Consider the following 72,089-nt stretch of genomic DNA (forward strand, 5'->3'; position numbering starts at 1 on the left):
AAACTGCAAAATACACTTTTAAAATATTTGTGAAAAATTTATCAAATGGTACCAAACACGACCCCCCACGGAGGTGGGGTGGGGGGTTACTTTAAAATCTTAAATGGGTCCCATAAATTTTTATTGCAGATTTGGGTGCTATACGTAAAAATAAGCAACTTTTTTTCGAGGCATTTTTTCGAATTATGGTATGGATAGATGGCGCTATATTCGGAAAAAACGATTGTTTGAAATAAAAAATTAAATTAAAAATGGAAAGTCCCACTAACATGGAAAATTGTACTTAACTTTTTTGGTTTTAGGACCTTATAATCACAACCCAATAGGTCCCCATAACGTTCGAGTGACTGCAAATTTAGCATAATTTGCTCCCCTACCAAAAGGATTATTTCTGGAATGAAGACTTCCAAATTGCCTTTGAAATATTGAAGAGGCATTTAATCATAGCGTCAATGCTAGGGTATCCACTGCCAGAAGAATAGTTTATCTGAGATATTGAGATATTTATCAAAAACATAATATATCTTTTAAAATCAAGATGGCGCTTAACGCAACGGCGTAAATCAGTCGCAATTTTAAATTTAAACTACTATAGACCCCTTCCCCCAAACGGTTGGAATAATAACATTTTAAGCAGCTCGCCATGCAAAAATGTGCCTCTTTTCTTCTAATCCGGCTGAACTAAGACTGGTTTTCCAATACAATTTTATGAAATGTTTAAAGCTGTAAAATAATATAAGAATATTTAGGTTTTTGTCCAGTATTCAAAAGTAAATAAATCTAAATATGTTGCATAAGACGCAAAACTCTTATTAATTAAATTCAAGCGTTACCTCCAAATAAAATAAAAAAAAATTCCCGATTAGTTACCCTAAGAAATCTACCGCGGTACAAACCGAAACTATGGCTAATCTATTACCCCCCAAACCAAAGCTTATTATTCGGTTGTTATAAATGAGAGGTAATTTATATTCTATTTTAATAATGCTACAAGCCATTTAGTATTACTTTGTGTTGCAAAAATTTTTAAAAGGGCTTTAGAAGAAAATTTGCATGGCTGTAATACCAACGCCGACGCGACATGGTTCGTGAATGGATTTTTGAGAATGTCTGTGAAGTTGTATTTATTACGAACATCAATAATCATTTCTTTTTTTTTTTATGAAAAACACCGCCTTTTATTATCACCGACGTGATAAAATTAATGAATTTTCATTAAAAATGGATCTAAGAACTTATTTTCCAAACTAATATCAAAAAAGTTATTTATTACATAATATACATTTTGTAACGATACAAAATTGACATGTTTGTTATTTATATGTAATTAAATAATTATTTGATCCAAATTTCGATTGATTTTATTCATTATAAACTTTCTCTTTTTCTTCTAAAAAATAGTTGGCGCCCAAATCTTTTATGAACTAAATATTCGATTTAATTTTTATTTATTTTCTGTCCTTATCTTTCTCCGAATTTAAACCCAATAACCGGTTTAACCATAGACATATATAAAATAAATTTTGAGCTTAAATAGTGATACAGTTTACTTGGTAGTTGGCAACTACGTTCTGTCATATCAGTTTTAATTTTACTGTAGAAGTAGGGAATCTGTTTTTGTTAAAAATCTATTTAACCTGATTTTGTAACCAACAAACAATCAACCAATACCAAAACGATCTGACAGATGACAAAACCATTGACTTGTCGTTGTGCAGTATACAAAAACGATAAATAGACCAAAGCAACAGATTCCGCCGATTAGAAAAGAAAATGGAAAATGGATACGTGATAGACAACAAAGAATAAATCTGTTCGCTTCATACTGAGAACTGTATTCCAAAATCACACATTTTCAGGAAAAACTTGTGGGAGATAAAAGGAAGGTAAACTCTGATATCTTCTTCTTTTACGGCACTAAAGCCCAAATTGAGCCTTGGCCTCCTTTATTTTTGGCCTCCACCCTTGCTTGTCTGTGGCTGTTCTTCTCCATACACGGACTTCTAAAAGGACTTATGCGTCGCTGTTTACTGTGTCTTCCTAGCTCTTTCTTGGCTTTACAACCGGTCTCTTCCCTGCATTCTAGCATTCAGTGCTCTTTTTGGTAGCCTATGCTCTCCCATTCTTATCACATGTCCGGTCCAGTGCAATCTTTGTATTCTTATGAAGTCTGACAGGGGTGTTTACATATAAAGTTGATAAAGCTCGTTGTTGTATCGACTTCGGAAGATTCCGTTTTCCCTCACAGGTCCTAGTATTCTCCTCAGTACTTTCCTTTGGAATGTGTCGAGCTTGTTTTTGGATGTTTCTTTCAGGACCCATGCTTCTTTGCCATAGCATGGTATTGGTCGAATTAAGGTTTTATAGATTCTCATCTTTGTATTTCGGTGGACATTTTTAGACCGAAATATATGGAAGGGGGCAAAATAAGCTCTGTTTGCCTGCGTTATTTTCTTTCGTATTTCTCCATCTTTTGATCCGTCGGCATATAATTCTACTCCCAGGTATGTAAACTTTCCAACCGTTTCAATGTCATCTTGATGTATAATGTTTTGTGGGACTATAATATATTTCCTTTCGTCTGTATCATTATTTTTGTTTTTTCTTTGTTAACTTCCATACCTAGCCTTTTTGTTTGCGTTTTGGTATATCATCTCATGGTTATGGCATAAATAAAATCAAAATTAGTGTAATGAAATTAAAATAAAAACGGAATAAAATAAATGTTAAATTTCATCAATAAATTAGAAGATTAAATTATCACATATCAAAATAAATAAAAAAGGTGTTACTTTACTGTGAGTTTATTTAAATAAAATTAATTAAATAGCTCAATGAATTACAGGGTTTATTCAAAACTACCTTTGTAGTAATTTGTTTTAATGGTAGGGGAGCCCAAGCGGAGATTTTTCCAGTAACTGGAGCGCGTTAGGTTATCATATGGGGAGAACCGTGGTACCCTGTACTGTACATCTACCATATATTGGCTCTAAACACAGGGGAGTTCGTTAAGGGGGGGGGTGAAAAAGAAATCTATCCTTAGAAAATCTCGAAATCGTCAGATTAAGGTAAGGTAAGTTAAGTACATGCAAAACAGTGTATATTTCAAAAATCTAACGATTTGGGCGGGGCGTAAGGAAATGGGTGAGTCACAAAATTTCACAAGAAAAAACCGAATATTTCGCTAAATGAACGATAGATCTAAAAACTAAAAATGCGTGCTCAATATTTGTCAAAAATCTATCGAATGATACCAATCACGACTGCCCACGGAGAGGGGTGGGGGTAAATTTAAAATTTTAAATACGAATCCCGCGATATTCGCGAAATCAACATCAGATCGAAAAACTGAAAAATACACTTATTTAATATGTTTGAAAAATCTATCGAATAGCACCAAGCACAACCTCCCACGGATGTGTGGTGGGGGGTTACTTTAAAATTTTAAATAGGAGTCTCCATTTTTTGTTGCAGATTCGGATTTCTTACGTAAAAATAAGTAACTTTTATTTGAAACATTTTTTCGAATTCTGGATAGATGGCGCTATAATCAGAAAAAACTATTGTTGGAAATGGAAAACTAAATTAAAAGTGGAAAGTCCCCACTTATATGGAAAATTTTACTTAACTTTTTTTTGGTTTTAGAACCTACTCTTCACAACCCAATAGGTCCCCAAAGCTCTCGAGTGACTGCACATTTAGCATACTTTCCTCCCCTACCTACTATAATAATTACAGTGTGATTCCTGGAGTTAATATTTGGAAATAATAAATTTATTCTATATCTTTGAAGTTTTTCTATAATTTTCTGAAACAATATTTCGCAATTAGACCGACCATCCCAACTCACCGCTTAGAAAACAAGATAAGCACGCAGAAAATTTTTAATTATGCCATCCATCCCTTACCCCAAAAAATGTCTCATCTTCCGATATAATCGCCTGATTTCAATTATTTATAGGTGTTCCGCAACCCTACTGGAAAATGAAAAATAAACGGGCGTTTTTAATTTTTATTTCCCCCGGTACGATAAGGTTAGCGAGAGAGTAGTAGATGAATGTTATTTGTCTCGAAGAAATTGTACAACTTTAACTGTGGAGTGGAAAAATAAATATAAAGGGTGCTCCAGAAGGGAATTATTTATAACAAAAAGAAACAGTTATTTTGAATAACTATTTACAATTTCAATTTTATTATAATGGTGAATTCTGCATCTGAGACTTTTCAATTTGTTTAAGATATGTCTCTGGATCGCGTCCCAATGGAAATTTCAATAATCTTTGAAATTCCCCTTAAATTGATGGTCGAACTGTTTTGCAATTTAGAGGAAGCCTGCAAGGAAGCTTCTAGCACTGTTGAGTAGTGTTGCCCAAAATCGGTCTTGGTCTTGCAGTCTTGGTCTTGTTCTTGCGTTTTCGCAAGACCAAGACCAAGACCGCCTAATTTTAGCAAGACCAAGACCAAGACTTAGCATGCAAGACTTAAGCAAGAACAAGACTAAGCCTGCGAGACTCTTGCGTCTTGCGGTTAGAACTGAAGGTCGTTTTAGGGAGTATATAGGAGAATAAAATATTTTGCACATCTTTAACAGCAGATGATTTCTTTGCTCTGAACTTAATTGTCCAGGTTTTTGGTACGAGCGTACCAATCAAACTGTGTTTTTAAATACATATTTTCTTAACATTCTGTTTTTTAATTCATTCGTTTATGCTGGATAATAAAAAACTTAGGTACTTTTTTAACTAGCCATGTTTTTCATCAATGCAGGCTGTTTTAAATAAGTATCGTAACCTTACAGGCTAATTCAGCACCAAAAATAATGGCAGTTTGATTCAGTGCCGGTGCTAGGGTATAAGGCGCCCGCCTGCAATACTAGCTAAGGCGCCCTTCGGTTTAATTAGGTATTTACCTATATTTAGATATTTTATCTTCTGGCAATGGTACAAAATGTAATTAGGATGTAAATATCTTATTTAATTCTTATTATCTAAAAAAATTATTTTCCGGATTAAAATTTTTAATTTTAAATTTGGATTTTAAATTTTAAAATCCATAGCATTTTGAAAATGAGTGTTTGTCACACACTACGCATACTGGAGCCGTGAATAAAATTCTATTGCATTGAAAAATTTGAAAGAAAATAAGTTTTCTATGATTTTGTGCAACACCAGCAGAAAAAGGTGCTCATTTTGGCGCCCCCCAAACAGGGTCGCCCGCCTGCAATGCATCCCTTGCAGGCCCGTTATCGCCGGCCCTGTATGATTTATAAACATAGGTATGTCCTATTAGAGGTAAAATTCAATAGCTACACTTTGTACTTGATGAGTTTTTCCATGAGCACAATTATTGGATATTGAGAAGTTAATGAATTTATCTCCATAAAGTATCATGACGTTGGGATTCAAAATGAAATAGGTAATGAATACAATGTTAATAAATAATTATTAAGTACATAAATAAGTTTATACAAAACAGTTGCCTCTATAGAAAATCACATGTGATAGAAACAGAAGTAATGTTACTGTTAGAATATCCACATACATTTTATACATACAAAGGTACCTACACAAAATTTTGCTGACTTACAACTACTAACGATCTATCAAAAATAACCGTCTATTCTTTAAAAAATGAACAATAAGAACAATAAGTTTCGTTGTTTGAAAATAAATGCCATTATTTTCGGCGACAGCCACAAAAGTCGCCTGCTTAACCATAAAATAGATAATGTTATTCATTATGTAAGCATAGGCTATCTGTTACAAAGAAATTTAAACCCATATTTTTTTAATCAATCGCCGAACAGGTAATGCACACGAATAATATACAGTTTCAACAATACAATATAACACAAGTCGCCTGCTTGATCGCAAAATAGATTATGTAAAATATTTGCTACAAAGAAATAATATAAGCTCATTTCTTTAATCAATCGCCGAATAGATAATGAACACAAAAATAATAAACAGTTAATGTTTAATAATGTATTGTTTGAAAGATCACTAAATAATATGTATTACTGATTCGGCACTCCAGATTGTAAGGAAAAATTCACTAAGGGCAATAATAACTTTCATTGGGTTTTACCTTGAAACCGAAATTCACAATCATCACACATTCACAATCAGTGAAGTATATCATAAAATTATCTCAGCAATTAGAATAGAGCCCCAGTTGATTTCACAGAGCTGGACAGTACCGTATTGAGTTCAAATTGATGAAAATGTCAAGATCTCAAAAAAGTGCACTTTGTGAGTTTCACCTCTAATAGGAGGGTATGTCCGCAAATGCTTCGTTTCCGAAATAGGGGTATTAAAATTTTTCTTACAAACTGATTATTTATTGCTCTAAAACCGGTTGAAATATGCAAATGAAATTTGGTGAGTTTTATGAGGTAGTTATTGCGCATTTTTGACATACAATTAAGAATTTAATATTCACCATTGGCATGCATACATGACCCATGTAACATGACTCGTTTGTTTAGAATTACCCCTTAAAGTTTGCCATACTTATTTAAAAATACCCTGTATTAATGAAAAACATGGCTAGTTGATAAAATACCTAAATTTTTTGTTATACAACATAAGCGAATGAATCAAAAACAGAATGTTAAGAAAACATTAGACTATAGTTGGGTTTTAATTTCAGTATTTTATATGCTAGAATGTTCCACAAAATGATGCGAACTTTGAGAAAAAACACAGTTTGATTGGTATACCCGGTATCCGGTATACAATGACACTTTACCTGTCTAGCAACAACATTTTTCCAGCGATATTGCTAAAGAATACGGCTATATAGCCTTATATATAAGGCTAACAAGTGAGATATTGAAGAGTAAGTTTCACTTTGCTTGTGAAGCAGCTGACGTGCCATAAAATCTGAAACCCATACTGGTCTGTCCAACCCAACGTATTGGATAAAAATTAGAACTGGCATTAACATACTGTGCAGATCTGTCACTGAATTAAATGCTTTTCAAATCACAGATAGTGAATAGCAAATACACTAAAAAATGCATGTTTCCAATAAACTTTAGTTAGTTAGAATATGGGCACGGATCACTTACACCGTGAGTTCAAACCCCCACCCGGTGTCAGATATTTATTAATTTGGTTGGTTTTTCCTATGGCTATGATATTCAATCTTAAAATGTACCTACTCTGTTACGTTGTTCTAAGATATGCAATATGCTAATGGGCAACTGCGAGACTTGCAAGACTCTTGCTGCAAGACCAAGACCAAGACCAAGACCGGGAGCGCAATAGCAAGACCAAGACCAAGACCAGGTGTAGTGGCGCAAGACCAAGACCAAGACTATCTAAGTCTCGTCTTGGTCTTGCATTTGGGTAGCACTACTGTTGAGGAAGCCTGCAATGGTGGAAACAGCTGTCCAGCGATTTTGCATCCCTCTTAATCGAAAACAAGCAAAATAATCTTTTACTTTTCTATCTTTACTCAGATTTGAGTACTAGGAAGTTTCTTGTTGTCCTTTTTCTAGACGAATGAAACCGGAATGTGATTGCATATAGTGGAGTCCTTTTTGTTTTCTATATTCGTCGTCTGCGGTCTTATAAATTGTAAAAGTCGCAGATTAAGGATATACCAGAAAGAACTTTCAACAAGAAAAGTTTCAGATTTAAATAACTATTTACCATTTTAATTTTATTATAATGGCAGTGGCGGTTTCTCCATAAGTGCACGTGTGCACGTGAACCCCCAAAATTATTTTCACACCAACATTCATATATGTAATATTAATCATTCTATAAATAACATTGTAATCTAACTATACACTAATTGAAATTCAAAATAACAGATCCAAGGAGTTTATAAGTATCTAATAGGTAACATTTAATTATTTTTATTCTATTTCAAAGGAGAAACTTCACGGATGCGAGGCCTTAGACAGAACCCCGCGTTCACCGCTCTTAGAGTGGTTCCTATCCCAATGACTTTTCATGCGGTAAAATAGATCTCACCACCCACCCCGCTACCCGCTATAGCCCACAAGTTTAGATGGCCATAGGATCACAAGTTGGATATGATCTTATGGTGTTTTCAAAGTGCACGGCAGATGTATGTTTAAATTTTGCTTTCGTGAAGTTCGAATTTCGGAACTATATTAAGAATGGAAGGATTTGTGGACGTAAATGTTGGCATGGAGTATTTAAAATCAATTAAATTTTCTTCATTATATTTAGAAGAAAAATTAAAAATGCCGAAACCAAATTTGTTAATTAAGAATGTCCAAAGTGCAAACGTCGGGATTATATATGATTATTTAAAATGGAGATTTGTGTAAAAACTTACAAATTGTGTAGGTGTGAAGCACATATATGATTTGGAGAAGAGGAAGCATAATGAATAAAATAGAAGATAAGATTTTAACTATCCAGTTGGAATTCCAGATTGGAATTCTCCAATTATGTATTTGTTACGATGCCAGTGGCAACTGCAGAAACAGAACGATGTCTCTCTGTATTGAAACGTATCAAAACTTTCCTTAGAATAGCTATGGGCCAGGATCGATTAACTGCACTCGCAATCTTTTGAATTAAAAAAAAATGATTCAAGAAATTCCAAATTTTACTGAATTTGCTTGTGTATAATTTATCTAAAAAATAACAGGCGACTGACTTTCGTTACAAAACTTGCTTGTAACATTTCAACACTAAATTATAATTTTAATTCAATAAAATACATTATTTATTGTAATTTTTAATAAGGTCCTTTGATTTTTACAATTTGAAGACACTCAAAAAACTTTACCTACGAAATAGGGTCTCAAGGTCTTTTTATATGTTAACATTATGTGTGCACCCCCAATGTTTTACACCAGGCGCCGCCACTGTATAATGGTGAATTCTGCATCTGAGACCTTTCAATTTGTTTAAGAGATGTCGCTGAATCGCGTGCCAATGGGAATTTCAATGATCTTTGAAATCCTCCTTAAATAGATGGTCGAGCTATTTTTCGATTTAGAGGTGTGCACGCTAGCGCTGTTAAGGAATCCTGCAATGGTGGAAACAGCTGTTCATCGATTGTGCATCCCTCTGAATCGAAAACAAGCAAAACCATCTTTAACTTTAAAAATAATTTACTTGTTAGTGTTACTTATTAGTATTATTTAATATTTTACTAATCTCAGTAGTAATAGAAGTTCTCAGGTTCTCTTTTCGTGACGTCATAATTTCGCTCAGGTTTTCAAAGTACTTACTTATCCAAGGATTCATTCCTATGCTCATTGAATTTGAGATAGCACTTCTCTAATTCCCACATTAGTTGCATCTGTGTCTACGATAAACTCTGCTTCTGGCAGTGGATACACTAATATTCTCACTGTGATTAAAAGCTTCTTCAAAGTTTCAGTTTGGCAGTCCTCACCCCAGTAGTAATCTCTTGGTTTCTCTGTAAGTCGTGTTAGTGGCTTTTAGCGATATCTGCAAACTTCTTAATGAACCTCCGCAGGCAAGTACCAAAAAAAACTCACTTGGTATTTGTTGGTCGGTTTTGGCCATTCCCTAATGAAATCGAGTTTCCCTTATCCACGGCCATTTCTTTTTTGCTATGTGACCTAGATCATTGACTTTACTTTGAAATAGTAAATAAAAAATAGAAAATTATAACTTTGAAATAAAAAACTTTGAAATAGTAAACTATAATGAAAACACTTCTTGGTGTTTAACATCAATTAAGCAGCTTTAAATCACTTAAAAACTTCTTCTAGATTCTTCAGATGGTCTTTAAAAGTCTCCCCTAAAACAATTATATAATTTAGATATATGTATCAGGAACGTTTTCCAAGATAACCCTCTCAACACATTTTCCATACAGATTCCAAATAGCATAACGTTGAATTACCACTATCCATTTCCTGTAGTAAACGCTGTCTTTTCCTTATTCACTGGGTCAATTTCTACCTGCCAATATCCAGACTTCAAGTTCAACGTAGAAAACAATTTACTTCCTGCCAATGTATCCAACGTGTCGTCGATCCGAGGTAGATGATAACTATCTTTCTTGGTAACATTGTTCAACAAACGGTAGTTCAGGGAGAATTTCGTACATGATCCGTCTTTCATCTTGACCAGAAACACCGGAGAGACCCATGGGCTCGTAGAAGGTTTTTGTCAACCCGTCTTTCTTCATTTCCTGATCCCGTCTTTCCTCCTATCGGTATGAAGATGTCACGATACCGCCAAAAAATTCCCTTAATTGCATTTTCTCCACCTGGTTTAGAGACTGGCCTGCAACTGCAACCATTTGGTCGAACTTGTCGTTGGAATTATCTAATGATGTCGTCTGACGGATTATGGACGTCACGTGTACATAACTTCGTACTTTTGTCTTTTTCTTGATGGTCACTGGGTAGTCATTGAATATTAAAAGTTTTACATAAATTTATTTAGCAGAACTAACCGATTCCTTTCCAGTTATGATACTTCAGCCAACCTCTCGTGGTTCCAAGGATCAAAACAGATGTTCCTTCTTCCACAATTTTCTGTAACCCCGCGTTACTATGATCGTTTCACTCCTTGCAGCTACAATGGTATCTTCTTTAATGGCTGCTTGCGCAGTGCTGTCATCATGTGAATGAAAAAATACCTACTCGTTACCAACTGTGATTACCCTATTATTAAAATCCAATTGAAATCCACTCAAATTGATAATGTACATTCTTAATATAGCATTCCCTTCGATGTCAGCAACTATGACACTATGGACGAACTTTTCTGTCCCAATGCCTAATAATTTTATCTAGATTTCTCCAAGAATGTTTGCATTTTCACCTGTGGAAGTCTGTTTCTTACGGATGTTTATAATTGTCGGTCATATAATGGTCGCTGTCACTATTTTTTCGTTCTTTCTTGTCTTCTTTCGTTTCTCTCAATTCAAAAAAGTTCCCCGCCTCTAGATTTATTTAGAACGTTATACAGGGTTTGGTTTCTCTTAGAACATATGACTCGACATCCGAGGTAATTAAAAAACAAAAAAACGAAAATCGATTTTTTTTTAAATGTCAGGTTTCACAAACAACCGATTCAATGTTGCTACCCAGATATACAAATTCCACTAGGCTTTGAATTTTCTAGTTGTTATTAATAATTGGATGGTTGTTTCTGGTGCCAAATAACATTACTTTGGTTTTGGTGGGGTTTAGCTCTAGACCAACCTACTTTGATTCTTCTTGTTATCTGTTTATTTTTGTTGCATGCATAATCCAGATCTTCCAGTCTGTTTGTTAATTCCAAATAAGTTCCTCTATTACAATTTACCTTTGTACCTAATACAGAGTCCAGTACAATTTTAAAAAACTGTATATTATATGCATATCCCCTGTATATTGCGAGTGTTGTTTAACTGACTTTGTTCACAATATTTTGGTTAACCCATTCATGCCCGGTGGCAACTACAGTTGCCACGCCTATGAATGTCTTCCCCGCCCCTCTCCCACTGTGTAATTCGCAAAGTGCACTTAAGTTAGGTGGAGGGGGTTATCGGCTAACAAATTCAGCAAAGCCACAGTTTGTATGTATCATTCAACCAGTTTGTATCGATAGTTTTCTTAGTGGTGTTATACGTGTTTAGTTATATTCATGGCAGCCGACAGTTCAATGTAAGTATACAAATATGTATATATATTTTTTCAAACCAAAGATTTATTTTCTTCAATAGCAAGCTTTTGTCGCAATTTTTAACTATAATTCTTATTCGTGAGGGATTTACTTTTTTCAATATACATATATAAAAGTACATGGCAACTTGAGTTGCCACTGGGAATATGGATAATCGTTTGTTATTTTCAGGTATGTACGAGGAAGAGATGGCAAGGGGTTACTTTTTCACGAACTTCTGGAGGCTCTCGAAGAAGAAAATGAAATGCCTGAATATATATCGATTTTTCCTCCCGAAGAACCTCCAGATGCAGATACAGATAAGGATTCTGATTTCTCGGATGAAGAAGTGGCCGGCGATACCAATCATCTTCCAGCTCGTATCCTGCGCTCTCAAGTAAGTGTGAAGTACAGTCATGAAATTAAAGCTGCAGATGATACTAACAACGTTTCCCAACCAAGTACCTCTCGACAGAATAATATTTCTCAACCATGTACCTCCAAATGCCCGAAATCTGCCAAACGACCACGTCTAAATCCAACTACATGGAAATCAAATATTTTTGAATTTTCTTCGAAGGTTCCTGAACCCGACAACGAATACCGGCCAAATGTAGAGGATCTTTTGAAAGAAACAGTTAAAAGCCCGATTGACGCATTTAGGTGTTACTTTACACAAGATATAATAGAGCACATTGTTCGCGAAACAAACTCTTATGCTGGGCAAAAATTAGTTCATAATCTGAACGCCACTTCGGCAGAAATTTTAACGTTTGTTGGGGTTATGCTCTTATCAGGATATCATCCACTGCCTTGCAGACGGCTTTACTGGACTGTAGATGAAGACGTTCATACACCAATAGTCTCAAATGCAATGAGACGAAATCGTTTTGACGAACTTATGAGTTTCATTCATCTCGCCGATAATCAGTGCAATGACGGTACTGATCGAATGTACAAAATTCGCCCTTTGTTAGATATGCTAAATTCTGCATTCAAGCAAATTACTCCTGGTCCCACTGTTAGCGTCGATGAGAGTATGATTCCTTATTACGGGAGACATGGAAGTAAGCAATTTATAAGGGGTAAACCCATTAGATTTGGGTACAAACTGTGGGTAGCTGCCGATCCTTCGGGTTACATCCATCATGTTGAACCGTATTGTGGCTCTTCCACTCGCCTTCCTCAAACTGGTCTAGGACAAGGTGGTGATGTTGTTATAGGTCTAATTGATCACATGCAATTGAAAAAAGGACACAGACTTTATTTTGACAATCTTTTTACGTCGGTTGCATTGTTGCAAGAATTAAGTTCCAGAGAAATTGGAGGCACAGGAACATTGCGTGAAAATCGCTGTAATGCCTCAATGAAACTGCCAGAAAAAAGTGTGTGGAAAAAAAAAGAAAGAGGTGACGTGGCTACTTCATCGTCTGGAGATCTTTTGCTCGTTCGCTGGAATGATAATAACGTTGTCACAATGCTTACCAATTGTGACAAAGTATATCCTATGAAAAAAGCAAGCAGATATTCTCGTGCAGAAAAAAAAAAGATTACAATCGATATTCCAGGTCCCGTTGAACAGTACAACAGCAACATGGGAGGCGTTGATATAATGGATCAATTCGTGGCTTCTTACCGTTGCCGAATTAGATCAAAAAAATGGTGGTGGCCTTTTTTTTCATGGGCTGTAGATGCCGCATGTGTACAAGGTTGGCTCTTATATCGTCGACTTGGTTATGATATACCATTGTTGAACTTTAGGCGCCAATGCACAGTTTATCTTTTGAAATCATTTGGAACCCTTCCAAAAATACCTGGTGTCAGAACGTCTTTGAATTTTTCACCTGTACTTCAAGAACTCCGAAAAGACCACACTGATCATATTATTCAGAAAGGTGCGTCCAAGTATCGCCGTTGTAAGGTCTGTGGCAATCGGACATCCTATCTTTGTATTAAATGTGACATTGCATTACACCCTGACAACTGTTTTAAAGTGTTTCACACATAGAATTTTTGTTGTTAGATGTTATTAACTGAATTTAATAAATAGATACTAATTTTTTCGTTTATTTTTATATTTACACCGCTTAATCCCAGTGGCAACTAGAGTTGCCAGGCTGCCATTTTGGCAGTTAGATGCTGATAAGGTTTTAATTACCATTTTTACATTTAAGGTACCATAAAAGTTCCGTGACTAAAATATTACACAAAAAAAGTCACTAGGGAATTCTGGGCATGAATGGGTTAAAATAACTTCAAATCTAATGGTAGGGGAGCAAAGTATGCTAAATGTGCAGTCACTCGAGCGCTTTTGGGACCTATTCGGTTGTGAAGAGTAGGTCCTAAAGCCAAAAAAGTTAAGTAAAGTTTTCCATTTTAGTGGGCGCTTGCCATTTTTTAATTTAATTTTCCATTTCCAACAATCGTTTTTCCGATTATAACGCCATCTATCCATAATTTGAAAAAATATTTCGAATAAAAGTTACTTATTTTTATGTAAGGAATCCAAATCTGCAATAAAAAATGGGGGCTCCTATTTAAGATTTTAAAGTAACCCCCACCCCACATCCATGGGGGGTCGTGTTTAGTGCCATTCGATAGATTTTTCAAAAATATTGAATAAGTGTATTTTACAGTTTTTCGATCTGATGTTCATTTCGCGAAATATCGCGGGATTCGTATTTAAAATATTAAATTGACCCCCCACCCCTCTCCGTGAGAAGTCGTGTTTAGTATCATTAGATAGATTTTTAAAAAATATTGAACACATATTTTTTAGTTTTTCGATCTGTCATTCATTTCGCGAAATATTCGCTTTTTTCTTGTGAAACTTTAAGACTCACCCATTTCCTTACGCTTTGCTCAAATCGTCAGATTTTTGGAATATACACTCTTTTGCATGTACTTAACTTACCTTATCTTAATCTGACAATTTCGAGTTTTTTTAAGAATAGATTTTCCTTTTCGGGCCCCCCTTAACGAACTCCCCTGTGTTAAGAGCCAATATATGGTAGAGGTACATCTGCAGGGTACCAGGTTTCTCCCTATATACTAATCTGACGCGCTCGAGTAACTGCAAAAATCCCCGCTTGGGCTCCCCTACCATAAATTGAAATCCGATTTTTTACTATTGATTCAGTGAATTTGTACTCTAGGAGCTCCCTAGTGGGAAAGTTTTGGGGTAGTTCTGATTTCTTTTATTATATATGGATTTTGGGCTGCTGAATCCGAATATGAGGTTTGCGGACAAAATTTCTTGCCGGAACATTGAAAAAATCGCGACAAAGCGAAAAATTTCAGCTTTTTTCCGCTTTTTTGCTCAAACCTCGAAAACTATTAACTTTTAGTAAATGGTCTGTCAACAGAAATTAAAGTACTTAAAATTATCTACAAATATCACTATTTACTTTTTTTTAGATGAACTGTTGGGTTTAAAGTGCAAGTTGAAAATTGATAATTTTTAACGGTCTCGGCAATACCCACTTTAACATTCCAAACTTTAGTTTTTATTAGAATGCTGTCATTTGATAAATTTCTCCTAGTTTTCTCTACAAATAATAAATGTTAGTTCATAATATGAATATGGTATGTCTCTTCTCACAGCTTCCATGAATCCATTCCATTCTAAAATACCGAGAATGTCTCTGCTTTTCCCTTAGAACCACAGAAGATCAGGCACAGATGGAGTCACAGTTTCAGTTGGTGTGAACATTCCCTTCGGATCTTGATTTCTGATAAACCTTGAGGTTTTGACCTTTCAAAATGTATTAGTTGACCAGCTCTCTGACTTCCGTAAACCTCAGGTGCGGGTTTAGTTTTTAGCCGAGGAATGGATTGGTTAGGAGCTATTGCATGTTTTGGTGCCATAAAACAAATGCCACCCATGACGTAAAAAGCGTGGTATCCGTCGATTGTATGTACGTTAACCCTTTCTGTCCCAACGCTGCATATATATGTTTTTGAAAAAGTTGGTCTGTATTCCCAGACGCCGTATATATATACGTTCAAGGCTTTATGGTCTCAATTTACCAAAGACGAAAATATGCGTTGCTTATAAAATATTAGACTCATTGGTGTACCAATGCCGTAGAAATATGTCCGAAGATGTTTGATTTTTGGTCCCAAAGCCTCAAAATGTTGGCACCTAAGACAGGTCATGCGGACCCATTGGCGTATATATTTGTTCACATATTTTAGATATAGAATAGAATAGAATAGAATTTATTTCATCAAATATACAAAATTTCTTTTGTTTTTGACAAGTCAAAAGAGTACGTACCTACATTATAAAATTTTGACAAAATTTAAAAGATAAATATTATAAATTATAATGAACAGATATACAAACAGGTATACTAACAAATTTAAACAATTTAACACACTACGTAAAAACGTAAAGACATGAAATAAACTTAAAAACATGAAATATCGTCATAATCGGCAAAAAAACCCTGACTAAACTAGTGTACTTATTATAATGTATTATAAGCGGTACCTAAGTACTCTGTCTTTGTGTAAAAACAATGTTTTAAAAAGTGTGATTTTATTTTATTTTTAAACGACTGTAAATGAAGACTTTTTACTTCATCTGGCAAAAATTGTACAAACTAACATCAGTTGAGTTTTTTATACTTTTCGTCAACCTAAAACGTTGTGCTCTAATAGCATCGCTCGATCTTGTATGGTGATCATGGAAGTTGGAGTTTATGTTAAACTTACTTTTGTTGGAATGAATTTCAATCAGCGTCTCATATATATAGAGTGAAGGTAGTGACATAATACCTAACTTGTGAAATAAAGGTTTACAGTGTTCCCTATACTCTGCTCCTGCAAGTATCCTCACTACTTTCTTTTGTAAGTGCTACTGTAAGTACTTTGTAAGAATGTGCTATATTGTAGCACTGGTGGAAACGCTTATAGGTAGCTGCTAGAAAGTGAAGCGTTTGTAGCCACAGAAAAAGCCAGAGAAAAAAGAAGCGAATTGATATACATGTGCGCAAGATGCCGAATCGTCCTTTGCGTAGTGTCATGTTTTGAGGAGTACCACACAAACGAAAACTTTTATTGTTAATTTACATTACATTATTTTTTTAAGTTAGTTACGTTTTTTCAAGTTGATTTTGCTCTCTAATGAGTACTTTTGAAAAGAAAACGTTTAAGTTGGTTAAAAAAAACCCATTAAAAACATGCTTTGGTCATTTATTTGTTTACTTATATGCGACGTATATATAAGGCAATGGGACTCTAAGCATGAAAAAACCTTTGGGATTGAGGGACCAATATGCAAATTAAGGCCTGGCATAGAAAGGGTTAAAATTAGCGTTTTCTTACACCTGTTGTGTAAAGCACGGCTGGTCAATTGTCTGCGGATCGCCTGCGTTTGCTGAACTTCCAGATAAGCAACGCGCTTGCTCAAAGTCTTGTAGCGGCAGTAAGGCCCAGATAGTTGGTTTCACCATTCCTTGCAGAGCGGTTTTCTCTACAAAAAGTGCGGCTTTAAAAAATAGGTTGATGTAGTTTCCTCTTTGGGGTTTTGTTCATCTTATACAGAAGCTGTTCGCCTGGAAGTGTCAGCATTCGCAGGCGATCCGCAGAAAATTGATCTGCCATGTTTTACGCAGCAGGTGTACGATAACGCTGACTTTAACGTACATACAATCGACGAATACCACACTTTTCACGTCATATGTGGCATTTCTTGTATTGCACCAAAACATGCAGTAGCTCCTAAGCAATCCATTCCTCGGATAAAAAAGAAACCCGCGCCTAAAGTTTATGGAAGTCAGGGAGCTGTTCAACTAATTCATTTTAAAAGGACAAAACCTTAAGGTTTATCAGAAATCAAGATAACAGATCCGAAAGAAATGCTCACACCAACTGAGACTGTGACTCCATTTGTGCCTGATCTTCTGTGGCTCTAAGGGAAAAGCAGAGACATTCCCGGCCTCTTAGGACGGAATGGACTCATGGAAGTTGTCACAAGAGACATACCATACCTATGAACTAACATTTATTATTTGTACAAAAAACTAGGAGAGATTTATCAAATGACAGCATTCTAATAAAAAATAAAGTTTTGGAATGTAAAAAGTGGGTTTTGCCGAGACCGTTAAAAATAAGCAATTTTCAACTTGCACTTTAGACCCAACGGTTCGTCTGAAAAAAAAAGTAAATAGTGATATTTGTAGATAATTTTAAGTACTTTAATTTCTGTTAACAGACCAAAACTTTCCTAGTCAAAACACAATTTTATTGAATCATATATAGTCCAGGAACCTAAGCTTTTTACCTTGCAATTTTTGCAGAATGGATCGATTTGCTTGAAAATTTGAGAATAAGTAGTGGATAGTCCAAGGATCAAAATCTATATTATGCCGAAAGGCGCTTTTCCCATGGGGTGGTTACCACCACACGTCGGGGGTGGAAATTATTTATTATATTTTGATCACAAAAGTTGATAAAAACATTCATTCTTAGCCAAAAATGTTGACACATTTTTTTGATAAAATTAATAATTTTCGATTTATTCGCTATATGAAGTGTAAGTTTTACATATTATCGAAAAAATCAATGATTCACTCAATTTTTGCAGTAGAATTTTTTTTTTTCAAATCAAGTTCTTGGGAATTAACTACCCTGCAATTTCCTATTTAAATATTTTTTCGTATCTATGATGCTAATCTTTCTATTCTGAAGAAAGTGGCATTTTTTACCAAACTACAAAAATTCGTTATTCGCCTTTAACTCCAGTTTTTAAAAACTCATCATTCTAAGCCAGTCAAACTTCTAGAATCTCTTAATAATATATAAATAAATAAGAATGAATAAGGTCAATGACTAAAAACACCGCTAACTTGCATTATTCTGCTTCCAATTGGATTTCTCCTTTTTTTTTCAAAAAAATATATTGATTTTTTTAACGCTTTTCTTTACTTCAATAGTGTGCATCAAATATTTAGACGTTAATTTTACTGAATTTTCTTCAATGCAAATGAATGAAAATTTGCAGACATATGCATTCGCGGGAACAATACACGAATAGTCAATAAAAATTTTTTTGTTTATTAATTGTTTAAATAAAAAAAACGATTTTAACGGAAAATGCTTAAATTCTCTTGTTTTTTACAATGTAGGAACTTAAAACTTTTACGGATTGTAGCTAATGATATGAACTATACATAATTTCACTTTTTACGTTAATTTTTTACGTTATGCTTCATAAATAAACAATAAACTTTCAAATTTTGAACGTTCATATATTTGTTTATATAAAAATCGGCGCTTATTCGTGTCAAATTTCAATACGATACGAAACAAAACTTCAACCAAAACTCGAATTAAAAAAATTTGTGTTTTTATCATAGTCTTAGAAAAACTTCCGTTTTTTGTAACGTATCCACATAGTAACGTTTTGTGCTACAATTAACATTAGAATTCGTTTTGTCGTATTAATTAATTAAACGCTTTTCTTTAGTTAAATCGTTTGGGTCAAAACCTTTGGACGTTAATTTGACTGCCTTTCTTCAATGCAAATGACTAAAAAATTGCAGACATATGCATTCGCGGGAACAATACACGAATAGTCAATAAAAATTTTTTTGTTTCTTAATTGTTTACATAAAAAAAACGATTTTGACGGAAAATGCTTAAATTCTCTTGTTTTTTACAATGAAGAAACTTGAAACTTTTACAGATTGTAACTAATTACAGTCGGAAAAAAGAAAGAATACCCATGAACGATCACATCAATCACTTATTTTGTATTTGCTATGTTTTTCAATAACAAACGTTTGTTATTTATAGAAAAAGACAACAAATACAAAATGAATGATTGATGTGATCGTTCATGGGTATTCTTTCATTTTTCCGACTGTATATAAACTATATATAATTTCACTTTTTACGTTAATTGTTTACGTTATGCTTCATAAATTAACAATAAAGTTTCAAATTTTCTGCCGATTCCGAATACTTTTCATGTTTGTACATCATATGTTTTTTACATATTTTAATAAACATGACGATATATTTTAATGTTTGAAAAGTGTAAGACTAAAAAGTAAAAAATAAACAAATATGAAAAAAATATTTTTAAGAAACGCTTTTCTTTAGTTACGAGTGACTAAAATTAAAAATATTACAAATGAATCAACTAAAAAGCAAAAAATAAAAAAAATTGAACAAAATCTAACACATTCGTTAAAGAAAAGCGTGGTGCGAAAACCGTTTATTCGATGAAGACGCGCCACGCTTTTCTTTGACGAATGTGTTAGATTTTTTCATTTTTTTTTTGCTTTTTAGTTGATTCTTTTGTAATATTTTTAATTTTAGTCACTCGTAACTAAATAAAAGCGTTTCTTAAAAATATTTTTTTCATAATTTTTTATTAACCGTAACTTTTATATTTTTTATCATACAAAGTTTGTTAAAAAAGAATTTTGTAGGTTCTTACAAGATCTACAAGACTGTTAACACTAAATCTTTTTAAAATCCTCAGTCGCAAAAAGAAGTTTGAAAGGGTTGGTAAAGATGGCTTTTGCATGTTATTACATGATTTAATTGTCAATAGCTTACTCAATGTTAGCCGTAAAAAAATGTATGTAAACTATTTTCTTCGTAATTAAATAAGCTACAATTTCATATATAAACATTTTTTTGTATCTCTGATGCTAATTTTTTTATTCTGAAGAAAAGGCCATTTTTTCCAAACTACAAAAACTCGTTATTCGCTTTTAACGCCATTTTTTTAAAAACTAATTATTTTAAGCCGGTCAAACTTTTAAAACCTATTAATAATATATAAATAAAGAAGACGAAATAAGGTCAATCACTAATTTTAATTAGGGTAGTGATTAGTAAATTGCTTCATATAACTTTTTCGCTGAAAAAAATAGGGACTGACATCCTTTTCATTATATGAAGACAGCTCATCTTTGAGCTAGAGACTTTTTTTATTTCTGGAGATTGATATTTTTAAATACTTTAAATTACTTTGAACAAGATGTCCTCGAAAAATGCATTGTTTCCCCGTCGTTTGACTTTGAAACTACAATATCTAGAAGTTGACGAAGAAGAGCTAACATATAATAAAGTATAGCTCGATTACTGTTGGTCTGAAAGAAAATTAATAAAAACGGTTTTGTTTATTTTTTTAAAAGCTGCAGTTTTGTTTAAAAAGTTATTTTGTTAAAACGAAACTTTTTGAGTTGTTAGCAGAAAACTGAATAAAAACATTGTTTTTTTCGATATAAAACTAACACTTTCGATAGCGAATAAATCGAAAACTATTAATTTTATCAAAAAAATGTATGAAACGTTTTTTTCTTAGAATGAAAGTTTTAACCAAACTCTGCGGTCAAAATATAATAAAAATATTTCCACACCCGGGATGGGGTAGCAACCACCCCCATGGTAAAAGCGCCTTTCGGCATCATATAGATTTTGTTCCTTGGACTTTACACTACTTATTCTTAAATTTTCAAGCAAATCGATCCATTCTGTAAAAATTGCGAGGTTTTGTCCTATTTTAAGCTTTATTACTTGGACTAATAATATTTTAATACAGAGTTTCATTTATCAATTTGTTATATTAGGTATTCAAATATTTCCTGAATATTCGTATTTCAAAAGTACTGTGCCTAAATTGGTAGGTAGATTACAGATTAAAATAATTATGTATTCTTAGAAGTTTACCAGGTTTTATTCTTATAATATATTTCATCTAAAAGGCTCACCGAAAACCAGTTAATAAGATTTGCAATCCCTTCATGCAAATGCAGATTTCAAAAGTGATATCTTAAGAGGCAAAAGGAGAGATAAATTGTGAAATCCGAGAGAGAATATGATTAGAGATTATGGATATTTTAAATACTGGATGCTACCCCAAAATGACATTTAGCCAATGAATATTCATGTGCCGATGATGGCATGAAGGGCCCCAGACGTATCTTCGATGTATTTTCTCCTCTTTCCCCGGATCTCGCTGCGACCCCCTCCATTCGTTCGAACCCTTCCGATGTACTTTCATAACTTTTCTTCTAAGTTTGTTGAGCTTTTAGAGTTGTTGTAGAATATTATTAGGAACAGAAATTTATGTAATAAGTACTAATTGCTGTTTTTTAAATTCTTTCATGATATAACAGTTATCATGTTTTTACATTCCTGTTATTAAACCCTTTTTTTTAGTTCAATGGTTTGTATCAAATATTTAGACGTTAACACATTCGCGGTCATGACTACATATGAAGTCATTTACTCCGTAAGAATACATGTATAAATTGACAGCGTGTCCGCGAATGTGTTAATTTGACTGCCTTTTCTTCAATGCAAAGGAATGAAAATTTGCAGATATGCATTCGCGGGAACAATACACGAATAGTCAATAAAAAAAATTTATATTTATTAATTGCTTTAATAAAAAAAACGATTTTAATGAAAAATGCTTAAATTCTCTTGTTTTTTACAATGTAGAAAATTAAAACTTTTACAGATTGTAGCTAACTATATAAACTATACATAATTTAATTTTTGATGCTAATTCTTGACGTGAAGCTTCATAAATAAACACTAAAGTTTCAAATTTTTGCCGATTCCGACTACTTTTCGTGTTTGTATATATCATGTTTATAAACATCCTAAGCGGCGCCAATTTTGAGCGCTCATATCTTTGTTTATATTAACATTGGCGCTTATTCGTGTCAAATTTCAATACGATACGAAACAAAACTTTAACCAAAACTCCAATTCAAAAAAATCGTATTTTTAACGTAGTCTTAGAAAAACCACCGGTAGATACGTTTCGTGGTGCAATTAACATTAGAATTCGTTTTGGCGTATTAATTCAAAGTTTGTTACGAACCCTTAGTAGAGGGGGTGGAAATTAAAAGGGTCGACACCGTGCAATAGTAAAGCATGAGAAAAGATGGAAAGACTGCGAAAACTGTATGACGAAAATACAATACAAATACAAAAACTTCGAAATTACAGAAAATATAAAATGTATGTATCAAATTAATGTTGAAATAAATGCAAAAAATATGTCTATCATCTACATCATTTTGTTAAACATGACGATATATTTTAATGTTATATTATCAGGTGTTATGTTAGACGATATATAACGAAAAATGTAAGACTAAAAGTAAAAAATAAAAAAATATGAAAAAATTTTTTTAAGACACGCTTTTCTTTAGTTACGAGTGACTAAAATTAAAAATTTAAAAAAATAAACTAAAAAGCAAAAATAAAAAAAAAATAAAAACTGTATACTAAAAAAAATATATTAGTTATACAAAAATCTCACACATCCGTTAAAAAAATTGAAATAATCTAACACATTCGTTAAAGAAAATCGTGAAGCGCCTCTTTATCGAACAAACGGTTTGATGATAGATACTTTTTTACTTTTCGCGCCCCACGTTTTTCTTTAAAGAATGTGTTAGATTTTTTCAATTTTTTGACGAATGTGTGAGATTTTTGTATAATTAATCTGTCTAACAGTTTTTTATTTTTTTTTAATTTTTTGCTTTTTAATTGATTTTTTTAAATTTTTAATTTTAGTATCTCGTAACTAAAGAAAAGCGTTTCTTAAAAAGATATTTTTCCAATTTTTTTATTTTTTAATATGGCCAAAAATGAATATAGTTTATTATTACAATACGCTAAGGCTAGTTTTTCAAAAAATACTTGCTTTAGAATTAATACATGTTTTGTTAAATTATTGGCTGACTTACATATTATATTCATTTTTTACAAGATCAAAATAGTTCAGTTTAAAAAAGTTCAAAAATGAAATAATTCGCGTGGCAACATAATAATCATAATCATTGACTGAAAGGGTTGCGCACGTCTCAATTATTATTAATGAAGTACTTTGTGATGTACTATATTTTTCGTTTTGTTGTCAGGCGCAAAAATAATCAATGTGGGTGGATTAGGTACATGTCAACACACTATCTAGAATTGATCACGAGAGAAAAAATTATTTTCTATATTTTGTTTACAAATATTCCAGAAATGGCAATCTAAGTTCATGAGTTATTCTTACAAGCAATTCTATTCATTCCTACAATCAGTGTCGTTCATTCCTACTATAAACGTATTTTATATTAATAATTACTGAATGCATTAGCTCAATGTATGATATTAATTGATTAATAATAATTTTGCAAATCCCCCTTTTTTTGTCCTAAACGTAATGGATTTTATACTGTGTGATTTCTCATTTATGATTTCACTTATACAGTGCGTTGGAATAAGTGTTACGCCCCCCTTATTAACTTATATATTTTTAGCACATAAGCAATATTCTCGGACAGGTCGATTTTTAAAATAATCAAAGTATATTATTACATCAATGTTTCGAACTTTACGCGATCCCTCTTCAGGTGACAGGCACAACTTTTATTTTTTAAATGGGAAAGTACATCATGTGACAGCTCATTAAAAAGCGTTTGAAATAGTGATTCCAAAAATGTATAACACTTCAATCCTTTTTGAGAGCGCAGGTGCAAAATTTCGATCGAATTCTTTTTGAACGCATTCATTCTTTTTTGAATACTGAGAAAACTAATAAGCATTTTTGAAAAATTTAGACGCAGAATAAAAGATCATATTATTACCGAGGGCTGAAAGTTCCTTAGAATAAACAAAAATTTCTTTTTAATGGTATACATATTTGAAATTAAAAATCATACTAAATTTTCTCTTTTTCACCCCTGTGACTTATTAAAATAATAATTATAGAAGTTCTCAGGGACTGTAATACTGTATTCTGTGTTTAAGTTTTTCAAAAATACTAATTAGTTTTCTCAGGATTCGAAAAAATGAATACGATAATTGACACACGAAAACTTCCTTCCAGTACGGACTACACTTGGAAACGAAATGAAATTATTCGGCATTTCGGCAGAGGTAACAGAGAAAAGCCGTTACATTTCAATTGGTCAAGCAAAACATTTATTGTTTCAACAACCGCGTTTAAATAATCAAACATTACTGTATATTAACAACATTTGTACATTCTTTTAAAGAAATCTGTACGTTGTCACGATTAACCAAGGTAATTGCTTATCATCTACGAAATCAAGAAAGTGTTGCTGCCAGAATTAACATTATTTATTAAATATATAAACTAACTTATTGGCTGAATATTGGCTGAATGTTATTGATTAATGTACTTTAGTTATTTTCACAATTATTATTCAATCATTGTGACAATAACCAAATACATTCATCAATGTCTAAAAGTTGGTTGAAACAAAAAATTAAATTGATGTTACAACGAAATACTATTAGTCCAGAAAGCCACTGCGCATCCGCTAGGAAAAATATTCTAATTCGGATTGTTTGCACAATCTTACTCAAAAAGGACCACTTTTAACAAATTTGCATGTTGCCAGGACCAAAAGTTGGTAAAAAATTTTTTAAACGTTTTTTTTTTGTTTTTCTCCTAAAATTATTTTTTTTGCATGGAACAAAATTTTTTTTAGGTTTTTTGGATCATTCCAAACAGAAAAGGTCTTTAGTGACTTTTCTCTAAAGTTGATAGTTTTTGACATATAAGCGATTAAAAATTGAAAAATTGCCAAATCGGCCATTTTTAACCCTCAAAAACTATGTGAAAAACTGAAAATTTGGATATTGCCAAGGTAAGTAGATATTCTTTAAACATCGATTGATGAAATGCCAAAGAGTTTTTTGCAATACAATATTCAAAACTCCTTTGTTTTTTAATTGCTAGTCAGGCGTGCGCGACACTATTTCCCACCCTTGCATGTGTATACAGTATGGTGCAAATGAAAGAAATAAATTAGTTATTTCGTAAACCGGCGACTTTAAGGAAAAATCCCGAAACAGGTCGATTTTTGTTTTTAAGTTATGATATTGTGGCTTATATGGAATACTAGTGACGTCATCCATCTGGGCGTGATGACGTAATCGATGATTTTTTTAAATGAGAATAGGGGTCGTGTGCTAGCTAATTTGAAAGGTTCTTCAATTTTCTATTCAGTAATATAAACATTTACATAATTATTTATACAGGATGTCCAATAATTAAATTCTTTTTCAATTTGTCAAATAATTTAATTTAATAAAATTTTTTTGGACACCCTGTAAAAGTAATTATGTAAATGTTTATACTACTAAATAGAGAATTGAAAAACCTTTCAAATGAGCTGTCGCATGATCCCTATTCTCATTTAAAAAAATCATCGATTACGTCATCACGCCCAGATGGATGACGTCACTAGTATACCACATATGCCACAATATCATAATTTAAAAATAAAAATCGACCTGTTTCGGGGTTTTTCCTTAAAGTCGCCGGTTTACAAAATAACTAATTTAATTCTTTCATTTGCACCATACTGTATACACATGCAACGGTGGAAAATAGTGTCGCGCACGCCTGATTAGGAATTAAAAAACAAAGGAATTTTCAATATTGTATTGCGAAAATCTCTTCGGAATTTCATCAATCGATGTTTAAAGAATATCTACTTACCTTGGCAACATTCAAATTTTCAGTTTTTCACATAGTTTTTGAGGGTTAAAAATGGCCGATTTGGCAATTTTTTAATTTTTAATCGCTTATATGTCAAAAGCTATCAACTTTAGAGAAAAGTCACTAAAGACCTTTTCTGTTTGGAATGATCCAAAAAACCTAAAAAAAATTTTGTTGCATGCAAAAAAAATCATTTTAGTAAAAAAACAAAAAAAATTTTAAAAAAATTTTGACCAACTTTTGGTCCTGGCAACATGCAAATTTGTTAAGAGGGGTTCTTTTTGAGCAAGATTGTGCAAAAAATCCGAATTAGAATATTTTTCCTAGCGGATGCGCAGTGGCTTTCTGGACTATATTCAATAATCACTGTTAATCAATATTACGAATTAAATTTTTTTGAGTGCGGAAACAACTTTCGTTGGAATTTTTGAAAAATATTCTAGATGAATAGATGGAAATCTAGACGAATAGATGGAATATGACTACATATTGAAGGTTTCCTTTCGTCTCCTTTATTCGTCGTCTTCTTGCTTTTTGATTTTGTTATAAGTTGTTTTCAACGAGAAAAGAGATATAAGTTTTTATGAGTTTTTCAATAATTTTGGAGAGTACTGGTAGCAAGGCAGTAGGTCTCTAATTGCAGTCATTAGATTTTTCACCGCCCTTATAAGGAGGAATAATAATGGCTGTCTTTAGATATTCTGAAAATTTACCTTTCTCAAAAGAATACTTTTCTGGGAGATTTGAAAAATTTTTTATGGACAATCATAATCAATAGTAGATATTATTAAGTCACTACGGACGAAGTTATATCAATAATGGTTTTTCCTAAACTGTAATATAGAATATTTTTGTAAAATTGTAGCATAACTTATAGAATGTATTTGAGGCAAAAACAATACACGCAGATTTTTCTTTTACTTATATTCTCCAGTAGAGTTATTGTTCGAGTCTCTAAAATCTTCTTAAGAAATAGACAAATCATGAAAAGACATACAAATCTCTAAGCTTTTATTTTATAGGCACTTTAGACTATTCATAACTTCCGTCTAAAAAATACTAACGTTCTCGCTTTTTCGACGCATAAAATATTCTCGAAGGAGCATCTTATATCAGATCCACAAAAGACGGCAGATTTATCAATGTATTTATTCGCGATCCGCCCTACATAATACAAAAATGTCATATATGTCTAGATTTGCATATTTGTAAAAATTTCTCTGGGATCACCCATAACAATACAACGTAATCTTTCAATTTCAAAAATCCGCATATACATATCTACATATATATAAAAATCCTCTAATAATATTCCACGTCACTGTCGGGCACAAGGACGTCGGCCGATTACATTTCTTTAAGGAACGCAGAAAAAACATGATTTACTAATGAATTTTTATAATATTATACAAAAAGAATGTGTGTGTACTTTTTACGCACGTAAGAAGTTATACTTCTATTATATACTTTCAACGAAAAAAATATACTTAGCAGTTAAAATACAAAAAATTCACAATAATTACCAAAAATTTACCAAAACTTAACAATGCCAAAAATTAAAAAAAAAATACGAATCGGCCGGGATTTGAACCCGCGATTTCGCGATCTCTCGATCTCTGGTACAATGCCCTACCAACCAGGCTATCAAGGCGTCTGTTATTGACGTTTCGCATATACATAATTTACACATCACGGTGACAAGTGAAATATAAAAATAGATATTTTAATATTTTACGCCCAAGGAAGACAAATCCAAAGACACAAAAATTAGAATAAATAATACATTTATTAAAAAACACTAATATATTATTTTAATGGCTTATTTGCGCTGATACATAATTTGAAAGATTAGCAACGAACAACATACTATTGAACGTAAAGAAATAAATTATTAATCACCTAGGTATACGCTGTGAGCTCGTACGTAGAGGGGATATAGAGCCAGTAGTGACAAGTTTGTAAACGTTTACCGGAAATTTGACATAAATGTCAAAGTGATTAATTTAAAATTAAAATTAAAAACATTAATTATAAACAATATTAGTTGGTCAAAGCTGTGGTATATATTTTTACCTTAAATATACTTACGTTTTAAATACCGAATTTAAGTTTTTTTAATGTTCCGTAATATCTAATTATAAATAATCTATTATAATCTTAGCGCCACCTATACGATTATTGTCAAAGTATCCGAAGTAGGAAATTGATATTTTATCAATAGAACGTCAAAATGATTAGAAAAATCTTAAAAAAATCGATTACAATTTAATTACTTTTTTGCGTTGTAAATATTAAGCGATAACAATTAAATAATAAATTTAAAAATTACCGGTAAAAGTTGAATTAGTAACCGCTAGGAGCGACACCAGCGAAGCTCACAGCGTATAGATCTTGGCCATATATTCTGGGCTGATTATCGGAGAATAGGCCATTTTTGGGAAAAGTTATTTACCAGCAATTTTATTGCTGTAATCGAATAATAAGGACCTATATATTAATAATATAGGTATGCAAATTCCTCAGATAGTGTGTTACTTTTTCTATAAACAAAATGGCGCCCGAAAATAGTGTTTTTTTCAATTGTTGCTCTATAACTCCGAAGATTTTAACTTTACAACAAAAACACCCGAATAAAAATTCACCGTGAATAAATTTTGCATAGAGACGTGTTTTCCCGATCTGCTTCGACGAAAATTTTCCTCGGAAAATGCGGGTTTTCCAAACAAAATCTTTAATTTTCAAAGAAAGTTTTAGATAAGTAATTATCTACCAATGGTAAACTAATGATAAAGACGACCTACAGTATATGGCAAGAAAACTGAAGGAGGAATATAAACAGTGGGGCTTGGAAATTAATGTGGAAAAACCTAAATACCTACCCATAGGAGCTGAGTTATCCAATATCGAACTAGAGGATAATGAACAAATCACATCCTGTAGTGAACACACGTACCTGGGAGTAATCTTCGATAGAACGGGAAAAGACGATGAGGAAATAAAGAAAAGGGTAACACAAGCTAGAAGAACAATTGGATGCCTAAATGGAATACTTTGGAGCTCCGAAATAGGAATACAGCGAAAATACAACATCTATGAAACACTTATTAAAAGCAGCCTATTTTACGGAGCAGAAACTTGGAGAATAACCGAGAACAACAGGAAAAAATTAGAAGCTGTAGAAATGGATGTGTTTAGAAGATCGTTAGGTATATCCCGTAGAGAAACAATTAGAAATGAGGAAGTAAGACGACGAATTGGAATAGATGGTTACTTAACAACAGACATTGAGAGGAAACAGTTGATTTGGTATGGTCATGTTCAAAGAATGGAAGACACAGGATTGCCCAAAAAGATCATGCAGTGGGTACCACCAAACCGCAAAAAACGAGGAAGACCCAAAAAGACATGGAAAGAAGGGGTAACCAAAGCAATGAGTACAAGGGATCTTAGAGATGGCCAATGGGATGATAGAAGGACGTGGAAGTTAGGCATCGGACAACGTCGAAAGACGTTCTAAAACCGATACATACATACATTATCTACCAATAATTAAATAATTTGGTGACTTAAAAGCCTTCTTGGTTCAGATTAAAGTTCCAGAAGCTGGTGAAAATTAAACTAATATTTTAGCAACAATTCAATTGTTAATTAATAATTTACGGTCGCAATAATAACCAAAATAATTATGATACACTGATCAAACTATGAAATCTTATAAAGATGAGATGCCTATTTGACATTTTGTCGACAAAACATAATTTTTTTTATTTTTTTGCAAAATCTTTAAATGTTTAAAAAAATCGTTATAAACAAATTAACGTTTCTCAGAAAGTTTTTATTATATTATAATTTTAAAAAATAGCTAAAATGCGCATCTCAAACATCTTGAAAATATCTGTAAAACTTTTTTGCAACCATCTGCAAAAAAGTTATGAAACAACAAAGTAAACATACGATTATTACGGTGTTTATAATTTTTTTTAATTATTTCAAAGCGTAGAAGTGAGTTTAAAGTACAAGCTAATTATTTACAAAAAAATATCGATTATCAGTTTAATGGTTATATTTTAATTAAAGATTATAAATATATTTTTTTGTAATTTACACGCGTGAAAGTAGACTAATACAGTACTGTAGCTAAAATTTTCACTCGGAGCGACGACCGGCCGCGCCACGCCCACTTTTAATAAATAATGTATGCTGCGTGTCAGTCGCTTCGAGTAAACATTTTAGCTCCGACTCTGTATCAGGCCTACTTTTGCGCTAAAAATTACAAAAAAAAGTATTTTTAATCTTTGATTAAAATATAACCATTGCACTAATTTTTTACATTCTTTGTGAGTAATTAGTTTGTACCATAGACTCACATCTAAGCTCTGAAACAATTAAAACAAATTATAAACAACTGAGAATCGTATATTTATTTTGCTGTTTTATAACTTTTTTGCAAATGGCTGTAAAATTTTTTTAAAGCATTCATTTTCAAGACCTATGAAATACGCATTTTAAGTATTTTTTAAAATTAGAATATAATAAACAATTTCTGAGAAATTTTAATTTGTTTACAACAATTTTTTTTAAACATTTAAAGATTATGCAAAAAAATGAAAAAATTTATATTTTGCTGACAAAATATTAAATAGGCATCACACCTTTATAATCTTTCTAAGTTTGATCAATGTCTCATGATTAGTTTGGTTGTTATTGCGACTGCAAATTGTTAATTAACAATTGAATTGTTGCTAAAATATTCGTTTCATTTTCACCGGCTTCTAAATTTATAATCTATACCAAGAAAGCTTTTATTTCACTAAGCTATATAATTATTGATAAATAATTACTGGCCCAAAAAATTTATTTGAAAATTCGAGATTTTGTTGGGAAAACCCACATTTTCCGAGGAAAATTTTCATCGTAGCAAATCGGGAAAAACTTGTCACTATGTAGAATTAAATTGGGGTGAATTTTTATTTGAGTATTTTTGGTGTAAAGCTAAAATCTTCGGAGTTGTAGAACAATAATTGAAAAAATACGATTTGTCGGCGCCATTTTGTTTATAAAAAAAAGTAGCACACTATCTGCGGACTTTGCATACCTATATTAATAATATATAGGATCTTATAATTCGATTCCAGCAATAAAATTGCTGGTAAATAACCTTTCTTTGTACTTTACTAATTAGACCAGCGTATTATAATTATTTTTTTTTCAAAATTTAAAGATTATGCAAAAAAAAAGAAAAATTTATATTTTGTCGATAAAATATTAAATAAGCATCTCATCTTTATAATCTTTATAAGTTTGATCAATGTATCATTATTATTTTGGTTATTATTGCGATCGTAAATTGTTAATTAACAATTGAATTGTTGCTAAAATATTCGTTTAATTTTCACCGGCTTCTGGAATTACAATCTATACCAAGGAAGCTTTGATATCGCTAAGTTATTTAATTATTGATTAATAATTACGTACCTAAAACTTTATTTGAAAATTAGAGTTTTTGTTAGGAAAACCCGCATTTTCCGAGGAAAATTTTCGTCGAAGCAAATCGTGAAAAACAGATCTCTATGCAAAACTTAATTGCGGTGAATTTTTATTTGGGTATTTTTGTTGTAAAGTTAAAATCTCCGGAGTTATAGAGCAATAATTGAAAAAAATACGATTTGTCGGCGCCCTTTTGCCTATAAAAAAAATCACACTATCTGCGGACTTTGCATTCCTATATTATTAATATATAAGATCTTATAATTCCATTCCAGCAATAAAATTGCTGGTAAATAACTTTTCCATGAATTTTGCTAATTAGCCCAGAGTAATAGAAATAAGTTGCTTTAAACTGCAGTGAAATATATCGCAGTAAATACTTAAGGCATTATAATAGCTGCACATGACGAATAGAGGAGAATTCAACATAACGTTAGTTCTAGCTTGTGTATTTCTGAATGTAATCGAATTTCTTACTGGATAAGACGGATACGATTAAAATATATATATACAATAAAATGTTTTAATAATACTTATCTTACTCCTGAGGAATCCAAAGACACAAAAATTATAATAAATATATTTACTAAAACACTAATATATCCTTTTCACACCTTTTCTTGCACTGATATATTTATACATAACTAGAAAGATTTAGCAACTAAACGCATACTGTCTGTGTGCGCATGCGCGCAGGATTATGAAATTTTACTCTCAATCGCGCCTAACGAAGTAAAACTTCAGAAATGTTTTGAAAACACCAAAAATTATGCTCATTTCATACTTGGTTTTCTCGTAAACGGATTAACGGATTCCGCAATTTTTGGAACTTATACTTCTTTATGCACGAGGGTGAATTTTTACATTTCCTGGCGCATGCGCACACCGACAATATGGTATTATTCGCTACATCTTTTAAGTTATGTAGCGCAAATAAAGTGTGCGTGAAAAGAATATATTATACATATTAGTGTTTTAGTAAATATATTTATTATAATTTTTAAGTCTGTGGATTTCTCTTCCACCTTATAAGTATTATTGAAAATGTTTATTTTCAATTAATGTATCTGTCATCGTGATTGTAATTATGCCCGAGAAATGATCGACTGAATACAAAGCGGTGGTAGCTGATCGGTAGAGCATTCGCCTAGGGATCGAGAGCTCCCCTGTTCGAATCCTGACACAGTTATATATATTTTTTAGTGTTTGGTATTCTTTTTGTTCTTTTTAAAATTAGTTTAATATTTAAATACAATACAAAAAAACTGTTTAAAGTAGATGAGTATATTGATTTCGTTAAAATCATAATATGAAGTTAGATTATATTATAATAGAAGTATAACTTCTTACGTGCGTACAAAGTACACACACATTCGTTTTTTATAATTTTATATTTTTCTTTGGTATTTACACTGTTGGGCAAAGGTTTCATACTATTATCACAAATACATGGAAATCATGTTATAGTCTCATATTTTGTGACTATTTTATTTTTTTTTTATTTCCCTGGTACCTTTAATAACAAATAATGAAGCTAAGATGAAGCTAATAACAGATTCACATCTCCTAATGGGCATGTTAAATATTAAGTAGGTAGGCTATTTTATATTGGCCAGATAACAGTACCGTTGAAAACATATTTTTTATATTTTGCAGGGAAAACAAAGGGCTAACAAAGTCTTAATTGTCTACCGCCATTATTCCATAGGTGATTAATAGGATTCATGTCGGGACTGTAAGGGGGTAAATTCAATATATGTGAATACATACTTCACTTAAATATTGAGTAACGACACACGATTCGTGAGTATGCCTTGCTTATCATGCATTAAGATGAAATTATTTCCTATATAAAATGCGAAAGGAACAAAGTGTTCAAAGAAAGAAAATCTCTCTAATGTGACTGACATTTGAGTCGCTCAAAGGAAAAGTGGTATAACTCAAAAACGTTTCTTGGTGAAATGGTATTCTTCTAATTGCAAAACAACTAATAACTTCAATCATTACAATTCGGCATCCCATATAAATTTCAACAAAATATTGTCAAGAATCCGTCACAACTGGCTCAGTAAGTATTACGAGTTTTTAGTTCGTTACCATGTAAAAATAACATGTTGAATGACAATAGATATGCAGGTGATACCATAATTTTTGCCGATAATCTGAATAATTTACAGATATTAACAAATCAGAATAGATTATAACAGAAGTCAGCAACAGATACGGACTAGCTCTTAACATAAAGAAGACCAAAGTACCCCGCACAAACCTTATGGAAATTAGGTCCCAGTGGATTTCGTTCATAGTTTGGGAAAATATTTTGAAGCATCCTGATAAAAAGTTCTCATGGGCACAACTCAATCGTATGAAGGATATTCAACATATAGAGCCACATACTCGGAAAATTATAAGATTTACTGGGTATTCCAATTCTCTGGGTATCTGGCAACATGTAGAAGTTTGGATCAAGGAAAAGTACTAGTGGTCTAGGATTTTTTCCTGTCTATCCAATGGCGAACTTTACTTTGACCTTGACCTTCAACGGACGTCATCTTCTAGAGTTTTGTGGGTTTTCGGCATTAAATTGATATAAACAGATTACTCATGGGTTTTTTAGATCGCCAAACACGAATATGCCATGAGAATTGACCTCCGGAGGACGTGGTGGCCAGGTCCACTGCAACGGACGTCATCTTCTAGAGTTTCGATAGTTTTCGGCATTTAATTGATGCAAATAAATTACTGGAGGGTTTTTTGAGGTCGCTAAACACGAATATGCCACCAGAACCGACTCCCGGAACACCTGGTTTCCAAGGTCAATGAAAGACGCTCCTGGAGTTACGAGGGCCTTTGTTACTACATTAATGCAAACGGATTAGTTATAGGTTTTTGGGGTTGCTGAATACGAATACGATCAGCACAGACACAGGAGCACCTGTTGCCTAAGACAGGTTAACTTCTGGAGTTAAAAACCTCAGAGTAATCCATTTAATTCCTTCATTTGATTCCTCCGAAACTCCAGAAGATAACTTGTCTTAGATACCAGGTGCTCCTGTGACTGTGCTGATAACGTATCCACGGAGATCACGGAGACCACGGCCTCCGTAGATCAATTCTGATGGCATATTCGTGTTTACCGATCCCAAAAACCTATGAGTAATCTGTTTATTTCAATTTAATGCCGAAAACCCTCGAAGCTCTAGAAGATGACATCCGTTGAAGGTCAAGGTCAAAGTAAAGGTCGTCATTGGATAGCCAGGAAAAAATCCTAGACTATTAGTACTTTTCCTTGATCCAAACTTCTACATGTTGCCACATAACCAGTAACTCAGGGAATTGAAATACCCAGTAAATCTTTCAATACCCAGTAAAATCCTTCATACGATTGAGTTGTGCCCATGAGAACTTTTTATCAGGATGCTTCAAAAAGTATTTTCCCAAAGTATGAACGAAATCCACTGGGACCTAATTTAAATAAGGTTTGTGCGGGGGTACTTATGACAATTAGTAAAAAACCAATACTAAACGCTCAACTTACAATTAACCAACAAAATATCGAAAGAGTTGAGCAGTACACATACCTGGGCACGGATTTAAACAGCCAATGGGACGACTCAACAGAAATTAAACAACGAATAATAAAAGCGAAAGCAGCATACGTTAGAATGACACCCATTTTCAACATGCGGAACATATCATTAAAAACAAAATACCGTCTGTTAAAATGCTACATATTCACAGTTCTGCTCTACGGAATGGAAGTGTGGACACTAACTGTTGCATCTATGAATCTGCTCGAAGCTTTAGAAATGTGGTGTTATAGGCGCATCTTACGTATATCCTGGGTTGACCGAATTACTAATGTGGAAGTCCTGCGTAGAAAGGGGAAAGAGTGTGAAATTCTTATAAACATCAAAACAAAAAAATTAGAATATCTAGGACACGTATAGAGAAATCAATAACGTCACACCGTTCTCGAACTCGTTCTCCAAGGGAAGGTAAATGGTAAAAAAGAACCGGGAAAAAGGCGGCTTCAAAGTTTACGAAAGTGGTATAACACGACTACCACTGAACTGTTCCGCGCTGCGGTAAACAAAGTCAAGATAGCCATGGTGATCGCCAACATCCCGAACGGATAAGCACTTTAAGAAGTAGAAGAATGAGTGAAAATATTTATTTACCAACAGTTAAGTTATATTCAGTTATACCGCTTTTCTTCTGAGCCGCTCATTTAAAAGCACCATTTTAATGTAAAGACACCAAATCCGTTTTTGTTCTCAAGAAAATTCCACCCCAAAGCATCACAGAGCCACCATTAAACAATTTCGTATCTCACATGTTGCTTTAGTATTGTTTCTTATTTCAGTTAAAACACATGCAAAGAATAAAAAATTTCTTTGTTTTTAAAGATATCAGGGAAATTGAAAAAAGCAGAATGTTCACTAAACATAACACTAAAAACTATATTTTGATGTGTACCCACCATTGTATTTTGTCCTCCCTACAGGGTGTCTCAAAATTAACATAATGAAAACATTTCTTTTTTTCACCTAATTTTGGTCTAATTTTGTAATACAGGTTTAAAAATGCATACTTGTATTTAATATTTTCCAAAGAAAAGTAGATTTCTGAAAATAATTAAATAACGCCTCATAGCTTGCATATGAGTCGTATAATTCCAATATCCGCTAGCTCCACTTTTTGCATATTTTGAACTATTTTTGTTTTTAGATAATCTGTGCAATTTTTTAGATGTTATGTTCGTTTTGTACCTAAAACCGCCAGATTCCGACTAAATTTGACAGTAATGTTAAGAATTTTTTCCAAAACTCGCCAGCTCCTTTCAGTCTGAAAATTTCAATATGGCGGTATAGTTCAAAACTGTGTGGATATTGTTGTCCGTAATTTTCTTTTATTAATTAAAATATTGGAAGAATAACTAAACAAGTTGGAAAGCATGTCCTAATAAAAAAAAAATAAAAAGGAAAAGTCGTTAAATTCACTTGTAGTTATATCCAAAATTCTATCTCCACTGGTTAGTTTCAGAACCTGCTAAATCCACTTTTTTATACTTAAATAAATTTTTATCTTTTGTTTTATTAACCAAGTTACGTAAATCAGGGTTATCAACAAATTAGAATTACATTCCCTAATGGAATAATTTCAATTCATTTAGACAGGTGCTCTGAAATAATAAATACAGTTTTTTACTTTTACTGAAAATATGTTGCGTGTGGAGTTAGCGCAGATTGGAATTATACGATTGATATTATTTATTAGGCTATTTCGAAAATAAGATAGTTACATTGACGAAAAAGAGCTGTTTTCAACAAGACCAAGTATGCAAAATTCGATTTAGCAGAACCGGACTTACAGCCATTTTTTCATAAGAAGGTTCCCACTCACCCCCACCTCTTATTTGCAAAGGTAGACTTAAACTTGTGAAATCAAGTATGCGCAGAATTTTATGAAGAATACGATGATTGGTTTTTGATTGCCCTTTCATTAGGTAAATTTTGTAAAATTTTGATTTTTTAATTTTTGATATTCAATTACGCCCTCTAGCGATGGACTTATAATTATGAAAATTACTTCTAGGCTTTTCCCGAGGCCACTTTTGTTATAAATATTTTTTTCTCAACGCTTTACTATAAACGGTTCCTGAGATATGGCCGAGAGCCATTCTTATTGGGACACCCGGTTATAAAAAATCACATGGTGTTACCTTACAAAAGAAGAGTAGCTTATCAAATCAACAATTTAAAAGTGTGATGTATAGCATTCAGTTTAAAAAGTTAGGTACAGTTAACATTTAAAATTTAACTGTAGAGACACATGATAACGAACAATCTAAGTATAAAAAATGAATGTAACAAGAAGCAAAAAAACCAAGCAACGAAAGATTCACCTCTTAAGTGATATTTCATTTAATTAAAAGACTTTAACACAATAAGATGAAATCGGTTAGGGGCCATTTTGTTGAACGGCACCTTATTGAAGTAACCACATCACTCGTTGGAACTTTAGGTGACATTATGACAGATAATCAATACCTATAATACGCAATAATAAAGAAAGTTATATTTCCAAATGGAGTTCTACTTGTAACCTCAAAGCAGAATGTAAAAATAGAAGAATATTTTAGTTTTCAGGTTGTTAGACAATGAACAATTTCTCGGCTGCCAGTGGCCTTCAAATTGGAATTGAATGAAGAATGACATATTATGAGATGTATGGCCACCTTTTTCTCTATTTTCTTTTATATTCACATTCACATTGCGAGTCACATAATTTTCCTTTTCTATGTTTATTGTAGTACTCGCTTACTCAACGTCCTTTATTTTTATAACGTTTTGGCTTTCTTTTCTCAGGTAGCTTTATGTCCTTCTCTCCTTTTCTAATTTAACATGTTCTTTTTAAACTTGGCTACAGCCTACTGATAGTCACTCTTCTTCTTCTTATGCAATCCACTAATGGATGTTCGCGATCACGTTTGACCATTTTTCTCTATCCCTTGCAGTATGTATTAGGTCTCCTATGTATGTTTCTTAGTCCTATCCATTGTTTGACATTACGGAGCCATGACATTTTCTTCCTGCCCACTCCCCTTCTTCTTTCGATCTTTCCTTCAATTAGGGTTTGCAGAAACTGGTATCTTTCGTTTCTAATACGGTGCTCCAGGTATGCCGTTTTTGTCTGTTTAATTGTGTATAGCAGTTGTCGTTCTGTACCAATTCTTCTCAGGATTTCTTTATTTGTTATTCGTGCTGTCCAGGGAATTTTAAGGATTCTTTAAGTGTTTATTTTTAAAGTCCTACCTTCCATGCCATATAGGAGCACCGACCATATATAGCATTTCGTGAATCTTAGTCTTAGGTTCAGGTCAAAGTCAGAGTTCGTAAAGACGTTTCTGAATTTCATGAATGCACTTCTGGCCCTTACTTTCCGACATTTAATTTCCATATCCGACATCCAGTCCTCACATAGCCAGATTCACAGGTACTTAAATTTTCTTACGCGCTTGGTTGTTATATGCTAGTCTTGCATTTTGATGTTGACATAATTGACGGCTGAATATTAGAAACTTAGTCTTTTTTATGTTGATGCTAAGCCCCATGATCTCGCCTATGTTTTCCAATTTTATTAAGAAGGTTTTGGAGGTCTTCTATATTGTCTGGTATTAAGAAAGAATCATTCGCATATCGTATATTATTGACCCATGTACCATTTACTTTGATGCCGCTTTCGCATTCCTCAAGAGCTTCCTGGAAGATACTTTCTGAATATAGATACTTTCTGAATATAGATTCTGAACAGTAGTGGGGAGCGAATGCATCCCTGATAGTCACTAAATAGGCTGAAATACGTATACTATTGCCTTTTTATCTAATTTATTTTGTATTTTCATTCACATTGCAAGCTTTTTGTCAACAATTTTCCTTTTCTATGTTTATTGTAGTACACGCTTATTCAACTTTTTTATTTTCGTTAGTAATTCAAAAATAAGTAGAAAGTTTTCTTAATTTCCAAGATAATAAATTAGATAATAAACATCCAGTATAAATACTTTAGGCCTATCATCCCTTCGCAAGCTACGTTCCTGTCAAGAGATATTTTACTAGTTTTTATCCTCTTTCTTTCTCTCTCGCATCATTTGCTTAATGCAAAGTGGCCTACTGCGTTTCTATAGATATTCAAAACTATATTTAATGTTCCGTTAAATACTCGGATGTATCCGCTTGAAATATGTCCTATATTTTCACTGGAGACATTTTTCATTCCGTATTTTCGGTTTCGTTAGGGTTTGCAAAAAAGATACTTGGTAAAACGTCGGCCATTTTTATTGGTTCGAGATAAAAATAAGATAAATAATTTATTTTTAAAATGCTACGAAATATTAAATGGATATTGATGCTATTTTATTTTATTATACTTTAATATGACTTTAATTCTGTATAAAATGATGTGTGTTCGTTGAAGAATTAAGTAACAAAACTACTGAACGAAATGCACAAGTTTATTGAGATGTTAAGAGCTTAGGGTACAAAACAATACTAAATTAATGAATACAAACTATTTCTTAAAACCTTTCACAGTCCTGGAACATATCATTGACACCTCGAAATTATCATCAAATTATCATCTTGGGTGTTTATCATCTCCGATGTTGTGGTCTAGATATTGAAATAAAAACACACAATAGCGTGCTCGCCATAACACCTCCCTTCTGAAGACCGAAGCTGGGGTGTTCAAGAAGGGCTTCTTTTGCAGCTTCGAAGCTTTGGCTTGTAGTGTAGAGCCTCTCTGGACATGCTCCGCAGAGGACAGGTAGGGCCACATGAAACAAAGAAACCAACCGGCAATATCTCATTCTACTTTTGTTGCTGTGAGAAGGCCGTAGATGAAGTGTACCACAAGGCAATCGAATTATATGTTGCAGTTATTGATTAAAATCCCTTTATAATATGGATAAATAAACCTCATATCTACTACTTGCCGTATTACACTTCAACTTCGTTCAGTTAATAGCACCACAAAATATAATAGCATACGATTTAAATAAAGCTTGAGCAAATTTGGTTGGATTATCTATAATAACAGTTTTAGCATTTCCTTTGTTTATCAAAAGAGAAAAGGTCGACAGATATTAAAATTTTCCAGGCACTGATGTTGTTTAATTTTAACTCTTTTTTAAAATCTGAGTCACCAATAGGACTACTTAAAAGAAATATTGTTTATTTCAAAATAATTTCTGTTATTCTCATTATAAAGATATAAAATATTTTTATTATTAATATCTTGTTGTAATTATTAATGTATTAATGTATTTAAAGACTTGCTCGTTAAAATATAAAAAAAAACATTAAAAACCAAGTTATTTTAACATTCTGAAATTCGGCAAATCCTTTTCCTTTTCGATAGATATGACATATGGTTTATTGGAGCACTTGACAGAGCGACAGAGCGGTTTTTTTGTTTTAACCGAAGGCGAAATATGCAGAATATCCTTTATTTTTGTTTGTAATTTTGAAGAGGACCCATTAAAAACATTTATAAGCTTGATAGCTTTCTCACAGTTAATATAGTTATTAGAAGTACTGACTGAAATTATTGTTGGCGTAGTTGCTGTTACATTACTAATTTCCATTGAATTAACCAAAGGTAAATTAAACAAATAAAAAATGCAAATATTAGATATGATAGCTTAAAAGTTTGAAAATAGCGAAAAATAATAAATAAATAAAAATAAAAACAAATACAAAATGAATATAATTCGACTAACCTCAAGTACTTCCTCTGTCTTGTGTGAGAACGTTGCACCTTCCCAGATCAAGTGGCCTTACACCGGAACGAGTGGAGAACATTGCACTTTCGCAGATCAAGTGGCTTTACACTGGAACGGGTAGAGAACGGGTGGAAAACGTTGCACTTTCCCAGATCAAGCGGCTTTACACTGAAATGGGTAGAGAATGGGTATGAGCACGTTGTACCTTCGAGATCAAGTGGCCTTACACTGGAACTGGTCGAAATTCTAAACTGTATGTAGTCGGTATGGTAGCCGAGATGTTGTTGCTTCTTCTGTGGAAATGCTTCACCGTTTCCAGGTCGAGTGGTTTTTCACTGAAGCTTGTTGAGAAGATTTCACGAAGTTGCTAGTTGCGCCTTCCCAGAACTTCCGCAGAAATTATTTTGTGGCTTTACACAACAAGTGGCCTTACACTTGGAATTCTTCAAAGTTGCTTACGAGTTCCTTCAGTTTTCCTTACTCGTGGCCTTACACTCGGAACTCAAATACTAAGTCACTAATTCTCCAATTTCCCAATTAACGACTAAAATCGATTAAAAAAAGGCTTTACTTTTTCTAATTGGATATCCTACTGACTGCGCCACTTTTATTCTATATAAAATGATGTGTGTTCGTTGGAGAATTAAGTAGGTAACGAAACTACTGAAGGAAAGGCACAAGTTTATTGAGATGTTAACAGCTTAGGGATACAAAATGATACTAAATTAATGAGTACAAACTATTTCTTAAAACCTTTCATAGTCCTGGAACATATCATTGACACCTCGAAATTACTAGCGTTTGTGCTTATCATCTCCGATGTTGTAGTCTAGATATTGAAATAAAAACACACACAGTGGCGTGCTCGCCATAACATATGTTTATAGTTTTACATGGTATCTCTATACTTGTTTTTACGACTGGTCCTTACCTACTATTGATTTAGCTCCAGCAAATTTATTCGTTATTTTGTAACGAGTACTAACATATCAAAAAAAGAAGTCACCATGGTTTCGAGAGGGAGTGAAGATAAGTGTGAAGAAAAGAAGAAATCCTTTTTACAACACACAACAGGCAACACCTATCAACGAATCAGAAGCGAAATGAATAATTTAGTCAAATAATAAAGGAACACTAGTAGAACTTCTCAAAGATGATGGAATTCGACTTCTGCGGAACACAAAAATTAATATGGAGAATGATTAGAGGACAAATAAAAAAAAAACAATGAACTAATAAAAACGAGTCACATTCAGAAGGAAACACGGGTAGACTACTTTCTATCTCTATTTGCTAAAGGTGACGATAATGAACCACCAACACCTGAAGTGACGACAAACGAAGAAATAAACATTAAGGAGGGTGGGTTAAAGGAAGCATTAGGAAAATTTAAAAAATAGAAAATCGCCAGGAAAGAACAAAATAACGAATGAACTCCTAAAGTACGTAGGACAAGATCTGACCAAACAACTACTAACACTAATACAAATAAATAGTAGAACAAAACAGAATATCACAAGAATGGAGATGAATGATTCTAATAACACAGCATAAAAATTAACCACCAAAGTGATAACAAACAAACTTAGTGAAATTATAACATTAGCAGAAGAACAAGGTTTTAGGTTTAAAACTGGAATATCTAGGCCACCTAATGAGAGGGGAAAAGTACGCCCTGCTAAGGCTCATAATTATTATTATTATTAATATTAAAGAAAAAGGAGCCGAGGTCTAGGACCTATATAGCTACATTTGACTAAAAAGAACTATGCAAAAAGAAACCTAAACTTAAGACTACATATGACTTATAAATTAATTTAATTTAAGAAACGAAAAATTATTGTTCCCGTGATACAGAACTAAAAGAGTCATATTTATTTTTGAAGCAATTTACAGATACAGCCCCGACGACGTCGTGTGGAAGTGAGTTCCAGGTATAAAATATTCTATTGGATATAGAGTTCTCACGACATTCACTGTGAAACTGTTGTCTGGCTAATCTGTATGGATGACCCCGCAATCTAAGGTCGTCACTCAAAGGAAAAAGATGTGAGAGATCTATCCCAAACTTTCTCTGTAACGCTCTATAAGCAATTACTAAATCCCCACGAAGTCGTCGGTCCATAAATGTAGGATAATTTAAGTAGGTGACCCGTTCTTAGTAGGGAGGACGACTACGGCCATAAGAAATTCTTGTTGCCCATCTTTGCACAGATTCAAGTCGATCAGAATCCCTTTGCCAGTCGACATTCCACACGGGTCCGGCAAACTCTAAAATAGGTCTTACATATACACTAAAGAGAGCAACAAAATTTTTTGGCAATATCTTAGAGAAAGTCTTAGATAATAAGTAAACTGATGTTCTAGCTTTATTACATACCGACTGGATATGTTCAGACCAAGATAATGTTTCCGTCACAAGTACACCCAAGTCTTTTTGCTGCGAAACAGTTTTTAGAGAAACATCTGAAAGTACATACCGATTCCTTGGATTGTTTTTACCTAAATGTAGAACTGCACACTTGGATGTGTTTAATGGCAAGCACCAATCGTCTACCCACTTAGCAACCTCTTGAAGGTCGGTCTGTAATTGATTGTAACCAGAAAAGAGATTTGAATATAACTTTATGTCATCAGCAAAAAGCGACATGTTACTTTTAAGGTGAATTGGCAGATCAGCAACGTACACTAGGAACAAAATCGGCCCCAACACTGAACCCTGCGGAACGCCACTGTATACACTAAACATTGAGGAATAACAGTCACCAACGCGTACGCAAAATTTACGGTTTATTAAAAATCCTTTAATCCATTCAAGTAAGTTTCCTCTAATACCGTTATATTCAAGCTTAAATAGTAGTCTCTTGTGAGGAACTTGATAAAAAGCCTTAGCAAAGTCTAAATATATAATATCAACAGGTTGATTACTGTCCAAACAAAGAGACCAGTCATTAACACATGTCAACATATTAGTAACTACCGATCTTCCAGGTACAAAACCGTGCTGGGAAATAGGAATTCTATTATTGTTTAAGAGAAAGTTCATAACCGATTCGCGAATAACTGATTCCATCAATTTAGCTGCAATGGATGTTAGACTAATTGGTCTATAATTGTCAGGATCTAACTCATCACCTTTTTTATAAATTGGAGTAACACTAGAGATTTTCCAGCCATCAGGTAAAGTGTGTGACAAAAATGAGGTTTTCATTATAAAACTTAACGGATGGATATTCGAGTTTGCACATTTCTTAAATAAAATTGCGGCGAAACCGTCTAATCCTGGAGCGGAAAAGGATTTTAAACACAAAATTTTTTGTTTAAGAATCTCTGGATCAAAGTCTATGTCACTAATATCGTAGTTATTTCTTGTAGAAACAACACGTAAAGTATTCGGAAGAGCCTCCTCGATTGTAAACACTTCTTGAAATTTTTTGGCAAAAATAGTAGCAACTTCCGTTTCCACTGAGGTTGGTTCGCCTGTTTCGGTTTTTAAAATAGGTAACGAAACTTTAGATAAAATACAATTTCTGACATATTTTTTTTTTTTTTTTATTATTAACATCCAAGTTTTTTTACAATCTGTTTTACAATGAAAACAATAAGTAAAATTGTTTGTCTTTACAATGGCAGAGAGATGTAAGGTCCAGTGACCAAAGCACCACGACACACACACATTACCTTGTTTACCGGTGAGATGCGCACATACACTGATACGCGAGCACAAAAACTAAAACTAAAACTGGCACAGAACACAATGGCTGGACGCTGTTGAAGGCGTAGCTTCCTCTGCTGTAGGCTCTGTCAGGATCGGTTAGGTAGGTCCAAAGGATCATATCGCTTCAATCTCTTCGCTTGTTGCTTGTTGAGAAGATTGTGTGCCAGGGTGTTTGGATGTACCCGCAACCTATTTTGATATTGTTCAGAAGATTTTTTGCACTCTTCGGAGACTGATAGTACCTGAAGATCTCTATGTATTGCGTCATTATGGATGTACCAAGGGGCATTAGCGATTGTTCTTAGAGTTTTGGATTGAAATCTTTGTATTTTCATAATATTAGATTTGCTAGCTGATCCCCAGAGCTGCGAACCATATGTCCAAATGGGTTTTATTATTGTTTTGTATATAAGCAGCTTGTTATCGATCGATAGGTGAGAGTTTTTTCCCAACATCCAGTAAAATTTTCTGTATACAATTCCCAGTTGAAGTCTTTTCGTCCATATATGTTTGGTCCAAGTTAGTCGTTTGTCAAGGTGAATACCTAGATATTTTACGTCATCCTTTTGAGGTAAAGGATGTCCATCGAGATTAAGTTCTGGACATGTACCTCTTCTTAGAGTGAATGTAATGTGTGTGGATTTTGAGGGGTTTACTCTAATTCTCCAGAGTTTAAGCCATTCATTTGTTTTGTTCAGATGTAGTTGCAGTCTCTCTGATGTTATTATTGGATTACCATGAGAGGCCAGGAAAGCAGTATCATCTGCGAATGTTGCAAGTGTTAGGTCGTTGCTTGTTGGCAAGTCAGCCGTATATATTAGGTATAGGATCGGTCCGAGCACACTACCCTGAGGTACACCAGATAGGATGGGGTAGAGTTTTGTATAGGCTTCACTATATTTTACCAGATATCTCCTTTCTGTAAGGTATGATTGAAGCAGTTTGAAGTAAGTGTAAGGTAGGTTTTTCTTTAATTTGTACAGAAGTCCTGTGTGCCACACCTTGTCAAAAGCTTGAGAGGCGTCTAAAAAGGCTGCAGTGCAGTATTGCTTGTTTTCGAGACTAGTTCTTATTGTTGTGTACAGTCTGTGAACTTGTTCTATTGTACTATGTTGATTACGAAATCCGAATTGATGGTCAGGTATGAGACTCTTCTCTTCTAATATTGGTTTTATTTTTCTTAACAGAAGTTTTTCAAACACCTTAGAGATGACTGGGAGCAGACTTATCGGTCGGTATGAGTTGACATTTTAACTGACATATTTATAAAGAGGTTTTTTGTTCTTATTTGAGGACAGTTGGTTTTCAAAATTTTGTTTAGATTTAAAAATAGTTGATGTTAAGTTATTAGAAAAAGTTAGATGATTGAGGTAGATTCGTTTTACTTCGTAAATACTTTTTCCATAATGACTTTTTAAATTTTATCATTTCAAATATTTCTGCATTTATCCATGGCTTATTAGGATTACATCTACGTTGCACATAATGAGAGTTCGTGCGCATGGATTCATTCAGAAAATCTTCAAAAATTTCCCACTGTTTGTTAACATCCCTACCATTCAACATATCTGCCCAATTTGCAGTAGATACATCTAAGTTTACACGATGATAGTTTATTCTTTTATATGTCATTAGCATATTATTTTGTAATATTTCCGACTTGAGGATCTGTATGGAAGTTGAAATAACTGCGTGGTCCGACTTTCTAAATGGAGATGTAACCGAAATATTAGTTAACAGATTAACATCAGAGGTTAAACTAAGATCTGGCTGAGAAGGTTGTTGATTCAGACGAAATGTGTCGGTTTATTGATTATTTGTTCTAATCCAGAATTTTCTAAGAAACTAATAAAAAGCTGAGATTGAGTATCATGAGGGTGATTGATCAGCGGCCAAGAAATGTTGCTTAGATTGAAATCACCAAAAACAATTAAGGTTTTATGTTTGGCTATGAGCGTTTCCAATTGACTGTATAATTCTTGATCACTTTGAACGGAACTGTAACCAGGTCTATACATATATGCTATAGCAAAATTTATTTTTAACTTTTTAGAAGAAAAATTAAGCGTCAACCCTTCATAATGGTGATCAGAGAAGTTTTCACAAACAATGTTAAATTGGCAGAAGTCAGATTCCTTTGCATATATGCAACATCCGCCTCCTATTCTCCCTATGCGGTCTGCTCTAAAAATTTTATACCCAGGTATATTTACCATAGAGTCCAAAATATTTTTGTGCAACCAAGATTCGGATACTAAGAACAGTGAAGGTTTTTCGCATTGCATAAAAGTAATGGTATCTAAAAATTTCGCTTGCAGAGAACAAAGATTAGTATACATAATACGCCACTGATGAAAGCTCGAACTCAGTTTTGTGGTGAAAGATCAATTATACAGGGAATACCTTTCTGATACTTGATTGTGACGTTTTTTCTCCATTCTCGATGCGTTGATTTAATTTAAGACGCAGGTCTTTTAAGTATTGTTCTTGCATTGGAGTTTTATCGTCATCAATCTTTATGTTTTTGTATTGCGTGTTCAGTAGTTTCCTTTTGTTTTTTAAAATAATTTTAGCGACGTGTGCATACGGAAAAATAACTTTTAATGGACGTGGAAATTTACGATTACTGTCTGGTTTACCTAATCTAAAGACAGATGTTGGTGCATTTGCGGAAAGATCTGTATTAATAGAATTCAAAATAGCGTTAACGGCATTAATATCGTTGTCAGAATCTGGAACATTTCTTATAATGATGGTACTAGACCGATGGATCCGATCCATTGTTTCAGAAATAACTGCCTCTGTATTTACCGACTCTGTCTCAAGAATATGTTGACCAGAGAGTTTTGATTCAAGCATGTCGATTTTATTTTGCAGAAACTGAATAACATCTTTCAAAGAACTAAGGTCGGCAAGGCGATCAACGCATGTATTGCAAAATATTTTAATATTCCTAGTTCGGCTACGCGTGATTTTGTCGTCGGATTTCAAACCGGCACACTTAAAGTGTATTCGGCCCTGGCAATGATCGCACTGAACGGTTTCCGATAGTAAGCCTTTAACAATTTCAATGCTACAATTTAGACATGCGCTCATGTTTACAATTAGAATGGGACAGTTCACTGATAAATATAATTAGTATAAAAACCTGATTTTTAACCACAAAAGTTGCAACAGCGTATTGTAGAAAAACTACTACAAATTTCACTTTGCCTCTTTAGCACTGAGAAAGTCACACTACTAACTATCACCCAGTAACTTTTTTTTCTAAATTTCGATCAATGCTAACTACAAAATTCCGTATATAATCTAGACACGACGTACAAACGATGTTGACACAGCGGTTTCCAATTCAAACTCGTTTCCAATTCAAACTCCATTTCCAATTCAAACTCCAATAATCCAAGGAAAATCTTGGGAAAGAGAAATGTGGGACGTAGGAGGATTTCCTGGTTGCAAAATTTAAGGGAGTGGTACGGGTACAGTTCAATACAATTGTTCAGAGCTGCAGCCAACAAATTTAAGATTTCTGTGATGGCAGCCAACCTCGGATAGGAGACCGTACTGCAAGAAGAAGAAGGTTTTAGTTCTGAAGGATCATGCATCGACGCTACATTTATAATGGGGCATGTTCAAGAGTAATCATTAAAAATTTTTTAGAAAAAATCTAAAAAAGGACACCAAATGGGAGAAAAACAACTTAAATTCATCTCTTATGCAGACGATGTAACACCAAGCTCTCAAAGTGGAGATGATTTACAAAGTAGGTTGTACCAATTTAATATATCCGAAGAAAATTTAACATGCTAATTTAGCCAAAAAAACACAAAATGCATGGTTGTAACAGCAAATCTAGTGAGATAGAAATAAGAGCTGAATGGTAAGATAATTGAACAAGTAAGTTTAAATATCTAGGCATCACAACAACTAGCTACAAATGTCGAAACAAAAGTGGAAGATCAAGTGAATAGAGTAAACAGAGCCGCAGGTTGCCTGAATAAAACAATATAAAGAAATACAAATATCGGGAAAGAACTAAAAGGCAGAATTGACAAAACAGTCATCAAACCAATAATGACATACGCGGTAAGAAACACAACCTGATACAGCCAGGACAAAAAATTCTAGAAACAGAAGAGATGAAAACCCTTCGAAAAATCTATGGTAAGACATATGGGAAGGAGATAGAAGTACAGATATACGACGGAGATGCAAAGTTGAGAACATTAAGTGAGAAGACCATGAAAACGCTGAAATGACATCCTACTGGAGGCAGATTGAAAAGAAGACAGTGTCATGTCTACAAGAACAAGAAGAGAAATCAATTTTTAAACAATGATCCCGCAAAATTAGATCGTTATTTGCACAAAAGAAATACTTTTAGGCCTAAACTTTGAATTGGCAAAGGTCCCAATTTGAAACCTAACAATAGATTTTTTTTATTTTGACTGGGCTATTTAGTCCATGTGGTGAGACCGCTCCCGTCTGAAAAACATTTCTAATTCGGTTTCTTTGCGGATTCATATTAAAAAATGTCCCCTTTAAACAAATCTGAAGTGTGCCGGACGGAATTTTTGGCAGAAATTGTTTAAACAATTTTTTTAGACAAATACATAAGATCACCTTTATTGCTCCAAAAAATATATTTTTAGGTTTTTTGGGTCATTCTAAACAAGAACAGATAAATAAGCTACAGTCATTTGAAATGTTGTGTTACAGAAGGATGCTTAGAATAGCATGGACACAGAGGAAAACGAACACGGAAGTACTGCGGGAAATGGGTAAAGAATGCGAAATAATAAACAAAATAAAAATAAGAAAGCTACAATATCTGGGACACGTAATGAGGGGACCGCGATATGAAATGCTAAGACTGATAATACAGCTAAAGATAAGAGGCGGAAGGAGTATAGGAAGAAGGAGAGTGTCAAGGTTAAAGAATTTAAGGGACTGGTTTAGATGCAGTTCTATAGAACTTTTTAGAGCAGCGGTGGATAGAGTAAAGATGGTGATGATGATATCCAACCTCCGATTAGGAGACGGCACTTGAAGAAGAAGAAACAAGAAAGGTATCTTGTGATTTTTCTCAAAAATTGACAGTTTTCGAGATATAGGCGGTTTAAAATCTAAAAAATGCGAAAATACGCATTTTTGAGGCTTAAAAACTCATATTTAAATTAGTATTTTTAAGGGTGCCAATAACTTGGATTAAAATCTAAACATTCCTTTTTAAGATTCCGAAGACTGATCGGGTCTAACTTCAATTTAGACCGTAGTTTATTAATTGTTAATTTTGCGTGTCCATTCGGTTTTTTGCCGGTGCTGCGCGCACTGTTTTCAAAAATCTCCTATTTTCCTTCGAAAAATAGTTTTTCTAGATTCTTTGGGACATTCTAAATAAAAAAGTTTTTTGACATTTTTCTCAAAAGTTACTGGTTTTAAAGTTATAAGCGAAATGTTTTTTTTTTTTTCCTTTTTCGGATTTTAAATCGCTTATGACTTTAAAACTATTAACTTTTGAGAAAAATGTCAAGAAACTTATTTTATTTAGAATCTCCCAAAGAATCTAGAAAAAATATTTTTCGGAGGAAAATAGGAGATTTTTGAAAATAGTGCGCGCCGCACCGGCAATAAACCGGATGGACACGCATAATTAACAATTAAAAAACTACGGTCTAAATTGAAGTTAGACCCGATCACTCTTCCTAATCTTGAAAAGGAATGTTTAAATTTTAATCCAAGTTGTTGGCACCCTTCAAAATACTAATTTAAATATGAGTTTTTAAGCCTCGAAAATGCGTATTTTCGCATTTTTTAGATTTTAAATCGCCTATAACTCAAAAACTGTTAATTTTTTTGAAAAACCACAAGATACCTTTCTTGTTTAGAATAGTCCAAAAAACCTAAAAATATATTTTTTGGAGCAATAAAAGGTGATCTTATGTATTTGTTTAAAAAAATTATTTAAACAATTTCTGCCCAAAAATTCCGCCCGGAACCCTTCAGATTTGTTTAAAAGGGACATTTTTGAATATGAATCCGCAGAGAAACCGAATTAGAAATGTTTTTCAGACGGGACCGGTCTCACCACATTGACTAATTAGAGATTTGAAATAAGTGCGTAAAAATTAAAATATTTTCGCCTAACCTGAGCTGTATAAGAAAGAGTAGAAAAAAAAAATGAAATATTCATTCGTCGGCGACGATTTTTTAGGATGACTTAGTGGGTCCTGGGTCGCACCTCGGCGCGATCATAAATTAAAAACTGTTGTAATATTTCCACGCAAAAACGTCTGAAATTATCAGGAGGCCATTAAAATACATCAAAAATTAATTTCTTGAAGCGCTTTAGATTAAAAATTAAAAACTTTCCGTTCTAAAAATTAATGGCTAAGAAAACAAAAGATAATTTTGCAAATTCAATAAAACGCTTACTGATAAGTGGCGGCAACCTACTACGCGGGTTGGGTTATTCTTTTAAATTCTAGCTGGATGGCATGGCAGGGTGAAGGGCCAGCAAGCCCATCAGTTGGGACTTTTAATTACAACTTCGTTTTAATTTTCCATACCTGTGACCTTTTTTTAGTAATTTGTTACCGGATACCCCTCGAGCTTTGGTCTTTTTATCGGGAGACACTTTTAAAGAATTGCTAATTGAAACGGAAGCTGAAATACTAGTGGAAATATACTTTTTTGTTCTTTTAAGACAAGGTGATCCTATTTTATTCAAGTTTATTAACTTTTTCGTTTTATTCCGTGCCTTATAGTTATGGAAACATCAGGATCTATAACTTTTTCAGCTACATATTGTCTACAAAGACGTTCAATTAGGTAAACAGCCATGATTTAAAACCTTTTTGATACACTTGGACCTCGGTTTATTTGCAAATGAGACTACAATTCAAAACATCTAATGTGGGGCTCTAGACTTATAACACCATTATTATTAACACGTTAAATGCCAAAGCCTTGACGGTGGGCGCCATTTTTTAGCACTAGCGGAAGGGCACCTGGGCGACATTTTTATATAACAGCCCCATAAATGGAAGCCATCTAATTGTAGCATGCCTATGGATAACAAAGGCAAAAAAAATAATAATATGTAACATGAAAAATTTAACAAAATGTAAAAATATACTTGGTGCTACGTAACTTTTTGATGTACCTCGGTAGCTCTAAGTCTTCAGAGACCTAGGGGATGGATTCTTAATAGATGTTAAATAAAATTGAAACTCAAATGCTCAAATATAATATATGCTTACTTATAAAAAAATATAAAACTAAGAATATCGGTTACTTGAAATATCTGTACTTACCGTAGATACTTTCATGCATGATTACTTTATACGAAGGATAGAGATTGGTAAAGAAAATCTAATCTCTCTCTCTCGTTCCATCCCTCCTTGTGGAGTATTGGGCGCTTATGCGTTTCTTGGCCAAAAGTGTAAGATTGCTGTCTGGCCGGGACAGCGCATCTTCTTTTGTTTTTATTCTCTGGATAAATTGTGAACTAATTCCCCCCACTCCCTTCTATCTTTTGCTCTCTTTTGACTTCGCCCCATCAAAGAAAATCTAATAATTAAACATAATTCTTACTTTATTGAAAACAAATAAAACTTTAGTAAAGTTTTCATCAAAAAAACTCTTTAATTATTTCACCAATTGGCGAGAAAACGTAAGAGTTCAACAATTAAAAATAGCGCAAGTAACTTGTTGTGTTCTTTATCCGTGGGTGATCCATAGCCCATCCATGCGGCAGTTAAGGTGTTAAACATTTTCCTGATGTTACGGCACATTTGTTGTCATGGCACATAGCGACACTCATTTTGACAGATAAAGTACAGCTATTAATTATATTAGAGATGAAATTCCATTGTACGTTTATTGTATGCAACACTTGGATACTATTATTAATATTATTCTTAGTGATTAAACTTAGTTGAAAGAAACAAAGAACTTTTCGACAAAATAAAATCAAAGGATCAGTTTAATCTATCACTAGAAACACAAAATACGGTCGAGAATCTACACTCTCTACGACTACAGCAGCCACTTAAGCCTACTTCGGCTCTGAAACAAAAACTGAACTGTACTAAATACAAACAACTATCTCCATTGAACTATTATCAACAATTTACTCCGTCAGCAAGGCCAAGGGCCTGCTGACCGAAAGGCACCAGCTTCTTAATCTAGACTACCAGAACTGATCACAAATCTCCCCAGAACTCTCTCACAACCCAAAACTCATTCCCTCTCCCCATTTTTCTATCCTACTCAACCATTTCCGATTTTACCAATCAAAAAAATTAGCCAATTTCCACTCCTCATTTCAAAATGAATAGAAAAACTTTAAGCAAACTTAACCACGCCCCTATAAGGCAATTGCTTCTTTTTAGCGAACAGGAATCGATCAACAAATTTCTGATGACTATATCTCAGCCCAAGGGCTTCTCCTGATTCTCACATCGTTAGCAATATTGCACGTGCGGACTTTTTATACTACGTAAACAACTTAAAAACACTTTATCTTTATAAGATAAACATAACAGCGACATCCAGGCAATTTCTCACGAATAGCTCTTTGAAGTTAATACCTCGTCCTCTGTAGAATATAATAAACAATTTGAGGTACTTATGGTATCTACGTCAAATTCCAGAGAACATAAGTTAGATAAACAACACAATATTCGATGATCGATTTAATATTATGAGAAACGAAAAAAAACCCAGATGACATAATTCTACGCAATACACGGTACAATTCCTGAAACGGATTAAGCATATAGGGTGGAGTAAAATGATACTGATTTTCCGTACCGTTACAGACTTGATAATACAAAAGTCGTAAACAGCAAAGAAAGAAGTACATACTCATAGATAATCTAAAAATATTATCCACAAGGGAGCCAGCATACTGGACTAAAAAGTTGACTTGACCTATCTAAATTTAAGACCGATTTGTTTGAATTTAAATTTAAAAAAATATTTTAGTTTCATTATTTTAATGTTAACTAATTTTAAAAATTGTCTTTTAAGGCATACCTTGCGAAAATTCCAGTTGTTCTCGATTTTCCTCTAGTGAAAGAAATAAACGGAAAATACTTTAAACCAAGGTCTTGCTAAGATTTATCATCTGACCATTCACCTGTTATCCTAACCGTATGTAAAATTTAACATTTCAGCAGAAAGAAATTCGACATTTCAGGAATACATACAAAAACTAGACGCAACCCAAGCGACTGGCTACTGGTTATGGAAAGTTACAAGGGCCTTACGAAGGCAGAACTCTTACCAATAAGAACAGAAACAGAACTGAAGAAAAAATAATTTCAATACTTACAAAAACTCCTTGAAAAAAGATTCACAGGAAATGAAGTAGAGAATCTTATAAAACACTACATCAATCCAAATAAGGTACAAGGATACGATATTATTACTGAAAAAACTCTTCTGTAATTCCCAGAGAAGGGCTTGGGCTTCCAATTACTGACACAGTAAGTTAACTATATAATGAGATTAGGTCATTTCCCACCACAATGAAAATTAGCACAGATAAAAATGATGACTAAAGCGAGGAAAAAAACCAGAAAAGTACAGGCCTACCATCCTATTAGTCTTCTTCCAGTGGTTTTCAAGGTTTTTGAAAAGCTGGCAATTACTAGGCTAATGCCTGTACTAGAAAATAAAAAAGTAATACCATCACACCAATTTGGATTTATAAAACAACATTAAACAATACAGCAAGTGTTCTAGAGAAAATCAATGAGTACTTTAAAAAGAATATATAATACTCGGCGGTATTCCTGGACATAAGCCAGGCATTTGATAAAGACTGACCAAATAATCTGATATGTAAACTAGAACAAAACTTACCAAGAAATTACCAATCATCACTATATTCACTCTCTCTACTGCTGCTCTGAAGAGTTCTATCTGCATTTAAACCAGTTCATTAAATTTTTAACCATGATTAGTGTGACCAACTCCATTTCAGTAGAATTCGGGACAAGGCCAAAAAATAACTGAAAACTGAGACTTTTTAAACTTCCGATGACCAACCTTTTTTGTTACACGGATGGGGGGGGGGGAATGACCCCAGGTAAAAAATGTCAAAAATGATATTTCACAAAAAAAATGAAGTATGGATTTTATGTCATTCAGCCAGTCACAACATGAGTATTAGTGTCATGTGTAGTGTGTATGTTGAGTAAATGTCTTCTTACTTTGCAAAGTCGACGTCATTAGCGTAAAACTACTTGGAATTACACATTATAGACGGTATTTTACTAAACATCAACTTCAGAATATATCGCACCCTCAGTGCAAGACTGCAGTAACTCAAAATTTTATGAAAATGAAGTAATCATGGAATTCGATTGTAAACATGCATATCTATCCCCTGTAAAACTTTGTAACTTTCAAATGCTTAATGGGCTAAATATTACAACAACAACAGTTTAACTATTTTGCGTTTTTGAACATAAGTTCCGTGCAAAACTGTTGTAACTCTAATGTAACAGAGTTACAACAGTTTTGCACGGAACATTGCAACGGATTCGATAATAAGCAATATAAAGCAATGAAAAAAGTAAGATATTTGTTATTTTAATATCTATATCTGTGGTGTTTAATTTTAATATACAGCGCGTCTACATAATCCATTAACGGCTGAGACAATAAACAAAGATTTTCGAGACCAATCTAGTCATGTAAATTTTATGTCCTTTGTGTGATATTATATTTATTTTCCATAATATGTGTGCGATGTCGTTTGACCATTTATTTGTTAGATTGGATTAAAACCAATAAATTAAGACTAATTATAATTAGTCTTAATTTATGTGGTTTCATAATTATTTACGACCAAAAAGTATTTTTTTCTCATGAAAGGAAAAACAGTTATCTTAGATTGTGTATTGACAATACTGAGAGGTCAAAAATATCTATTCTCAGAAAACTTGCCAAAGAACAGCCAAAAATTCAAAGAGCCAAAAAGAAAGATTTGGTATACTTATGCCATTCGGGTATGATATCAGAAGCCCACCATAGTTTTTATAAAAATATTTTGGCACAAGATGATGTACGAGAAGAGGACAACAATTACGGTAAAACCTGTCAGCAACGGCCACTAAAAATGAAAGAACTATTGGCCGATATAGAAAGGTGGCCGGTATTGCCAGTTTTTGTAGTCTAAATATACATAATTGGTTTGGGGAATTTTTAAACTGGCCGTTAGTACAGGTGGCCGATGTTGGCAGGTGGCCGGTAACACAGGTTTTACTGTAAAAGTAAATGTGTCTACACTTTTTACAATTTTCTCCGTGCAAAACTGTTGTAGCTTTGAAATTATAATACTAAATGTGTAGTGATTAACAATTTTTTCCGTGCAAAGGTGTTGTAACTTTGAAATTCCTAATTTTTTTTGCATTAATATTATTTTATTTAAATTTCTATTTTTGGTTAATGTAATATAGGCTGAAAAGCATGCAAAATCATAATCAAATGTTAGTTTTTCTTAAAACTTGTGTCTTATTTCACCGATAATAGCACGAAAATAAACAAAATCGTCTTTATCTCGAAACTTACTTATTTTGACTTACTGCAGTCTTGCACTGAGGGTGCGATATTTTTTATTCGTAAAATATAGGGAATTTTTTTTTCAAAATATGAGGATATCTAGAATGATATTAAAGTCAAATAAAAAAATAATGATTTAAAAATTGAAAATACTTTTGAATTTATCAAAGAAAACCATAAGCTGGGATCACATTTCCCCCGCTTGGTCATCCGAAGGTTAATGAAAATCGGGCCATTATTTTAAATATAGAATTTTAATATCATCATTTTATTGATTATATAACATTTTTATGTTGAAAATGATATTTTTGTGATGTGATGTGTTGAAAAACAAAAAGATCCCAATAAATCTAAAGAAAGGGGTATTCAACAGTTGTATTCTACCAGTTATGACCTATGGAATGGAGACGATGACACTTAGTCCCGGCGCAAATTGATCCTAAGCCAGACACAACCTGCGTCGGCGGACTGCGTAGACCGTTCTGCTCATCCTACTATCAGTTCATGCGTTCGCAGGTCGAGCTTGGGAAGGCCTGTCGTCAACGTACAGTTTTCTGGGCCTTGGGACGGGTGACTCACCGGCAGATGTATATTTTTACGTGTTTTTGTTTGCGAGATGGAAGTATCTGAAATGAATAAGTGGCGATATATTTTACACTATCTTTATAAATAACATTTTATTGCTCTGTTGTATCAATCAGCACTACTCTACAAGTTTTCGTTTATTCGTTTTAATATTTTATTGCAATAGTAGGGAATATAATATATCTGAGCAAAACAGTGAATTTTTTACATGTTAATTATTTTTAATTTCTTGTGAAGTATCTAGTTAGTGTGGCTTTAGCCAATAAATCAAAGTTATGCGTTTACAAGAGCATATTATTTGAAAAATAAGGAGTACCATAATGTGTCATAATTATAATCTCCTGTATACAGATCAAAAAATTGTTTAGTATGTATTTCTAAATCCACACAATAATTGAACAATGATTCATGGTAAAAAATATCTATTAATGACACTGTTATCGACAAAGTCGATCAATTTTAAACTTGTCATCATATATTTATTAGACTTTTGTTTATCGTTAAAAATTAAATGATGGCTGTGAATTGTATTTGTTGTGTTATTTAATATTTTAACAAAATCAGCTAAAATCTTATTTAAAACATGCGAACCGTTTTTGCAATCACAATCAATGCAGTGTTTAACTTATGCTTGTTATTATAAAGATATGTAGAAATAAAATACTCAGTGTAAGATATCTTTTTATGCACCCGCTTATGATCAAATTCGATGTTTTAGAAAGTCATACCGCTACGACTACTAGGGACGTGTAAGATATTTTTAAAACGTTACTAGTTACATGTACGGAACTACCGTTTTATAGTTGCCTACTCAATTCAGTACAAGGATCAGATACATCAGTATTTCGTAATCAGTATTTGTACTCAGTACCACTGAGAACCGGTATCGATAGTAACCGTTACACGTTTGCACTTATTTTGCCCGTCTCTATTCGTTACGGCGACAGCCGCCGGTCGGGTTGGCTTGTGTTCAATATGCGGCACGCTAGAAAAATAACTGCACAGGTCACCCGTCCCGCCGGCGCAGGTTGTGACTCGCTTAGGTTCAATATGCGCCGGGGCTTACAGAGGTATCAGCCAACAGATTGAGAACGACACAGTGTGCGGTCGAACGAGCTATGTTAGGAGTATCTCTGAAGGAACATATACGAAATGAGGAAGTACGAAGAACGACGAAGGTGGAAGATGTAATTATAAGAATTGCGCAAATGAAATGGAACTGGGTAGGAAACGTGACACGATAAAGCATCGAAAGGTGAAAGAGAAACATTGTACATTGAAGATAACGTGAGCACAGTCGTAGTAGAGGAAGCCCACAAAAACGATGGCTAGAAGACATCAAAGCAAAAATGGGGAAAAACTGGCACCAAATAGCACAAACCTGAGAAGAATGGAGAACTCATAGGGAGGCCTTTGTCCAGAAGTAGATGCAAACAGGCTGAAGAAGAAGAAAGAAGAATGATATTTTTGATGGGATTAAGGCACAATCGGTTGTAATGATATTTACATTTTTGTTATTTTCTGACATTTCGACTTCCAATTTGGAAATCATTCTCAAAAAGGGAAAATTAGAAAAGATGTAAATAATATAATCTTAGTTTTATAAAAACTAAATTATCATTACAACCAGTTGTGGCTTAATCCCATCAAAATATAATAATTGTCAAACAGGCAACAAGAAAACAGCTTCAGAACGTTTTTGTGTTGATTATTTCTTACTATCATATTTATTGAACCATTGAATTTGCTTAAAAATGAGAAGAAAACCTTTAAAAATCAATCCATTGATTTTTAAAGATTCATTAATTTTAGAAATTGTCGACTTTTTTTCATCCCACCAATTCCATTTAATGTGAATTCTTAGCATAACAACGTATTCAAAATTTAAAAATAGAATTTTACCAAAACGTTGAAAATTCGGATGGCCCGGGAGCCTTGTTCGGGACGCCGGGACACGACTTCGTAATTCGGGCCATGTCCCAAATTGTTCGGGCTAGTTGGTCACACTACCATGATACTCTCCCTATTCGTATACTCCTTCCTTCTCTTATTTTTCGCTGTATTATCAGTCTTAGAATTTCATTTCGCTATAGAAATATTTATTTTAGGCTTAGCTTTCTTTTATTTAACAGCAAATTTGTTCCTGATACATTTGCAATCCTGATATTAATCTAAAAATGTGCAACAATTTAAGGATCTGCACTAAAACACATTTATACAGTGCACTGGAATAAGTGATACCCCCTCCTTATTAACTTATTTATTTTTAGCAAATAAGCAAAACGCTCGGACAGGTCGATTTTTACAATAATCAAAGTATAATATATAAAATCAATGTTTCGAACTTTACGCAATCCCTCTTCAGGTAACAGGTATGACTTTAATTTGTTAAAATGTGAAAGTGCATCATGTGATACCTCATTTAAAAGATTTTGAAATATTGATTACAAAAATGTATAATACTTTAATCCTTTTTGAGAGCTTAGGCGTAAAACTTCCGTCGAATTCTTTTTAAATTCGCTCGCTGAGAACATTAGTGACGTAACTCAAAAAATACCAATTGTGACTTAATCTATTAAACATACTCCTAATATTGAACTTGATATTATGCTTTAATGACGGAAGTCTTGATACGTCAGTAATACTCTTTGACTTTTAGTTTCACTTCTGCATGCATTAGTGACGCAAGTCACTTTACTACAAACTACGTTTTTGAAGTCACTTTACTACAAAACGTTTTTGAAGTTACGTCACTAATGTTCTCACCAAGCGAATATGTTAATTTTTTTCGAATCCTGAGAAAACTAATAGCATCTTTGAAAAATTTAAACGCAGAGAAAAGATTACAGTATTATCGATGGTAAATAGTCCCTAAGAACTTCTATAATGTTTATTTTAATAAGTTAAAAGGGTGAAAAAAAAGAGAAAATTTAGTGTGATTTTAATATCAAATATATCATTCAAAAAATACTTTTTGTTTATTATAAGGGACTTTCAGCCCTTGGTGATAATGCAATCTTTCATTCTGCAATTAAATTTTTCAAAAATACTTATTAGATTTCTCAGGATTCGAAAAAAAATATTGCATTTAAAAAGAATTCGACCGAAATTTTGCACTTACACACTCTAAAAGGATTAAAGTATTATACATTTTTGCCATCAGTATTTCAAAAGATTTTAAATGAGGTGTCACATGATGTACTTTCCCATTTAAAAAAATCAGAGTTATGTCTGTCACCTGAATATGGATAACGTAATGTTCGAAAAATTGATGCTATAATATACTATGATTATTTAAAAATCGACCTGTTCGATCATTTTGCTTATGTGCTAAAAATAAATAAGTTAATAGGGAGGGGCAACACTTATTCCAGCGCATTGTATAAAAAATAAGCACTCGTAGATATACAATATACATACCAATTTAAAAAAGTAAAATATTGTGGCCTGTTGTATGTACTATTATCCGAATTCATGAGTTATTGCGAATGAATAACTCTGTCATATGCAGATACCGTAAATCAGTATTGACAAACCATTTTGGTTTTATTGAAAGGGAAAGGGCATGTTCCGAATCCCCTTGCTAATTTACATATCCCTTGATATTGACATTGGTAATAGCCGCATTTCGCATCGAGAATTACTGTCATTTGTGTGTATGAGAATAAATTTGTTTTTGTTTTTCCGAACTCATCAAATCGTTTCGGGTTCATTTTTTAACATATTCGCGGGAGGTACTCGATATTTATGATTGATAAGGGCCATTTTTTAAAAACAGACAGAGGGATTTAATCAGCAATGTTTACGATTGCTACAATGCGTATCGATATTGATAAAAGTTCTTGATCCAGATAGTGTCAGTAAAAGCTGGGCTATTAAACCAAGTATGAGATTTAATGTCCGATATAACAAATATCGGAAACTCAAAGAAATCCTGGAGAGTAAGAACATTGACACCAGAGACATACAAATAATATTAAGTCTGTACTGGAATCAGCGAGCTAATATAAAAATAGAAGACCAAACATCGGACGAAATAGAAATACGTAGAGGGGTACGACAGGGTTGTATATTGTCATCGCTCTTGTTTAATATCTACAGCGAACGAATATGCCAAGAAGCTCTCTCATATGCAAACGAAGGGATAATAGTAAATGGAGAAGTTATCAATAACATTCGATATGCTGACGATACTGTGATAATGGCAAGAACAACGGAAGATCTACAACATCTAGTTGAAAGTATGAATGAGATCTGTAATAACTACGGCACAAGGATGAACGTCAAAAAAACCAAATATATGACCTTCAGTAAGAATACAATAAATGACACTAGTATCACAATAAACGGTACCCAACTTGAAAAGGAATACAAATACTTGGAAACCCTTATCAATAAAACAGGTGACCAAAATCACGAGATAAAAAGACGTATTGAATTTGCCAGCTCTACTTTTATAAAAATGAAAAAATTATTTTGTAATCGTGATATTAGTATTCATCTACGAACTAGAATGTTAAAATGCTAAGTATTCAGTACTTTGCTCTACGGTGTTGAGTTATGGACTCTTAAACAGAGGAATATTAAAAATCTTGAAAGCTTTGAAATGTGGTGCTACTGCCGTATACTAAGAATAAGTTGGGTGGATAAAATTACAAATGAAGAAGTAATACGCAGAATAAATAACGAGCCAGAAGTTCTACTGAATATAAATAAGAGAAAACTTAAATATTTAGGCCACCTGATAAGGGGACAAAAGTACACATTCCTACAAAATATAATGCAAGGAAAAATCCAAGGACGAAGAAATCCAGGAGGCCGTAGAAGAATGTCCTGGATGAGAAATTTGAGAGAGTGATTTGGCTGTACCACTAACGAATTGTTCAAAACAGCAGTAAGTAAAATTAGAATCGCCCTGATGATATCCAATCTCCGATAGCAGAGGCACTCAAAGAAAGAATAACAAATATAAAGGTATTTAATATCCGATATAACAAGTATAAAGATAAACAATATTTTGGTGTATGTCGGTTAGAGAATCAAATTTAAAACTTGCAATGTAATAGTACGCAAGCTCGTATAATGTAATGACATTCTGTTCCGACCTTAATATCTGTCACATATATGTCACTAGGCATGCATCACTTGATTAATTAAACCCGTGAGTAATGACCCATGAGTAATGAACTATTACTCGCCGGTAAATTAATTGGTGTTATTATTTATTCAAAAATAGTAAATAAGAAGCATGTTATTAAACGGTCGTAGAAAAAATATATTAATCGATTTTGCTATCTTTTAGTTGTAAACTATTAGGCAGAATATAACATGATACAAAGCAGTCTGGTTAGTTCTAATATATCCGATGATTTTGGGCGTTTGGAGTTCATTTTAGGTAAAGTTTCCCGACCTGCAGGAGTCAAAAGTTAAATGTCGGCAACATAATCAAGTGCACCATTAATACCATTATCTTCCCGTATCAATTTCCACTTGCCACCGTAGGAATTTCGGATCAAATACAGGCCCGCTGCGATACCCGCTACACAGCGTCAAGTTATGAGAACTGGGACACATCGTTCCATTTAATGATTCGAATATTTGGTAGTGATTCGATGCGAAGCGCTGATTGATTTGAATCTTTCATAGGCCACGATTAGTTGTCAATTGTTCAACTGTAACCCGGGAACAGTCGCGCTCTCTTCTGTCACGTAAGCAGTCGCGCGATTAGATTAAATCTAACAATACGAATTTAAATACGAATTTACAACAAATTTATATTTTATGATATTTTTATTTATTAGTTATGGTAAAAATATCTATTTCTAACAATTTTAAAGCTAATTGGTTCTCACCAAAGCTATAAATTCTACAAAAAATAAAAAATTATTAAAAAATTAGAAAAATTAAATAAAAATACTTACGCGTTACTACAATCTTTCTCGAGGCACTTACGAGTGAAAAGTTATCACGGAAAAACGAGAGAAAAGTTATCATTGATTAAGTTATCACGGAAAAGGATACAATGTTAGATTTTTTCTAACGGCGCGACTGCTCCCGGGTTAAAATTACAATAATTTCATATCAGTGCGCCAACTCTGATTTTGATTTATGAAGTTGTAAATTGATATAAATAAATCTAAAATCAAATGGGAATACTGAGTAAAATAGCTTAACGCGCGGGCAGTCGACCGGTAGTCTGTCTATCTCTTTTAACTAAGTGACCCCGTGTATGTGCCAGACAAAGACGGCTAGACAATATTCACTCAAAGTGAATATTGACCAATAACGTCCTTGATATCAGCGTTACACCTCGATGCATATAGTGCATTTTACCTAGTCTATTTTTATTATATCTATATTATAGTATCGAAGGTCTTAATGTGAAACAATGACAAGCCACACATGAGTTCAAAAAGAGATAGTGTTATTCTTGGTTAAAGTAATAGTATAACAAGCCACTAACAAATTATCTCAGCCCTTCGTTAATAGATGGCCCGATAAATCTATGGTCACACTATTGCATAGGCCTAGTTGGTTCTAGTATCTACTCGATATAATGACAAGCCACATCAAAATGACGAACATGGGCGGAAGCGTTTCGGATAATAATTATTGAGTTCTGCTGATTCTAGAAAGAAAAATTGCAAAGTTGACTTGACATTGGATGACAGTGACCGTGACCCTGACTATGTACAATCTAGAAGTGACACACATTCAAGATTTATGTAGTGGCTTATGACGTGGCTTGTTATATTATTGCATTTGGTTGTAGGATAATGAATTAAGTCCGCCAATAAAAACCAAACACACTCGTCAAAAATTCCAACAAGTTGATGGAGACAAAGAAATAAACACCTATAGGGTTGAAACCACCCCGAACTCAGTCAATAATAGAAAATTCTGAATCTACATATATCTAAAATTTGGGTATTTATTATTAATGGAATAATGTAACAAGCCACATGTTTTTTAAATAAAGGATGTTTTTTCTCGAGTTTCAACTAATTTGATTAACATTATTGTCAACTATATAGTCCCATAGGGCATGATGCATCGAAATATCTAAACTAAAACAATAAAAGTTGTTCTTGGACTTTTTAATATTATTTTTGACATTCAAAGTCAAATATCTCACTTTTATCTTTTTGAGGCTTGGCATTGTTTCACATTAAGCCCTTTCACCGTCACTAGTGTTGCCCAAAATCAGTCTTGGTCTTGCAGCCTTGGTCTTGTTCTTGCGTTTTCGCAAGACCAAGACCAATACCGCTTAATTTTAGCAAGACCAAGACCAATACTTTCCCTGCAAGACTTGAGCAAGAACAAGACTAAGCCTGCGAGACTCTTGCGTCTTGCAGTTAGAACTGAGGGTCGTTTTAGGGAGTATAATATACAGTTCGGCTATATTCTTAGATACTCTACTCTACGAGAAACAAAAAAAAAAATTGTAAATTTTTTTTTTTGAAAAATGGATTTATTAGCATTACGAACAATACCATGAACATACATAGGGAATCAAAATATCCATTAAAAAAACACTTGACACATTTGACATGTACTCAGAGGTCATTATGTATTATAATGCAAAAATAAATTATTTTTTACATTTTTTCCCAGCAGCCGACGTCTTCGCTCTGAGATTAATTGTCCAGGTTTTGAGAATAGTAGTCTTCTAATCATAACATAACATTCCTGCATTGCGACGCCTACAGTAATATCGAATATCGTATACAAACTTTTTAAAAATGTGTCACTTTAGCTAATAGGAAATATACTTAATAATAAGTATATAAATAATTAATTTTTTCATTATTAGTTTTCTAGGAATCCAAACACCGGAAATCTAATCGGTATACATATGTATTATAGTAAGACTATTCTGCATTGTTTATGCTGACTGTGCTATGAGGTCACTCGGCTAAACAAAATTTGCCGAAACAGCGTGGCTATTATATAAAAGTATGATAAGATAATGATACGAGACAAAAGTACAGATAATGCCAGATATCGTGTAAACAAAATACCGAAATATTATTTTAACGATATACATTTCTCCAAGAAATTAATGCACCACCTTAAAAACGGGTCATTTTTAATGTGTAAAATTTCCTAAACCTGTTGTCCGATTTAAGTGATTTTTTTTAATATATTGTCTTATTCTTTATAAATATTGCTATATTCCATTATTGTATACCAATCAAATTGTGTTTTTTATCACTCTGTGGAATATTCTAGCATTATGCTAACTTATTATTTAAGCCTGCAATAGCATACTGAAATTGAAACCCAACTATATCGTCATATTTTCTTAGCATTATGTTTTTTTATTCATTATCTTATATTGGATAATAAAAAAGTTAGGTACTTTTTTAACTAGCCATGTTTTTCATCAATACAGGATGTTTTTAAATAAGTATGGCAAACTTTAATGGGTAATTCTGCACGAAAAAGTAATGACAGTTTGCTTCATAAACGTTTACTTTATAAATGCTTTGTTTGCTAAATAGGGGGTGTTGAAATTTTTCTTACAAACTGACGATTTATTTATTGCTTTAAAACCGGTTATGCAAATGACATTTTGTGGGTTTTAAGAGGTATTTTTAACTTAAGTTAGTTAGAACATAGGCAGGTATCACTTAGATCGTGGGTTCAAACCCCACCCGGTGTCAGTTGTTTAGATATTTATTAATTTGGCTAGTCTTTACTATGGCTATGATATTCAAGCTTAAAATGTACCTCTCTGTTACGTTGTTCTAAGATATGCAATAGGCTAAAGGGCAACTGGGAGACTTGCAAGACTCTTGCTGCAAGACCAAGACTAAGAGCGCAATACCAAGACCAAGATCAAGACCAGGTGTACTGGTGCAAGACCAAGACCAAGACTGTATAAGTCTCGTCTTGGTCTTGCATTTGGGCAACACTAACCGTCACTGTCGAAAGTTCACAGAACTTTCGAAAAAAAATATTTATGACGCGTTAACGTAGCCTCTTTATTTGATATTCTAAAATAATTGGAGAATCCGATTCTTTAGATTCCCAGTACAATCGTTCCTGCTAAACCGGCCGGCCTCTCTATCCAATACATCCTCGCTCAAACACACACATACATACACATCCTCACATACACATCCTCACATACACATTCACATAGTTCTGGCTAATAGTTTCCCAACTATATTCAAAATTCGTTATTAACACGCCATTGACCTAATAGGTTTTGGTTGAACGCTGCACAATTTGGAGATCGGTAAATTATATGGAGTATGAGAGATTCCCCGCTATGAGAGAGTTCAATGGATATAATCGGTTTAGATTGAAAATTGACCCAAGAGGATTCTTTAGTTAAGTGTTTCTCCATAATTTTCATAGAATTTGCACTCATCTTAAATCCAGGTCTTGAAATAATTTATTTTGTGTATGCAGTGAATGTCTAAAGTCTACCCCAAACTATTTTTTGTTGCTAGGTTGGTGAGTAAACGAAGTAAGACAGTTTTTAATAGTCTTCATCATATTGTTTTCACCCAATTTTGAAAAAATGTGAAAACGATGAATTAACGTCCACCTGTCCGTCTGTCTGTCCGTAAACTCAATTCCTCCGTCATTACACCAGGTAGAATGACAAATGAGGTGTCGAATGAAAGCTTGTAACTAAAGGTGAAGAATTTGACCTCAGACATCCGGTTTTAGAAATGCGACCGGAATTACTAATTTAAAGTCACCGGAATAGTACAAGTGATATATTATTCGACGCGCCTTTGCAAGACGAGAACATATATATACTTCCGGTTTCATGACTGTCTGTTCGTCTGTATGTCCGTCCTCGAATATAAATCATACGTTACTAATACAGATAGAATGACAAATGAGGTGTCGAATGAAAGCTTGTAACCCAAAGATGGTATTGTAGATGAGAAATTTGACGTCGGACTTTCGGTTTTAGATTTGCAGCCGGAAGTCCTGTTTTAAAGTCACCGAAATGGTATAAGTGATATATTTTTCGACGTGCCTCAGCAAGATCAGAACAAATGTATACTTTTGGTTTCTATACAATTTCTGATTAAAAATTTCTAACCGGATGTGCCATATTATAGTCGCAGAAATAGTACATGTAAAATATCAATCGAAGAGTATTGGAAAGTCGAGCTTGACTCTCTAGTCCCGGCTTTGAAATCTTTCCCGTTTAAACAATTATGACCAAAAGTTTAGTAAAAATGACTCAAAATTAGTTAAATCCTATATCAATCGACGCAACGTTACATGAAGAATTTAAATATCGACTTCCGGTTCTACATTCGATCACTTTAAGGGAAAACTTAGGACTTACGATGTCCAATTACTTGTTTCAATGGCATGTCAAAACAATCTGATTATTCGATATATATTTTTCAAATTGAGAATATGGCAATAAGCGGAAAATTACGTGCATTCCTTATTGTTTGCCTTTTCCTTTAGTTCAATTTTTGTTTACGTATTTATTAGTAATGAAAATAATTTGCTAGCAAGCGGAAAAATAAGACGATATTTGAAGAATTGTATTATTGTAATTTAAACGGTATTTTCATTTTGAATTATAAAAATACTGTCATTGTTATATTTTTATTTCACAAATCTTATTTTTCATGACAACCAATCCATCCACCAAGAATTAAACAATATTAAAAAACTACATTAGAATATTGATTATTTTAATTATTATAATAATTGTTTTCCATGTTTTCATCGAAAAAAAAAAAAGATTTCTGCACTTACAACTTTTATAATTTCAAAAATTATACACCCGGATGTGGGTGGGAATGGAAAATTTTATGGTCCTGAACGAAGAATTTAAATCTGCATTAAAAATATAAATTTGCATATAAGATTATTATTTCAAAGTTGCTTTTTGTCCCATTTTTAGGGAGTGTTTAGTATCATGTTTATGAAATATAATTACTTTGAAACTGGATTTCAGAAAGATATTAGACCGTTTCCAAAATTTTCAGACAAATCAGAAAAAATCGTGTTTTTTAACGATTTTCTTTAGATCAATCGTTTGGGTCAAATCCAAATCATTAGACGGTCATTTGACTGCTTTTTCTTCAATGCAAATGAATGAAAATTTGCAGACATATGCATCCGCGGGAACAATACACGAATAGTTAGTCAATATTTTTTTTATGTTTACTAATTGTTTAAATAAAAAAAACGATTTTAAGAAAAAATGCTTAAATCCTCTTGTTTTTTACAATGTAGAAACTTAAAACTTCTACAGATTGTAGCTAATTATATGAACCATATATAACTTCACATTTTACGTTAATTGTTTACGTTATGCTTCATAAATAAACAATAAGTTTAAAATTTTTGCCGATTTCGACCACTTTTCATGTTTGTACATCATGTTTATAAACATCCTAAGCGTCGACGATTTTGAACGCTTATATGGTTGTTTATACAGGGTGTCCCAAAAGTAGTGGAATGGTCGAATATTTCGCGAACTAAATATCGGATCGAAAAATTGAAAAATACGTGTTCAGTCATTTTCAAAAATCTATCCAATGACACCAAACACCAACTCCCACTACACCCCTGGAAGTGGGGTGGAGGGTAACTTTAAAATATCAAATATAAACCCCTAGTTTTTCTTGCAGATTTGGATTCGTTGCGTAAAAGTAAGCAACTTTTATTCAAGACATTTTTTCGAACTGTGGATAGATGGAGCTATAATTGAGAAAAACGATTTATCCTGATACCATAGGTAAATTATAGAAACGGTCTAATATCTCGAGAAATACACTTCCAAATGAGAAACCAAAAAAAGGTTTTTAACACTTTTCGAAAACCTATCGAATAACACTAAACATGACCCTCCAACCCACCCCCTGGAGGTGGGGTGGGGGGGTAACTTTAAAATCCTAAATAGCAACCCCCACTTTTTATTACAGATTCAGATTCGTCATGAAAAATTAAGCATTTATTCGAAACATTTTTTAGAATTGTTGATAGATGGTGCTTTAATTGGAAAAATACGATTTACTAGCGCCATCTATCAGCAATTTTAAAAAATGTTTCGAACAAATGTTGCTTAATTTTTCATGACGAATTCGAATCTGCAATAAAAAGTGGGGGTTGCTATTTAAGATTTTAAATTTACCCCTCACCCCGTCTCCAGGGGGTGAGTTGGAAGGTCATTTTTGGTGTTTATCGATAGGTTTTCGAAAAATATTAAAAACCTATTTTTTGGTTTCTCATTTGTAAGTGTATTTCTCGAGATATTAGACCGTTTCTATAATTTACCTATGGTATCAGGATAAATGGTTCTTCTCAATTATAGCGCCATCTATTCACAGTTCGAAAAAATGTCTTGAATAAAAGTTGCTTACTTTTACGTAACGAATCCAAATCTGCAAGAAAAACTAGGGGTTTCTATTTGAGATTTTAAAGTTACCCCCCACCCCACCTCCAGGGGGTGTACTGTGGGTTGGTGTTTGGTGTCATTGGATAGATTTTTGAAAATGATTGAAAATGTATTTTTCAGTTTTTCGATCCGATGTTTAGTTCGCGAAATATTCGACCGTTCCACTACTTTTGGGACACCCTATATAAACATCGGCGCTTATTGGTGTCAAATTTCAATGTGATACAAAACAAAACTTCAACCAAAACTCGAATTAAAAAAATTCGTGTTTTTAACGTAGTCTTAGAAAAACCATCGGTAGAGACATTTCGTGCTACAATTAACATTAGAATTCGTTTTGGCCTATTAGTTCAAAGTTTGTTACGAACCCTTAATGGATGGAGTGGAAATTAACAGGGTCTACACCGTGAAATAGTAAAGCATTAGAAGAAATGCAAAGACTGCCAAAACTGTAATAGGTGTAAATAATAATTTTGATTTAAAAAATGTAAGAAGAAATTACAGAAAATGTACAATGTATACACATCCTATATGTATACAGTATAAATGTACAATACATCACTTTTTAAACATGACGATATGTTTTAATGTGTGAAAAGTGTAAGATTAAAAAGTAAAAAATAAAAAAATATGAAAAAAAAATTTTAAAAAACGCTTTTCTTTAGTTACGAGTGACTAAAATTAAAAAAATTATAAAAAAATCAACTAAAAAGCACAAAATTCAAACTCCAAGGAATATTCGAAAAAACTGTTAGATAGATTAAATATATATACAAAAATCTCACACATTCGTTAAAAAATTGAAAAAATCTAATACATTGGTTAAAGAAAAGCGTGAGGAGCGTCTTCATCGAATAAACGGTTTGAGAATAGATACTTTTTTACTTTTCGCGCCTCATTCTTTTCTTTAACGAATGTGTTAGATTTTTTCAATTTTTTACCGAATGTGTGAGATTTTTGTATATTTAATCTGTCTAACAGTGTTTTTCGAATAATCCTTCGAGTTTGATTTGTTTTATTTTTTGCTTTTTAGTTGATTTTTTATATTATTTTTAATTTTAGTCACTCGTAACTAAAGAAATGTGTTTATTTTTTTTTTCATATTTTTTTATTACCATTATAACGCCATCTAATATCCATCAGCAATTCGAAAAAATGTCTTACATAAAAGTTATTTACTTTTTCAGAATATTCCAAATATGCAATAAAATGTAAGTGTTCCTATTTAAGATTTCAATAATATTAGCCAGGGAGGTAGTGTCAAATTTGACCGGAGCATGTTAGCATGACTGCTTTCTTTTTATTTAGTTAGGTATTTCAAAGCTTATTCACAAATAATGTGTCAGTTGGCCCAAAACCGGGGATTTTAGACAAGAAAAGGTAAAATATGAAACTTGATGGAAAAACGCTACAACTTATATCAAATATTTATCTACGTGACTTACAACTCTTAAAATAGCCTTGCTGACTTCTCTCCTAGCTTTCACTCAGGCAATCCGGGTTCAAATCCTGGCGTTGAAATTTTTTTTGTTTTTAAAATTGACATTTTATTTTGAAAAATAATTATTTTATAATACCACGTTTGTATTATTTATACGAGACAATATAAAAAAATCTGTATGTCTTTTATAGAGTTATGCATATAACTTATGAAATAGAACTATGCATTTGATCATAAATATTATGATTGACCTTAATAAGCAAAGTTGTTGTAAATGAACCCCTGAAGCTTCCTGAGTTAGTACGACCAATCTAAGTGAAAAAGGGGGCCTCCCCACCCCCTCCCGACTTTCTTTTTTATTTTTTGGACAAACTGTTTTTTCTTAATGTAATATGATGTAGAACCAAAAGATACATACAACCCTAATTTTTCACTTTTCTATCACCAACTCTTATTTTTTAATAGCAATCTAAATATTTCCCTGTTCTCTATAATAGGTATATAAAAATGGATGTCTGTCTGTATGAGGAGCGAGTTAAATTAATACTAAATAGCTTTGTCATGGAATATATCCAGTGGTTACAACTAATTCCTTCCAAATGGAATATATCCAATAGAAAATAGCTATTGAAAGTGTGCAAATCAATCAAAACACAATAAATCCAGTATTTCGATGAATAACGCCCTTATTATAAAAATAATTCTTTTTCAAAATATAATGTCAATTTTAAAAACAAAAAAAAATTCAACGCCAGGATTTGAACCCGGATTGCCTGAGTGAAAGCTAGGAGAGAAGGCAGCAAGACTATTAAGAATTTTAAGTCACGTAGATAAATATTTGACATAAGTTGTAGCGTTTTCCTTTAAGTTTCATATTTTACCTTTTCTTGTCTAAAATCTCCGGTTTTGGGCCAGCTGAAGCATCATTTGTTAATAAGCTTTGGAATACATAACTAAATAAAAAGAAAGCAGCCATGCTAAAATGCTCCGGTCAAATTTGACACTACCTCCCTGGCTATATCTCCACCCCACCCCATGACGTGGAGGTGTAGGGGGTCATGTTTGTGTTACTAGATAAATGTTTAAAACATATTGAACACGTGTTTTTCAGTTTTTCGATCCAATGTAAATTTCGGGAAATATTCGACCGTCCCTCTTCTTTTAATACACCCTGTATATAGGACACATTTTGTATATTTTAAACCAAATATAAACGATTTTAACTGGATATTTAAGCACATATATTTATAAAAGCGATAAGCAAATTTTTATATCGTTTGCCCTTTTCACTTCTTACGTTAATCCCCAAAAATGTACATAACTGATAAACGGTATTCTATTGACAAAATCTTTAGCAAATAATTAGCCGTAAAGAGGGCAAACAGCTTTTTGGCTTAATGAAAAACTAATTTATGCAAAATTCGAACAATTTTCGTGAAAACAAACAAAAAACCTGTTAAAAAATCTGAGTCTG

At 33.1% G+C, this 72,089-nt stretch overlaps 1 protein-coding gene across 1 annotated transcript; it reads left to right on the forward strand.

The window, feature by feature from the left end:
• The first annotated feature begins 11,432 nt into the window (after positions 1-11,432).
• Positions 11,433-13,682, forward strand: LOC126881625 (piggyBac transposable element-derived protein 3-like). The gene is made up of 2 exons (XM_050645998.1): positions 11,433-11,623; positions 11,814-13,682. Exons 1-2 carry the CDS (start codon positions 11,604-11,606, stop codon positions 13,627-13,629), a joined length of 1,836 nt encoding a protein of 611 aa, XP_050501955.1. The 5' UTR covers positions 11,433-11,603; the 3' UTR covers positions 13,630-13,682.
• Positions 13,683-72,089: the final 58,407 nt, after the last annotated feature.

Source organism: Diabrotica virgifera, chromosome 3 (assembly GCF_917563875.1).
Source record: "Diabrotica virgifera virgifera chromosome 3, PGI_DIABVI_V3a".
Lineage (NCBI taxonomy): Eukaryota > Metazoa > Arthropoda > Insecta > Coleoptera > Chrysomelidae > Diabrotica > Diabrotica virgifera.

What these genes read in the sequence shown, in the direction of transcription:
- LOC126881625 (XM_050645998.1), top strand. Translation starts at nt 11,604, where the DNA reads ATGGCAGCCGACAGTTCAAT. An exon ending in ATGGCAGCCGACAGTTCAAT is followed by an intron (nt 11,624 to 11,813) that starts GTAAGTATACAA and finishes TGTTATTTTCAG; the next exon opens with GTATGTACGAGGAAGAGATG.